Here is a 72,089-nt window from a genome sequence, read left to right on the forward strand (position 1 = left end):
AGAAAAACCTGACAGCGCCAAGTGTTCTCAATAAGATATAATGTCACATGTGGTCCAGCAGCGAGGGGAGCTGGTTGCCTGGAGACAACAAATACATTTGAATTAGTCAATCAGTTTAAGTTTTACCCAAAACATGCCAAACTCCAATCAAGTTTGAATTGAGTATATTGACAATCTTAAAAGCCAATGACACAATCCAATGCTTTGGGGGGTATAAAACCAGGGAAAATTGAACAGTTGGGAGGAGAACTGCCACTAGACCAACAGGCGTTATCTGAGAGGCACCTGTCTGGAGAAGGAGTTCGCACAGAGAGAAACATTGACACTGACCTGGGGAGCAAATCTACAGACAGAAGATCAAGGGAAGATTAGACTGCTTTAATCGGGGGGGGGGGGGGGGGTTTATCAGACGAGTGTTAGAGAAGGGAAAGTAAAAGGTAGGTGAGAGGAAGGGGTTGTAAATAGTCGTTAGTTAATTATCCTCGGTTATACTTTGAGAAATAAAGTTGTGAATGTTGCGTTGAAAGAGTTCTTGGCCTCATGGATCTTCACGGATTATTGCGGAGGAGACAGCTTTTCCGTGTTGCCGGTTTTAAATTAATGGAGGGTTTTCCGAGAATCACAAATAACGACATTACAGTTTGTGTTTCTGTTTGTAAACACGTTGGCACATGGTGACGGTGGGGGGGGGGGGAGAATGAGGGGAAGACTGTGGACCCACCCCCTGTGCCCGTCCCAGTGGGGCAAGGATGGGGAGGGAGTCCGGGCTCTCACTCCTGTAATGCCTTCACGTTGCCAGCAGGGGGTGTTACTCTGAGGGCACCCCCTGGAGGGGACGGTTTGGAATCACGTGGGAAACCATCACTTACCACCCCCCCCATCCCATTCCCCCTCCCCCCGACACTCTCTCACACACACACACATACATATACACACACACACACACGCACATATCCACACACACACACATACATACACACACTGACACATAAACACACACACACACACATTCACACACACACGCACACATCCACACACTCACACACATACATTCTCACACACTCTCTCACACACACTCTCACACATGCGCGCACACACACGTGCACACACACACACGCGCGCGCGCACTCATACATACACACACACTCACATACACACATTCACAAATACACACACACACACACTCTCTCACACATATACACACACACACACACTCTCTCTCACACACCCACACACACACACACTCTCACACACATACTCACTCACATACTCACTCACACACACACACACGTGTACCACTGGTGATGTCTTCCATAGCTGGTCAGCTCATGTCACGCGGTACCTTGAGGTGGCGCTTAGAGTGTGGGTAGGAACAGAAGTGGCAAGGGGCACAGGAGAGAGTCCCTTCGATCCAGAGAGTCCATTTGGGGAGGGGGTGTGGGCCACAGCGAAAACTCGCGAGCCCCTAAAATCCCCAAAAAAACAAATAGAGACCTATTCACAACCAGAAAGTCAATCTTTGCAAAGTTCAGGTCCTCAGCTGGCCAGGGTGGGGTTTCTGAGGGTGACAGCTGCTGTAGTGAAGGGGGGAGGGGTTCATCCCTAATCCTGAGGGAGAGTGGGTGGGTGAGGATGGGTCACGTGGCTCGCTGGGGCCCTCCTTTCTCAGTGCCGATGTCGACAGTGATGTTGGTGTACAGAGGCAGATACTCTTTCGAGAGAAGGATGTAATCGAGGTTATTCAACCCAGTTTGCTTCCAGGTGCTCCTTGTCTTGGTCAGCAGATTCCATCTGGAGGGGCAGAGGGAGGGAATCATTAAACTGTCACAAAATCCGGCCATTCAGTCCATCATGTCTCCTTCAGTTCTATCCCCTAATCCCCTCCCGTCCCCCACATCTCCCTGTTCCCCAATTCTATCCCAATCTCCATCCAATGGCTCTTCTCCAAGTTCTCTCTCTTCCCCCCACCCCCCCCCCCATTTCTATCTCCATCCCCATACCGCTATCCCCTCCCTACTTCCCTATCCCACTAACTAATAGGGGACCCTCTCGTTCGAGGTACAGACAGATGTTTCTGTGGCCAGCAGAGAAAAAGCAGAATGGTGTGTTGTTTCCCTGGTGCCAGGATCAAGGATGTCTCAGAGAGGGTGCAGAATGTTCTCACGGGGGAGAGGGGATAGCAGGAGGTCAGTGTCCACATTGGAACCAACGACATTGGAAGGGAAAAGGTTGAGATTCTGAAGGGAGATTAGGCAGGAATTTAAAAAGGAGGTCCTCAAGGGCAGTAATATCTGGATTACTCCCAGTGCTATGAGCTAGTGAGGGTAGGGATAGGCGGATAGAGCAGATGAATGCATGGCTGAGGAGCTGGCGTATGGGAGAAGGATTCACATTTTTGAATCATCGGAATCTCTTTTGGGGTAGGAGTGCCCTGTACAAGAAGGACGGCTTGCACCTAAATTGGAAAGGGACTAATATACTGGCAGGGAAATTTGTTAGAACTGCTTGGGAGGATTTAAACTAGTAAGGCTGGTGGGGGTGGGGGACCCAGGGAGATAGTGAGGTAAGGGATCGATCTGAGACTGAGACAGCTGAGAACAGAAGTGAGTCAAACAGTCAGGGCAGGCAGGGACAAGTTAGGACTAATAAGTTAAACTGCATTTATTTCAATGTAAGGGACCTAACAGGGAAGGCAGATGAACTCAGGGCATTGTTCAGAACATGGGACTGGGATATCAGCAATTACAGATACGCGGCTCAGGGATGGGCAGGACTGGCAGCTTAATGTTCCAGGATACAAATGCTACAGGAAGGATAGAAAGGGAGGCAAGAGAGGAGGGGGAGTGACATTTTTGATCAGGGACAGCATTACAGCTGTGCTGAGGGAGGATATTCCCGGAAATACATCCAGGGAAGTTATATGGGTGGAACTGAGAAATGAGAAAAGGATGATCACCTTATTGGGATTGTATTATAGACCCCCGAATAGTCAGAGGGAAATTCAGGAATGTGGATGTACCTACTAGAGAAGGTGTAAAACTTGACCTATTCTTGGGAAATAAGGCAGGGCAGGTGACTGAGGTGTCAGTGGGGGAGCACTTTGGGGCCAGTGACCATAATTCTGTTAGTTTTAAAATCGTGATGGAAAAGGATAGACCAGATCTAAAAGTTGAAGTTCTAAATTGGAGAAAGGCCAATTTTGATGGTATTAGGCAGGAACTTTCAAAAGCTGATTGGAGGCAGATGTTCACAGGTAAAGGGACGGCTGGAAAATGGGAAGCCTTCAGAAATGAGACAGTGAGACACCCCCAACCCCAGCTGCCCCTGCTCCTGCCCCACTCCCCGTTAGAATTGTCACCCCTGACGTTAGACTGTTCCCCCCTCCCCCCTCATCCAATTAACTTGGTCACAGAACACAGAGCGTGGGTGTGGAGGGGGTGTGTGTGTAACTGGGGGGGTCTGTGTCCAGTGATGTTCCATAGGGATCCGTGATGGGACCCCTGTGGTCACTGAGACAGAGAGAAATAATCTGGATGATAATGTCAGGGGCCTGATTAATACGTTTACAGAGATCACGGACATTGGGGGAGTTAGGGACAGTGAGGAAGGCTGTCAAGGGATATAGCAGGATATAAATTCCCCACTAACATTCCCGCTCCGATCAGGGAACATTCCTCACTAACATTCCCGCTCTGATCGGGGAACATTGCTCACTAATCTTCCCGCTCCGATCGGGGAACATTCCTCACTAACCTTCCCGCTCCGATCGGGGAACATTCCTCACTAACCATTCCGCTCCGATTGGAGAACATTCCTCACTAACCTTCCCGCTCCGATCAATCAGAGACCATTGTAACCGGAGCAGGGGTCCTGAGTCCACGCGCCCCATGGCTGAGGACTGGGATAGCCCTTATTCCACCTTCCACCCCCTGAGACACTGGGAATACCCGGATACCTTTTGGGATTTTCCTCATTCCCCTTGTCACGTGAGTGTTTCACCATCTTGTAACGGGCCAGGTGCAGAGCAGTCCGGAATACCGACATCCCGTTCAGCCAGACCCTGAAAAGAGACAGAACACAGCGCCAGATCATTCCCTGACCCATCTCGGAATTCCTGCCCCACCCCTCCACCATCTTCTCCCCTCCCCTCTCCCATCAGCATCTCCTTCATGTGTTTATCCAAAATCCCCCCCCAGATCATTATTGGAATACGGAGACTGGAACTGTGGACAGTGCTCCGAATGTGGGTCTGACAGAGGGATACAGAGACAGGAACTGTGCACGGTGCTCCGAGTGTGGGTCTGACTGTGGGATACAGAGACTGGAACTGTGCACAGTGCTCCGAGTGTGGGTCTGACTGTGGGATACAGAGACTGGAACTGTGCACGGTGCTCCGAGTGTGGGTCTGACTGAGGGATACAGAGATTGGAACTGTGCACGGTACTCCGAGTGTTGGTCTGACTGAGGGATACGGAGACTGGAACTGTGCATGGTGCTCCGAGTGTTGGTCTGACTGAGGGATACGGAGACTGGAACTGTGCACGGTGCTCCGAGTGTTGGTCTGACTGAGGGATACGGAGACTGGAACTGTGCACGGTGCTCCGAGTGTGGGTCTGACTGAGGGATACAGAGACTGGAACTGTGCACAGTGCTCCGAGTGTGGGTCTAACTGAGGAATAGGGAGACTGGAACTGTGCACAGTGCTCCGAGTGTGGGACTGACTGCGGGATACGGAGACTGGATCTGTGCACGGTGCTCCGAGCGTGGGTCTGACTGAGGGATAGGGAGACTGGAACTGTGCACGGTGCTCCGAGGGTGGGTCTAACTGAGACAATGCTGCAGCTTCTCCCAGGGTGATGAAGTTCTGAGTGAACGTGAATCCTCTCTGGGACATAGTTTCAGGTTCCGGATGTGTCTATCCAGTTCAGATCAGACCCACAAACGATGGTTCTGTCTGTACAGAGGATGTTCAGTCATTTTAGTGAGATGGGGTTGGGGGAGTTTGTGTGTTCCATTGCTCCCAGGTCTGTCTGTGGAGTTACAATGAAGGCGAGATGACAACGTGGGACAGAGTGAGGCCATTCAGTCCATCGAGCCTGCTCCATCATGCAATGAGATCCCGTCTCATTGGGAGTTCAGATGGAAACCCCATACCTTTTAGCGATGTCATCATCCTCTCCGCCCCATCCCCAGTAATTATTGGGGAAGCCGTTGACCTTCATGAACTGGTCAGGGGTAAACGCCGAAACTCCTCCAAAGTAATGCGGGAACACTACTCTGCAGATTATAAACAAAACAGCAGTGACTGGCTCCATCACAGGGAACTCTAACCGCTGACCCTCCAACAGTGCGGCACTCCCTCAGCACTGACCCTCCGACAGTGCAGCACTCCCTCAGCATTGACCCTCCGACAGTGCCCACTCCCTCAGCACTGACCCTCCGACAGTGCCCACTCCCCCAGCACTGACCCTCCGACTGTGCCCATTCCCTCAGCACTGACCCTCCGACAGTGCCCCCTCCCTCAGCACTGACCCTCCGACAGTGTCCACTGCCTCAGCACTGTCCCTCCAATGGTGCGGCACTCTCTCAGCACTGACCCTCCGACAGTGCGGCACTCCCTCAGCACTGACCCTCCGACAGTGCGGCACTCCCTCAGCACTGACCCTCCGACAGTGCGGCACTCCCTCAGCACTGACCCTCCGACAGTGCGGCACTCCCTCAGCACTGACCCTCCGACAGTGCGGCACTCCCTCAGCACTGACCCTCCGACAGTGCGGCACTCCCTCAGCACTGACCCTCCGACAGTGCGGCACTCCCTCAGCACTGACCCTCCGACAGTGCGGCACTCCCTCAGCACTGACCCTCCGACAGTGCGGCACTCCCTCAGCACTGACCCTCCGACAGTGCGGCACTCCCTCAGCACTGACCCTCCGACAGTGCGGCACTCCCTCAGCACTGACCCTCCGACAGTGCGGCACTCCCTCAGCACTGAACCTCCGACAGTGCGGCACTCCCTCAGCACTGACCCTCCGACAGTGCGGCACTCCCTCAGCACTGACCCTCCGACAGTGCGGCACTCCCTCAGCACTGACCCTCTTACAGTGCTCACTCCCTCAGCACTGACCCTCTTACAGTGCTCACTCCCTCAGCACTGACCCTCTTACAGTGCTCACTCCCTCAGCACTGACCCTCCGACAGTGCGGCACTCCCTCAGCACTGACCCTCCGACAGTGCCCACTCCCTCAGCACTGACCCTCCGACAGTGCGGCACTCCCTCAGCACTGACCCTCCGACAGTGCCCACTCCCTCAGCACTGACCCTCCGACAGAGCGGCACTCCCTCAGCACTGACCCTCTGACAGTGCCCACTGCCTCAGCACTGACCCTCCGACAGTGCGGCACTCCCTCAGCACTGACCCTCCGACAGTGCCCACTCCCTCCTTACTTGTATCCGAATTTGTCCAGAGATTCAGAGGCGTGTTTGGGATTTTTCTCGCACGTGTAGAGGTTGCGATCATCCTCAGGGATAAGATCCACATCGTGAAAGTACAGACATTCCCAGTCTGTGTCCTTCATCGCCTCCTTAAAGCCCACGTTGTATAACTTTGCTCTGTTAAAGGTAGTGTTCCCAGCCTGGGGGAGAGAGGGAATGTGACAGGGGGAGTGAGGGAATGTGACATGGGGGGAGTGAGGGAATGTGACGGGGTAGAGAGGGAATGTGTCAGAGAGAGAGAGGGAATGTGACAGGGGGGGAGAGAGGGAATGTGACAGGGGGGAGGGAGAGGGAATGTGACAGGGGGGAGGGAGAGGGAATGTGACAGGGGGGAGGGAGAGGGAATGTGACAGGGGGGAGGGAGAGGGAATGTGACAGGGGGGAGGGAGAGGGAATGTGACAGGGGGGAGGGAGAGGGAATGTGACAGGGGGGAGGGAGAGGGAATGTGACAGGGGGGAGGGAGAGGGAATGTGACAGGGGGGAGAGAGGGAATGGGACAGGGAGAGAGGGAATGTGACAGGGAGGGGGACAGGGAGAGAGGCGGAATGTGACGGGGGGGAGAGGCGGAATGTGACGGGGGGGAGAGGCGGAATGTGACGGGGAGGAGAGGCGGAATGTGACGGGGAGGAGAGAGGGAATGTGACAGGGAGGGGGACGAGGGGAGAGAGAGAGACAGAGACAGAGACAGAATGGGAGAGTGTGACAGAGTGGGAGAGACAGAGAGTGGGAGAGACAGAGAGTGGGAGAGACAGAGAGTGGGAGAGACAGAGAGACTTAGAGTGAGTGAGACAGAGGGAATCAGTGAGACAGTGAAGTCTGATGAATCCTCCCGACTCAGTGATCACCCTCACCCTACCGTCCCGAGCCCTACCTCACAGACAGGAGGGAGAGACCTCAGAGGGAGAGAAATATCGGGGTGGGGAGAAACAGGGGAGAGCGAGGGAGAGAAAGAAACAGCGAGAGCGTGAGAGAGAGAGAGAGAGAGAGACGGAGACAGGGAGTGGGGTCAGCCCCTGAACGGGGGGCACCTGGGGGGGGTCTTGCAGCAGGTTGGTATCCCACCCACCACACCGTTCCCCTCCCTCCCTCCCGGTACCTTCCCACGGCCCGAGCTCTGTTTACAACCATCCCCTACAGACCCTGAAACACCTCCACGTGACCCTGTCCGTGCGCGCCCACCCCCCCCACTCCCTGCTCCCTGGTCCGTGCCCCACCCCCCCCCGGGTCCCGGTGCGCCCCCACCTGGTGGATGATGTAGATGCGGTACTGGAGTTGCTGTTTCTGTAACATGGGGTGGAGGTAATACAGAAGGTATTTCAGATGCTGCTCCCGGTGTCGGTGAGGGACCAACACTGCTGTACTGTGGTTCGACTCGCAGTCTGGGGGTTTGTACCACCCCCCGGCCAGCACCATGGGGTTCCTCTTCCTCACCTCTTCCAAGGACAGCTCCTTTGGGAACGTGACATTGATTGGACCACCTACCGGGGAATGGGGACAGGGGGTTAGACCCACTCTGGAACCTGTCACCCCTCTCCCCCACTCCGTCTACACCCAACATTTCCTGGAATTAGACACCGTCTGCCATTCCTCAGCTCACCGGCCCAGTCCCTCAGGATCGCTCTGTATTCCCAGAGACCCTCCTTCACTGTCTACTCCACCCCCCACCCTCGGGATCGTACTCAACACAGTCTCTGCTCATTACCCAGGAGGGTCACTGCTGTCCTACACAACACGCTTGGTCTTCCAGACCAACCCCCACCCACCCACACTCACACACACACACCCCCACACACACACGCACACACCCCCGAACATGCGTACACACACACCCACACACACACCCCCGAACATGCACACACACGCACACCCCCCCGAACATGCGTACACAACACCCCCACACTCCCACACACCCCCGAACATGCGTACACACACACCCACACGCACACCCCCCCGAACATGCGTACACAACACCCCCACACTCACACACACCCCCGAACATGCGTGCACACCCCCCCGAACATGCATACACACACCCCCACACTCACACCCCCCGAACATGCATACGCACACCCCCACACTCTCTCACCCTCGAACATGCGTACACGCACACACCCCTGAACATGCGTCCACACACACACCCCCGAACATGCGTACACACACACCCACCCCTGAACATGCGTCCACACACACACCCCCGAACATGCGTACACACACACCCACACACACACCCCCGAACATGCGTACACACACACCCACACCCCTGAACATGCGTACACACACCCCCCCACACACACACACCCCTGAACATGCGTCCACACACACACCCCCGAACATGCGTGTACACACCCCCACCCACACACACCTCCCCGAACATGCGTACACACACACCCACACGCCCCAATGCTGACCCTCAGAACTCTTTTCCCCACAATGTCTGTTGTGTGGAACTTTAGCTGATGCTCTCTGTAAACCCAGGCACGTCACATCCACCACATGCATCCCACCACCATCCACCACATTCATCCCACCACCATCCACAGGGCAACACAATCAAAACAGAGCCCATCCACTCCACATCCCCCAATGGACCCAGACCCCTTCCAGTTCACTCCCAGGCCACACCGTCCCAATGGACTCAAACCCCTTCCCATTCACTCCCACTCTACATCATCCCAAAGGACCCAAACCCCTTCCCGTTCACTCCCACTGTACACCGTCCCATTGGACCCAAACCCCTTCCCGTTCACTCCCACTCTACACCGTCCCAATGGACTCAAACCCCTTCCCTTTCTCCCCCACTCAACACTGTCCCAATGGACACAAACCCCTTCCCACTCACTCCTACTCTGCACCGTCCCAATGGACCCAAACACCTTCCTGTTCACTCCCACTCTACAGCGTCCCAGTGGACTCAATCCCTTACAATTCACTCCCTATCTGCACCATCCCAATGGACCCAAATCCCTTCCCATTCACTCCCACTCTACACCATCACAAATGGACCTAGACCCCTTCCCGTTCACACTCACTCTACACCGTCCCAATGGACCCAGAACCCTTCCTGTTCACTCCCACTCTGCATCGTCCTAATGGACCCAAATCCCTTCCTGTTCATTCCCACTCTACATGGTCCCAATGGAACCAAACCCCTTCCTGTCTTCTCCCATACTACACTATCCCAATGGACCCAAAACCCTTCCTATTCACTCCCACTCTACACCGTTTCAATGGTCTCAAACCCCTTCCTATTCACTCCCATTCTGTACTGTCCCAATGGACCCAGATCCCTTCCTGTTCACTCCCAATCTACAGCATCCCAATGCACCCAAACACCTTCCCAGTCATTCCTACTTTGCATCATCCCTTCCCATTCACTCTCACTCTACTACGCCCCAATGGACTCAAACCCATTTCTGTTCACTCTCACTATACACTGTCCCAATGGACCCAAACCCCTTCCCGTTCATTCCCTCTATCCTCCATCTGTCAGGACATGGAATACCAATCCGACAGGACAAAATCTTTACTGATCGCTTCCGTCAATTTAACACCTCCCAGTTTAAATACCCCCACCCCTCCCTAACTCTCTCACCTCCTCCCGCCCCTGCACCCCCTTCCTGTCTCCGTAACCTCCTCTAGCCCCTACACCCCCTCCCTATCTCTGTAATCCCCTCCAGCTCCTACACCCCCTCCCTATCTCTGTAACCTCCTCCAGCCCCTACACCCCCTCCCTATCTCTGTAACCCCCTCCAGCCCCTGCACCGCCTCCCTATCTCTGTAACCCCCTCCAGCCCCTACACCCCCTCCCTATCTCTAACCCCCTCCAGCCCCTACACCCCCTCCCTATCTCCGTAACCCCCTCCAGCCCCTACACCCCCTCCCTATCTCTGTAACCCCCTCCAGCCCCTACACCCCCTCCCTATCTCTGTAACCCCCTACACCCCCTCCCTATCTCTGTAACCCTCTGCAGCCTCTTCACCCCCTCCCTATCTCTGTAACCCCCTCCACCCCCTCCCTATCTCTCTAACCCCTATACCACCCCATGTGCCCCCTCTGTTCGGAGTCACTCCCTACCCCTTGCCCACTTACTGAGGTACGGTGAGACCGATGGACAGAACGGGAGCTGGTCTTCATCCACCACGATGGGGGTGGTGAGGCTGAGATTGGCGTAGATATCTCCGGGCTGAGAGCTGTTGGCCTGGGAGGTGGTGGGCACTGATCTTGTCTTCCAGAGGGCACTGACGATGGCACTGACCCTCTGGCGCGATCCCTCGCGGTACACCAACAGAATGACCAACAGTTGGGCACTCCCCAGCACAGCCAGGAAACGCACTCTGGTGGGTATTTTCATTGGTATCTCACAGCGGGCCCCAAGGGGGATGGCACAAGGAACTGATGGAGTCACAGCCCAATGTCTGGCTCGTCCCCTTCAGAGGGGCATCACTCAGCAATACCACACCCCACCAACGTCCTCCTCCCACTCTGCGCTCTGATTGGCTCCAGAAAACACTGCTCGCTTGGCACTGTTAGAGGGTATTGATGGCGTTCCAGGGGGTTACTCGCTAGCGGGAGTTGGAAGGCCACTCCAAGATGGCGGCAGGAAAGGCCATGATGCACATCCTGGGAAGGCAGGGAGTGGGAGGGTCACGGGGTCACCTGCAAAGTCAGAAACAGAGAGTGAGATTCCTGAGGAACCTTCCTCAACTCAAAAAGACTCATCGGAGGGGTTCATTCGCACTCTACCCCGCACCAATGGACCCAAACCCCTTCCCGTTCACACCCACTGTACACCATCCCAATGAACTCAAACCCCTTCCCATTCCCTCCCACTCTACACTGTCCCAATGGACCCAAACCCCTTCCTGTTCATTGCTGCACTACACCATCTGTAACCCTCTCCAGCCCCTATGCCCCTCCCTATCCCTGTAACCCCCTGCTGCCCCTACACCCCCTCCCTTTCTCTGTAACCCCCTGCTGCCCCTACACCCCCTCCCTATCCCTGTAACACCCTCCAGCCCCTACACCCCCTCCCTATCTCTGTAACCCTCTCCAGCCCCTATGCCCCTCCCTATCTCTGTAACCCCCTCCCGCCCCTACACCCCCTCCCTATCTCTGTTACCCCTTTGTTGTGGTTCTGTTCGCCGAGCTGGAAGTTTTTGCTGCAAACGTTTCGTCCCCTGGCTAGGAGACATCATCAGTGCTGTGGGAGGCTCCTGCGAAGCGCTTCTTTGATGTTTCTTCCGGTATTTATAGTGGTCTGTCCTTGCCGCTTCCGGGTGTCAGTTTCAGCTGTCCGCTGTAGTGGTTTGTATATGGGGTCCAGGTCGATGTGTCTGTTGATGGAGTTTGTAGATGAATGCCATGCCTCTCGGAATTCCCTGGCTGTTCTCTGTCTGGCTTGCCCTTTCTCGACTGGGAAAACACTACTATCAAAGGGCATGCCAGACAGAGAACAGCCAGGGAATTCCTAGAGGCATGGCATTCATCCACAAACTCCATCAACACATTGACCTGGACCCCATATACAAACCACTACAGCGGACAGCTGAAACTGACACCGGAAGCGGCAAGGACAGACCACTATAAATACCGGAAGAAACATCAAAGAAGCGCTTCACAGGAGGCTCCCACAGCACTGATGATGTCTCCTAGCCAGGGGACGAAATGTTTGCAGCAAAAACTTCCAGCTCAGCGAACAGAACCACAACAACGGACACCCGAGCTACAAATCTTCACTCAGACTTTAAACTCTGCAACCCCCTCCAGCCCCGACACCCCCTCCCTATCTCTGTAACCCCCTCCCTGTCTCCTTCCCTCCCTCTGGAGGTCAGTGATAGTGTCACTGTCTCACCCTTTAGGGTGAACAGTTGGTGTGGGTCTCGGGCAGTGCCCACTGTGGGTAATCCTGGGCAGGCCATGCTCTGACCTTCCCCACCCTGTCTGTGTCCACACCCCTCCCTGATCAATGTGGTCTGGCTCCTGTTCCAGAACGTTCCGTCATGTTCAGACACCCAGAGCCGGTGACATGGTGTGTGAGAGGGAGCCGGGGGTCTGCAGGGAACGACGCTTCGGGGACCACCATCACCTGATGGCCTCGCGCCATTTCCACCAAGAGTGAGGCATGGTGTTACCATCACTACATCTCCCCCCCCCCCCCCCCCCCCACCATCAAACAGAGTAGAGCTCTCTCTACACTGTCCCCCCATCAAACACTCCCAGGGACAGTGACAGCACGGGGTTAGATACAGAGTAAAGCTCCCTCTACACTGTTCCCCCCCCATCAAACACTCCCAGGGACAGGGACAGCACGGGGTTAGATACAGAGTAAAGCTCCCTCTACACTGTCCCACCATCAAACACTCCCAGGGACAGGGACGGCACGGGGTTAGATACAGAGTAAAGCTCCCTCTACACTGCCCCCCCCCCCCCACCATCAAACACTCCCAGGGACAGGGACAGCACGGGGTTAGATACAGAGTAAAGCTCCCTCTACACTGTCCCCCCCCCACCATCAAACACTCCCAGGGACAGGGACAGCACGGGGTTAGATACAGAGTAAAACTCCCTCTACACTGTCCGCCCCCCACCATCAAACACTCCCAGGGACAGGGACAGCACGGGGTTAGATATCGATTTAAGCAAAGATGCAAATGTGACAGAAAGGATAAGGTTTTGTGTATGTTCATACAATTAACCTTCCTCACACCCATCACACACACTCTCACTCCCCCTCTCTCACACTCTCACTCCCCCTCTCTCACACTCTCACTCCCCCTCTCTAACACTCTCACTCCCCCTCTCACTCCCCTCTAACACTCTCTCACTCCCCCTCTCTCACACTCTCACTCCCCCTCTCTCACACTCTCACTCCCCCCTCACACACTCTCACTCCCCCTCACACACTCTCACTCCCCCTCACACACTCTCACTCCCCCTCTCACACACTCTCACTCCCCCTCTCACACACTCTCACCCCCTCTCTCACACTCTCACTCCCCTCTCTCACACTCTCACTCCCCTCTCTCACACTCTCACTCCCCTCTCTCACACTCTCACTCCCCCTCTCACACACTCTCACTCTCCCTCTCACACACTCTCACTCCCCCCTCACACACTCTCACTCCCCCTTTCTCACACTCTCACTCCCCTCTCTCACACTCTCACTCCCCCCCTCACTCTCACTCCCCTCTAACACTCTCTCACTCCCCTCTCTCACACTCTCACTCCTCCTCTCACACAGTCTCACTCCCCCTCTCACACACTCTCACTCTCCCTCTCACACACTCTCACTCCCCCCTCACACACTCTCACTCCCCCTTTCTCACACTCTCACTCCCCTCTCTCACACTCTCACTCCCCCCCTCACTCTCACTCCCCTCTAACACTCTCTCACTCCCCTCTCTCACACTCTCACTCCCCCTCTCTCACACTCTCACTCCTCCTCTCACACAGTCTCACTCCCCCTCTCTCACTCCCCGCCCACTCACACTCTCACTCCCCCTCTCACTCACTCTCTCACTCCCCCTCTCACACACACTCTCACTCTCTCACTCCCCCCTCTCAAACTCTCACTCCCACTCTCTCACTCTCACTCCTCCTCCTACACTTCTCACTCCCCTCTCTCACACTCTCACTCCCCCCCTCTCTCACTCTCACTCCCCACTCACACTCTCTCACTCCCCCCTCTCTCACTCTCACTCCCCCTCTCACTCTCACTCCCCCCTCACACACTCTCACTCCCCCTCACACACTCTCACTCCCCCTCTCACACACTCTCACTCCCCTCTCTCACACTCTCACTCCCCCTCTCACACACTCTCACACTCCCTCTCACACACTCTCACTCCCCCCTCACACACTCTCACTCCCCCTTTCTCACTCACTCCCACTCCCCCTTTCTCACTCACTCCCCCCTCACACACTCTCATTCCCCCTTTCTCACTCACTTCCCCCCTCACACTGTCTCACTCCCCGTCTCTCTCACACTCTCACTCCCCCTCTCTCAGTCTCACTCAGCCTGTTGCCCTTCAAGTCCCTTTCCCCTCTCACCCTAAACCTATGCCCCTCTAGTTCTGGACTCCCCCACCCCAGGGAAAAGACCTTGTCTATTTAAACTTATACTCGCACCACACCAGGTTATAGTCCACCAGGCTTCTTTGGAAGCAGTAGCTTTCGGAGTGACGTTCCTTCATCAGGTGTTTGTGAAGAGTGAGATTGTAAGACCCAGAATTTACCGGAAACATCTCCAGTGTTATGTAACTGAAATGAGATATTGTGAAAGTCCTGGGTTGTTTGTTCAGTCTCTCACCTGTTCGAATGGGTGTGTCAGTTTCAGTTCTTTAATAGATAATCCATAAAGCCTTTATTTTAAAAGTTACATTCCCAAATGAACTTTAACAATTGGTGTTGTTTCGGCCCAGATCATGTATTGAAGGTGTGAGTTGCCCTGTGTGAGGCTGTCTGTGCCACAGTGGGCAGACCGATTCTCATCTAAAGAAGGGATTTACAGAATCGTACACGGATTCATGTAGTTTTTGAGCAAAATACAATGTAACTCTGCAAGTTCAAATACACCCCATAAACGTGTATCTGTGTGTGTGTGTGTGTGTGTGTGTGTAGAAATATGTGTGAGTGTGTGTGCGTGAGAGTGTGTGTGTGTGTAGTGCAATGGTGATTACCTGTAGTGTGACACGATCGCCTGTAGTGTAACATGATTACCTGTAGTGTAACATGACCCCAAGGTCCCGGTTGAGGCCCTCCCTATGGGAACTGTGACCTTCGTGATCAGCCCCTGCTCGGCCACTTCCCTCTGCTGCCTGGATACCAAAGGGCACCCTGTGGGTTGCAGTGCCAGTCTGTCTCTCGAGGGCATCACTGCGGTTTAGTCAGGAGGTCGGCCCTCTCCACCAGGATGGAATCGCAGCAACTGCCTCACCACTCAACACCAACAGCTGCCAATCCTCGAGCACCGTCCTCCAACTCATTCGCTTTCTCCTCGACCACAACATCTTCACCTTTAACAAACAGTTGGTCTCTAGCTCGGTATTATATCTAAATCCTGTTAAGGAGCGCCCGGGTCGAGGATGGGACACTGTTCGGGAGAGGATATGGTGGAACGTTGGAAAGGTAGTAAGGCCCCCTGAGAACAAGGGGGAAGATCTCCATTCAAACATGTATAATTTTTTTTTTGTTCTTATTGTTTGGAAATAGCTTCCTTTTTATCATACACTCATAACAGTATTAGAGAACATTTTCTCTTATTTGAAAAATGTAAGCGACTCAACTATACACTCTGGATGATTGTGGATTAGTTGAATTTTGATGATTATATATTTAAGATTTATTTTTATATTAATGTTTGTGCTTGAAAATTCTGCTTATTTTTGTAAATTTGTCAAAATGTTAAATTTCCAATAAAAATATCTATATAACTAACAGTTGGTCATCCAGACCCCCGGCACTCCATGGGGACCACATTTACAGCCCAATATGGCAACATCTCCGTGTACAGGTTCGAAGAATATTACTTCTCTATGCAGGATCTCCAACCAACATTGTAGACCAGGTACATTGACGACATTCCCATCCCCTGGACCCATGGCGAGGAGTCACTGATAAAACTACACAGTGACATCAACACGTTTCATCCCACCATCAAACTCCCCATGGCCTACTCACAGCTGTCTGTCTCATTCTGGGACCCGTGCATCTCCATCGAGGAGGGACCCCTCAGCCCCACACTCTCCCACAAACCCACCCCAACCTCACAATGCTCCACTCCCCCAGCTTCCACCCAAAACAGATTAAACCAGCCATTCCCTATTGACAAGCCCCACACGGACACCGGGTCTGCTCAGATGAGGAGGAATGTGACGGACGCTGGAAGTACTCAGGGACGCCCTCACACCAACGGGGTACGATGCCCAACTCATCGATCGCCAGTTCCGAATTCCCACAGCAAGGGACGGTACTGACCTCCCCAGGAGACAGACACGTGCTGTAACTGACAGGGTCCCCTTCGTTGTTCAGTATTTCCCAGGAGCTGAAACATTACACCATCTTCATCACAACCTGTAACACAATGAAGGGTCAGGGCTGAGGGAGTGGGCACCGTCGGAGGGTCAGTGCTGAGGGAGTGGGCACTGTCGGAAGGTCAGTGCTGAGGGAGTGGGCACTGTCACAGGGTCAGTGCTGAGGGAGTGGGCACTGTCGGAGGGTCAGTGCTGAGGGGGTGGGCACTGTCAGAGGGTCAGTGCTGAGGGGGTGGGCACCGTCAGAGGGTCAGTGCTGAGGGAGTGGGCACCGTCGGAGGGTCAGTGCTGAGGGAGTGGGCACCGTCGGAGGGTCAGTGCTGAGGGAGCGGGCACCGTCGGAAGGTCAGTGCTGAGGGAGCGGGCACCGTCGGAGGGTCAGTGCTGAGGGAGCGGGCACTGTCGGAGGGTCAGTGCTGAGGGAGCGGGCACTGTCGGAGGGTCAGTGCTGAGGGAGTGTGCACTGTCGGAGGGTCAGTGCTGAGGGAGCGCTGCACTGTCGGAGGGTCAGGGCTGAGGGAGTGGGCACTGTCGGAGGGTCAGGGCTGAGGGAGTGGGCACTGTCGGAGGGTCAGTGCTGAGGGAGTGGGCACTGTCGGAGGGTCAGTGCTGAGGGAGGGGGCACTGTCGGAGGGTCAGGGCTGAGGGAGTGGGCACTGTCAGAGGGGGGTGATGGGTCGCGGGTGACTGTGTTGTCCTGCCCTGTCCCTGTGTGAATGAGCCCCTCCCCACGACCCCTCCTGTCCCTGAGCTGTGTCCTTTGACCTGTCTGTTCCCAGGATGACATTCCCACCCAGATGTGTTCCCAGCCTCACACCGGCCTCTCCTTCCTCCCTCCCGAACACTGTCACCTTCGCCCTGGTCAGGAGGGTGGGTGGGGGGAATGGCCGGAGCGGCCATTTTCTCTGCCCCACCTCCCCCATCCCCACCCCCACTGTCGGTGATCTCGATCCCCCACCGCGCTGTTAGTCACAGCTCTCATTCCTTTCCCCATCAGTGGGATGGGGTTGGTGGGGGGGGGGGGTGGGGGAAGGGCCCCCATTTCCACATCGCAGCCCTCCCGAGATCTGGAGAGAGTCAGCACTTTCCCGGGGCCTGGTCCGTCCTGTAATCCAGTCGGGAACGGGGTCCGCATTCTCCGGCAGACGGATAAACCAGGGCATCGAGAAAACTCTGCCCCCCAACGCGCTGTGCAGCTCAGTCCTCCTTTACCTGAGGCAGGGTAGTTTATGGAGGATGAGGCAGTGAAGGTGGGAGGGAGTGGTTGGGGATGTGCCGAGATTGTCAGGGACACAGCAGCCTCAGGGCAATGAATGTGTTTTCCCTTTACTCAGTTCCGGGAGGAGGGCGTTGCTGGAAAGGCAGCATTTATTATCGCCTCCCTCATCATCCCCGAGGGCAGTCAGCAATCAGTCATGTTGCTGAGAGTCTGGAGTCACGTGTAGGCCCAGCCCAGGGAAGGCTCACCATTCCCTTCCCTCAGGGACATTCCAACCATGGATTCGCAGTCAGCATTAGACACTTAATTTCCAGATCGTAATTAAATTCACTCTCCACCACCGAGCTGCAGTGGGATTTGAACCCGGGTCCCCCAGAGCGTTCCCTGGGGAAACAGGCCTGCGATAATCCCACTAGACCTGTGATAATCCCAGTAGGCCTGCGATAATCCCACTAGGCCTGCGATAATCCCACCAGGCCTGTGATAATCCCACTAGGCCTGCGATAATCCCACTAGGCCTGTGATAATCCCACTAGGCCTGTGATAATACCACTAGGCCTGCGATAATCCCACTAGGCCATCTCCACCACCTTGTTACAGGGGGCTGCGATCGGGGTGGACAAATCGGGGGCCCGGGTGGAGTTGAACCCTGAAAACTGTGAGGATTCCCTGTGAAAGGAACAAGGCAAAGGGAGTCCTGGGGCCATTACTGAGCTCTGAGGGACCTGGGGGGAGGTGAACAGGGCACCGAAGGGGACCCTCACACAGCAGTGGGGGTCACGTTTGAGCGGGACAGGACTTTGGTGAGGCCGCTGTGGGAATACTGTGTGCAGCGCTGGTCCCTGCACTGCAGGAAGGTTGGGGACTGCACTGGACGGGGTGTTGGGGGAAGATCATGTTAACCCTGGGATGGAGCACGACGTTCCCAGGGTTGGAGGGTCTGAGCTACAGGGAGAGGCTGAACAGGCTGGGGCTGTTTTCCCTGGAGCGTCGGAGGCTGAGGGGTGACCTTATAGAGGTTTATAAAACCATGAGGGGCATGGAGAGGGTAAATAGACAAGGTCTTTTCCCCCTGGGGTGGGGGAGTCCAGAACTAGAGGGGCATAGGTTTAGGGTGAGAGGGGAAAGATATAAAAGGGACCTAAGGGGCAACTTTTTCCCCCAGAGGGTGGTACGTGTATGGGATGAGCTGCCAGAGGACGTGGTGGGGGCTGGTACAATGACAACATTTAAGAGGCATCTGGATGGGGACATGAATAGGAAGGGTTTGGAGGGATATGGGCCGGGTGCTGGCAGGTGGGACTACACTGGGTTGGGATATCTGGGTCAGCATGGACGGGTTGGGCCGAAGGGTCTGTTTCTGTGCTGGACAGTTCCCTGAATCGATGGCTCTGAGTGAAACCAATGGGATGTTACTGACATGGGATTCGTTGTCACCTTCAAATTCCATATTTTAATTGAATACACATTCCATCAGTGACCCCCCATTGACCTTCGAACCTGGGTCCCAGAAGGTGTCCCATCTCTCTGTGTTAGCGTTCAAGGCCACCAAGCACGTCTCACTCACTCTACCCTCCCCTCCCCCACCCTCCACCCTCCAGAGAACGTTCTGGGCTCCCAGGTAACTATTATTCTGTATATAAACCACCCCGAACCCCTCGATTAGATTCCAGTCTGTAACTCCCTCCTGGAGTATCTGTTATTCTGTATATAAACCACCCCGAACCCCTTGATTAGATTCCAGTCTGTAACTCCCTCCCGGGTATCTGTTATTCTGTATATAAACCACCCCGAACCCCTCGGTTAGATTCCAGTCTGTAACTCCCTCCCGGGGTATCAGTTATTCTGTATGTAAACCACCCCGAACCCCTCGATTAGATTCCAGTCTGTAACTCCCTCCTGGGTATCTGTTATTCTGTATATAAACCACCCTGAATCCCTCGATGAGATTCCAGTCTGTAACTCCCTCCCGGTATCTGTTATTCTGTACATAAACCATCCCGAACCCCTCAATTAGATTCCAGTCTGTAACTCCCTCCTGGGTATGTATTATTCTGTATATAAACTACCCTGAACCCCTCGATTAGATTCCAGTCTGTAACTCCCTCACGGGGTATCTGTTATCCTGTATATAAACTACCCTGAACCCCTCAATTAGATTCCAGTCTGTAACTATTTCCTGGGTATGTATTATTCTGTATATAAACTACCCTGAACCCCTCGATTAGATTCCAGTCTGTAACTCCCTCACGGGGTATCTGTTATCCTGTATATAAACCACCCCGAACCCCTCGATTAGATTCCAGTCTGTAACTCCCTCCTGGTGTATCTGTTATTCTGTATATAAAACACCCCGCACGCCTCGATTAGATCCCAGTCTGTAACTCCCTCCCGGGGTATCTGTTAATCTGTATATAAACCACTCCGGACCACACGATTAGATTCCAGTCTGTAACTCCCTCACGGGGTATCTGTTATCCTGTATATAAACTACCCTGAACCCCTCAATTAGATTCCAGTCTGTAACTATTTCCTGGGTATGTATTATTCTGTATATAAACTACCCTGAACCCCTCGATTAGATTCCAGTCTGTAACTCCCTCACGGGGTATCTGTTATTCTGTATATAAACCACCCCAAACCCCTCGATTAGATTCCAGTCTGTAATTCCCTCCCGGGTGTCTTCTTCTGGACATAAACCACCCTCAACCCCTCGATTAGATTCCAGTCTGTAACTCCCTCTCGGGTATCAGTTATTCTGTATATAAACGACCCCCGAATTTCTCGATTAAATTCTAGTCTGTAACTCCCTCCTGGGTATCTGTCATTCTGTATATAAAACACCCCGTACGCCTCGATTAGATCCCAGTCTGTAACTCCCTCCCGGGGTATCTGTTATTCTGTATACAAACCACCCTGAACCCCGCGATTCGATTCCAGTATGTAACTCCCTCCCGGGTATCTGTTATTCTGTATATAAACCACCCTGAACCCCTCGATTAGATTCCAGTCTGTAACTCCCTCCCGGGTGTCTATTCTTCTGTATATAAACCACCCTGAACCCCTCGATTAGATTCCAGTCTGTAAATCGCTCCTGGGTATCTGTTTTCTGTATACAAAACACCCTGAACCTCTCGATTAGATCCCAATCTGTAACTCCATCCGGGGTATCTGTTATTCTGTATATAAACCACCCCGATCCCCTCGATTAGATTCCAGTCTGTAACTCCCTCCCGGGTATCTGTCAATCTGTATATAAGCCATCCCGAAACCCTCGATTAGATCCCAGTCTGTAACTCCCACCATGGTATCTGTTATTCTGTATATAAACCACCCCGAAACACTCGATTAGATTCTAGTCTGTAACTCCCATCTGGGTACCAGTTATTCTGTATATAAACCACACCAAACCCCTCGAATAGATCCCAATCTGTAACTCCATCCCGGGTATCTGATATTCTGTATATGAACCACCCCGATCCCCTCAATTAGATTCCAGTCTATAACTCCCTCCTGGGTATCTGTTATTCTGTATATAAACCACCCCGAACCCCTCAATTAGATTCCTGTCTGTAACTCCCTCCCGGGTATCTGTCATTCTGTATATAAACCACCCTGAACGCCTCGATTAGATTCCAGTCAGTAACTCCCTCCTGGGGGTGCTGTTATTCTGTATATAAACCACCATGATCCCCTTGATTAGATTCCATTCTGTAACTCCCTCCCGGGTATCTGTTATTCTATATAAAAACCACCCTGAACCCCTCGATTAGATATAAGTGCGGAACTCCCTACCGAGTATCTGTTATTCTGTATATAAACCACCCTGAACCCCTCGATTAGATTCCTGTCTGTAACTCCCTCCCGGGTATCTGTCATTCTGTATATAAGCCATCCCGAAACCATCGATTAGATTCTAGTCTGTAACTCCCATCTGGGTATCTGTTATTCTGTATATAAACCACACCAAACCCCTCGAATAGATCCCAATCTGTAACTCCATCCCAGGTATCTGTTATTCTGTATATGAACCACCCCGATCCCCTCAATTAGATTCTAGTCTGTAACTCCCACCATGGTACCTGTTATTCTGTTTCTAAACCACCCCGAACCCTCGATTAGATTCCAGTCTGTAACTCCCTCCCGGGTGTCTGTTCTTCTGTTTATAAACCACCCTGTACACCTCGATTAGATTCCAGTCTGGAACTCCTTCCCAGGATATGTGTTATTCTGTATATAAACCACCCAGTACCCCTCAATGAGATTCCAGTATGTAACTCCCTCCCGGGTATCTGTTATTCTGTATATAAACCATCCTGAACCCCTCGATTAGATTCCAGTCTGTAACTCCCTCCCGGGTGTCTATTCTTCTGGATATAAACCACCCTGCACCCCTCGATTAGATTCCAGTCTGTAACTCCTTCCTGGGTATGTGTTATTCTGTATATAAACCACCCCGAACCCCTCGATTAGATTCCAGTCTGTAACTCCCTCCTGAGTATCTGTTATTCTGTATATAAACCATTCCGAACGCCTCGATTAGATTCCAGTCTGTAACTCCCTCCTGGGGTATCTGTTATACTGTATATAAACCACCCCGAGCCACTCGATTAGATTCCAGTCTGTAACTCCCTCCTGGGTATCTGTTATTCTGTATATAAACCACCCCGAACCCCTCAATTAGATTCCAGTCTGTAACTCCCCCCGGGTATCTGTTATTCTGTATATAAACCACCCTGAACGCCTCGATTAGATTCCAGTCAGTAACTCCCTCCTGGGGGTGCTGTTATTCTGTATATAAACCACCATGATCCCCTCGATTAGATTCCATTCTGTAACTCCCTCCCGGGTATCTGTTATTCTATATAAAAACCACCCTGAACCCCTCGATTAGATATAAGTGCAGAACTCCCTACCGGGTATCTGTTATTCTGTATATAAACCACCCTGAACCCCTCGATTAGATTCCTGTCTGTAACTCCCTCCCGGGTATCTGTCATTCTGTATATAAGCCATCCCGAAACCCTCGATTAGATCCTCGTCTGTAACTCCCACCATGGTATCTGTTATTCTGTATATAAACCACCCCGAAACCCTCGATTAGATTCTAGTCTGTAACTCCCATCTGGGTATCTGTTATTCTGTATATAAACCACAACAAACCCCTCGAATAGATCCCAATCTGTAACTCCATCCCGGGTATCTGATATTCTGTATATGAACCACCCCGATCCCCTCAATTAGATTCTAGTCTGTAACTCCCACCATGGTATCTGTTATTCTGTTTCTAAACCACCCCGAAACCCTCGATTAGATTCCAGTCTGTAACTCCCTCCCGGGTGTCTGTTCTTCTGTTTATAAACCACCCTGTACACCTCGATCAGATTCCAGTCTGTAACTCCCTCCCAGGATATGTGTTATTCTGTATATAAACCACCCAGTACCCCTCAATTAGATTCCAGTATGTAACTCCCTCCCGGGTATCTGTTATTCTGTATATAAACCACCCTGAACCCCTCGATTAGATTCCAGTCTGTAAATCCCTCCTGGGTATCTGTTTTCTGTATGCAAAACACCCTGAACCTCTCGATTAGATCCTCGTCTGTAACTCACTCCCGGGTATCTGTTATTCTGTATATAAACGACTCCCGAAACTCTCGATTAGATTCCAGTCTGTAACTCCCTCCCGGGTGTCTGTTCTTCTATATATAAACCACCCAGTACCCCTCAATTAGATTCCAGTCTGTACCTCCTTCCTGGGTATGTGTTATTCTGTATATAAACCACCCCGAACCCCTCGATTAGATTCCAGTCTGTAACTCCCTCCTGAGTATCTGTTATTCTGTATATAAACCACCCCGAGCCACTCGATTAGATTCCAGTCTGTAACTCCCTCCTGGGTATCTGTTATTCTGTATATAAACCACCCTGAACCCCTCAATTAGATTCCAGTCTGTAACTCCCTCCCAGGTATCTGTTATTCTGTATATAAACCACCCTGAACGCCTCGATTAGATTCCAGTCAGTAACTCCCTCCTGGGGGTGCTGTTATTCTGTATATAAACCACCATGATCCCCTCGATTAGATTCCATTCTGTAACTCCCTCCCGGGTATCTGTTATTCTATATAAAAACCACCCTGAACCCCACGATTAGATATAAGTGCGGAACTCCCCACCGGGTATCTGTTATTCTGTATATAAACCACCCTGAACCCCTCGATTAGATTCCTGTCTGTAACTCCCTCCCGGGTATCTGTCATTCTGTATATAAGCCATCCCGAAACCCTCGATTAGATTCCAGTCTGTAACTCCCTCCTGGGTATCTGTTATTCTGTATATAAACCACCCCGAACCCCTCAATTAGATTCTAGTTTGTAACTCCCTCCCGGGTATCTGTTTTTCTGTATATAAACCACCCTGAACGCCTCGATTAGATTCCAGTCAGTAACTCCCTCCTGGGGGTGCTGTTATTCTGTATATAAGCCACCATGATCCCCTCGATTAGATTCCATTCTGTAACTCCCTACCGGGTATCTGTTATTCTGTATATAAACCACCCTGAACCCCTCGATTAGATTCCTGTCTGTAACTCCCTCCGGGTATCTGTCATTCTGTATATAAGCCATCCCGAAACCCTCGATTAGATCCTCGTCTGTAACTCCCACCATGGTATCTGTTATTCTGTATATAAACCACCCCGAAACCCTCGATTAGATTCTAGTCTGTAACTCCCATCTGGGTATCTGTTATTCTGTATATAAACCACAACAACCCCTCGAATAGATCCCAATCTGTAACTCCATCCCGGGTATCTGATATTCTGTATATGAACCACCCCGATCCCCTCAATTAGATTCTAGTCTGTAACTCCCACCATGGTATCTATTATTCTGTTTCTAAACCACCCCGAAACCCTCGATTAGATTCCAGTCTGTAACTCCCTCCCGGGTGTCTGTTCTTCTGTTTATAAACCACCCTGTACCCCTCAATTAGATTCCAGTATGTAACTCCCTCCCGGGTATCTGTTATTCTGTATATAAACCACCCTGAACCCCCGATTAGATTCCGGTCTGTAACTTCTTCCCGGGTATCTGTTATTCTGTATATAAACCACCCTGAACCCCTCGATTAGATTCCAGTCTGTAACTCCCTCCCGGGTGTCTATTCTTCTGTATATAAACCACCCTGAACCCTCGATTAGATTCCAGTCTGTAAATCCCTCCTGGGTATCTGTTTTCTGTATACAAAACACCCTGAACCTCTCGATTAGATCCTCGTCTGTAACTCACTCCCGGGTATCTGTTATTCTGTATATAAACGACTCCCAAAACTCTCGATTAGATTCCAGTCTGTAACTCCCTCCCGGGTGTCTGTTCTTCTATATATAAACCACCCAGTACCCCTCAATTAGATTCCAGTCTGTAACTCCTTCCTGGGTGTGTGTTATTCTGTATATAAACCACCCCGAACCCCTCGATTAGATTCCAGTCTGTAACTCCCTCCTGAGTATCTGTTATTCTGTATATAAACCATTCCGAACGCCTCGATTAGATTCCAGTCTGTAACTCCCTCCTGGGGTATCTGTTATTCTGTATATAAACCACCCCGAGCCACTCGATTAGATTCCAGTCTGTAACTCCCTCCCGGGTATCTGTTATTCTGTATATAAACCACCCTGAACGCCTCGATTAGATTCCAGTCAGTAACTCCCTCCTGGGGGTGCTGTTATTCTGTATATAAACCACCATGATCCCCTCGATTAGATTCCATTCTGTAACTCCCTCCCGGGTATCTGTTATTCTATATAAAAACCACCCTGAACCCCTCGATTAGATATAAGTGCGGAACTCCCTACCGGGTATCTGTTATTCTGTATATAAACCACCCCGAACCCCTCGATTAGATTCCTGTCTGTAACTCCCTCCCGGGTGTCTATTCTGTATATAAACCACCCTGAACCCCTCGATTAGATTCCAGTCTGTAAATCCCTCCTGGGTATCTGTTTTCTGTATACAAAACACCCTGAACCTCTCGATTAGATCCTCGTCTGTAACTCACTCCCGGGTATCTGTTATTCTGTATATAAACGACTCCCGAAACTCTCGATAAGATTCCAGTCTGTAACTCGCTCCCGGGTGTCTGTTCTTCTATATATAAACCACCCAGTACCCCTCAATTAGATTCCAGTCTGTAACTCCTTCCTGGGTATGTGTTATTCTGTATATAAACCACCCCGAACCCCTCGATTAGATTCCAGTCTGTAACTCCCTCCTGAGTATCTGTTATTCTGTATATAAACCATTCCGAACGCCTCGATTAGATTCCAGTCTGTAACTCCCTCCTGGGGTATCTGTTATACTGTATATAAACCACCCCGAGCCACTCGATTAGATTCCAGTCTGTAACTCCCTCCTGGGGGTGCTGTTATTCTGTATATAAACCACCATGATCCCCTCGATTAGATTCCATTCTGTAACTCCCTCCCGGGTATCTGTTATTCTATAAAAAACCACCCTGAACCCCTCGATTAGATATAAGTGCGGAACTCCCTACCGGGTATCTGTTATTCTGTATATAAACCACCCTGAACCCCTCGATTAGATTCCTGTCTGTAACTCCCTCCCGGGTATCTGTCATTCTGTATATAAGCCATCCCGAAACCCTCGATTAGATCCTCGTCTGTAACTCCCACCATGGTATCTGTTATTCTGTATATAAACCACCCCGAAACCCTCGATTAGATTCTAGTCTGTAACTCCCATCTGGGTATCTGTTATTCTGTATATAATCTTCGAGTAAAAAATGAGGTCTGCAGATGCTGGAGATCACAGCTGCAAATGTGTTGCTGGTCAAAGCACAGCAGGTTAGGCAGCATCTCAGGAATAGAGAATTCGACGTTTCGAGCATAAGCCCTTCATCAGGAATAAGAGAGAGAGAGCCAAGCAGGCTAACACTTTAACTCCCCCTCCCACTCCACCGAGGACATGCAGGTCCTTGGACTCCTCCACGGCAGAACACAACTACACGACGGCTGGAGGAGGAGCGCCTCATCTTCCGCCTGGGAACCCTCCAACCACAAGGTATGAATTCAGATTTCTCCAGCTTCCTCATTTCCCTCCCCCCACCTTGTCTCAGTCGGTTCCCTCAACTCAGCACCGCCCTCCTAACCTGCAATCCTCTTCCTGACCTCTCCGCCCCCACCCCACTCCGGCCTATCACCCTCACCTTGACCTCCTTCCACCTATCCCACCTCCATCGCCCCTCCCCCTAGTCCCTCCTCCCTACCTTTATCTTAGCCTGCTTGGCTCTCTCTCTCTTATTCCTGATGAAGGGCTTATGCTCGAAACGTCGAATTCTCTATTCCTGAGATGCTGCCTAACCTGCTGTGCTTTGACCACCAACACATTTGCATTCTGTATATAAACCACAACAAACCCCTCGAATAGATCCCAATCTGTAACTCCATCCCGGGTATCTGATATTCTGTATATGAACCACCCCGATTCCCTCAATTAGATTCTAGTCTGTAACTCCCACCATGGTATCTGTTATTCTGTTTCTAAACCACCCCGAAACCCTCGATTAGATTCCAGTCTGTAACTCCCTCCCGGGTGTCTGTTCTTCTATATATAAACCACCCAGTACCCCTCAATTAGATTCCAGTCTGTAACTCCTTCCTGGGTATGTGTTATTCTGTATATAAACCACCCCGAACCCCTCGATTAGATTCCAGTCTGTAACTCCCTCCCGGGTGTCTGTTCTTCTGTTTATAAACCACCCTGTACACCTCGATTAGATTCCAGTCTGTAACTCCCTCCCAGGATATGTGTTATTCTGTATATAAACCACCCACTACCCCTCAATTAGATTCCAGTATGTAACTCCCTCCCGGGTATCTGTTATTCTGTATATAAACCACCCTGAACCCCTCGATTAGATTCCAGTCTGTAACTCCCTCCCGGGTGTCTATTCTTCTGTATATAAACCACCCTGAACCCCTCGATTAGATTCCAGTCTGTAAATCCCTCCTGGGTATCTGTTTTCTGTATACAAAACACCCTGAACCTCTCGATTAGATCCTCGTCTGTAACTCACTCCCGGGTATCTGTTATTCTGTATATAAACGACTCCCGAAACTCTCGATTAGATTCCAGTCTGTAACTCCCTCCCGGGTGTCTGTTCTTCTATATATAAACCACCCAGTACCCCTCAATTAGATTCCAGTCTGTACCTCCTTCCTGGGTATGTGTTATTCTGTATATAAACCATTCCGAACGCCTCGATTAGATTCCAGTCTGTAACTCCCTCCTGGGGTATCTGTTATTCTGTATATAAACCACCCCGAGCCACTCGATTAGATTCCAGTCTATAACTCCCTCCTGGGTATCTGTTATTCTGTATATAAACCACCCCGAACCCCTCAATTAGATTCCAGTCTGTAACTCCCTCCCAGGTATCTGTTATTCTGTATATAAACCACCCTGAACGCCTCGATTAGATTCCAGTCAGTAACTCCCTCCTGGGGGTGCTGTTATTCTGTATATAAACCACCATGATCCCCTCGATTAGATTCCATTCTGTAACTCCCTCCCGGGTATCTGTTATTCTATATAAAAACCACCCTGAACCCCACGATTAGATATAAGTGCGGAACTCCCTACCGGGTATCTGTTATTCTGTATATAAACCACCCTGAACCCCTCGATTAGATTCCTGTCTGTAACTCCCTCCCGGGTATCTGTCATTCTGTATATAAGCCATCCCGAAACCCTCGATTAGATTCCAGTCTGTAACTCCCTCCTGGGTATCTGTTATTCTGTATATAAACCACCCCGAACCCCTCAATTAGATTCCAGTTTGTAACTCCCTCCCGGGTATCTGTTATTCTGTATATAAACCACCCTGAACGCCTCGATTAGATTCCAGTCAGTAACTCCCTCCTGGGGGTGCTGTTATTCTGTATATAAACCACCATGATCCCCTCGATTAGATTCCATTCTGTAACTCCCTACCGGGTATCTGTTATTCTGTATATAAACCACCCTGAACCCCTCGATTAGATTCCTGTCTGTAACTCCCTCCCGGGTATCTGTCATTCTGTATATAAGCCATCCCGAAACCCTCGATTAGATCCTCGTCTGTAACTCCCACCATGGTATCTGTTATTCTGTATATAAACCACCCCGAAACCCTCGATTAGATTCTAGTCTGTAACTCCCATCTGGGTATCTGTTATTCTGTATATAAACCACAACAAACCCCTCGAATAGATCCCAATCTGTAACTCCATCCCGGGTATCTGATATTCTGTATATGAACCACCCCGATCCCCTCAATTAGATTCTAGTCTGTAACTCCCACCATGGTATCTGTTATTCTGTTTCTAAACCACCCCGAAACCCTCGATTAGATTCCAGTCTGTAACTCCCTCCCGGGTGTCTGTTCTTCTGTTTATAAACCACCCTGTACACCTCGATTAGATTCCAGTCTGTAACTCCCTCCCAGGATATGTGTTATTCTGTATATAAACCACCCAGTACCCCTCAATTAGATTCCAGTCTGTAACTCCTTCCTGGGTATGTGTTATTCTGCATATAAACCACCCCGAACCCCTCGATTAGATTCCATTCTGTAACTCCCTCCCGGGTATCTGTTATTCTTTATAAAAACCACCCCGAACCCCTCGATTAGATTCCATTCTGTAACTCCCTCCCGGGTATCTGTTATTCTTTATAAAAACCACCCTGAACCCCTCGATTAAATTCCTGTCTGTAACTCCCTCCGGGTATCTGTCATTCTGTATATAAGCCATCCCGAAACCCTCGATTAGATCCTCGTCTGTAACTCACTCCTGGATATCTGTTATTCTGTAGATAAACGACTCCCGAAACTCTCGATTAGATTCTAGTCTGTAGCTCGCATCCGGGTATCTGTTATTCTGTATATAAACCACCCCAAACCCCTCGAATAGACCCCAATCTGTAACTCCATCCCGGGTATCTGATATTCTGTATATGAACCACCCCGATCCCCTCGATTAGATTCCAGTCTGTAACTCCCACCATGGTATCTGTTATTCTGTATATAAACCATTCCGAACCCCTCGTTAAGATCCTAGTCTGTACCTCCCTTCTGGGGTATCTGTTATTCTGTATATAAACCAACCCGAACCCCTCGATTAGATTCCAGTCTGTAACTCCCTCCCGGGTGTCTGTTATTCTGTATATAAACCACCCAGTACCCCTCGATTAGATTCCAGACTGTAACTCCTTCCCGGGTATCTGTCATTCTATATATAAGCCATCCCGAAACCCTCGATTAGATCCTCGTCTGTAACTCACTCCCGGATATCTGTTATTCTGTATATAAACGACTCCCGAAACTCTCAATTTGATTCTAGTCTGGAACTCCCATCCGGGTATCTGTTATTCTGTATATAAACAACCCCGATCGCCTCGATTAGATTCTAGTCTGTAACTCCCTCCATGGTATCTGTTATTCTGTATATAAACCACCCCGAAACCCTCGATTATTTCCAGTCTGTAACTCCCTCCTGAGTATCTGTTATTCTGTATATAAACCATTCCGAACCCCTCGATAAGATCCCAATCTGTAAGTCCATCCCGGGTATGTGTTATTCTGTATATAAACCAACCCGAACCCCTCGATTAGATTCCAGTCTGTAACACCCTCCGGGTATCTGTTATTCTGTATATAAAACACGCCGAACCCCATGACTAGATTCCAGTCTGTAACTCCCTCCCGGGTATCTGTCATTCTGTATATAAAACACCCCGCACGCCTCGATTAGATTCCAGTCTGTAACTGCCTCCCGGGGTATCTGTTCTTCTGTATATAAACCACCCTGAACCCCTCGATTAGATTCCAGTCTGCAAGTCCCTCCTGGGTATCTGTTTTCTGTATACAAAACACCCTGAACCTCTCGATTAGATCCCAATCTGTAACTCCATCCGGGGTATCTGTTATTCTGTATATAAACCACCCCGATCCCCTCGATTAGATTCCAGTCTGTGACTCCCTCCCGGGTGTCTGTTCTTCTATATATAAACCACCCAGTACCCCTCAATTAGATTCCAGTCTGTAACTCCTTCCAGGGTATGCGTTATTCTGTGTATAAACCACCCCGAGCCCCTCGATTAGATTCCAGTCTGTAACTCCCTCCTGAGTATCTGTTATTCTGTATATAAACCATTCCGAACCCCTCGATTAGATTCCAGTCTGTATCTCCCTCCTGGGGTATCTGTCATTCTGTATATAAACCATCCCGAGCTCCTCGATTAGATTCCAATCTGTAACTCCCTCCTGGGTATCTGTTATTCTGTATATAAACCACCCCGAACCCCTCAATTAAATTCCAGTCTGTAACTCCCTCCCAGGTATCTGTTATTCTGTATATAAACCACCCTGAACGCCTCGATTAGATTCCAGTCAGTAACTCCCTCCTGGGGGTGCTGTTATTCTGTATATAAACCACCATGATCCCCTCAATTAGATTCCATTCTGTAACTCCCTCCCGGGTATCTGTTATTCTATATAAAAACCACCCTGAACCCCTCGATTAGATATAAGTGCGGAACTCCCTACCGGGTATCTGTTATTCAGTATATAAACCACCCTGAACCCTTCGATTAGATTCCTGTCTGTAACTCCCTCCCGGGTGTCTGTTCTTCTGTTTATAAACCACCCTGTACACCTCGATTAGATTCCAGTCTGTAACTCCCTCCCAGGATATGTGTTATTCTGTATATAAACCACAACAAACCCCTCGAATAGATCCCAATCTGTAACTCCATCCCGGGTATCTGATATTCTGTATATGAACCACCCCGATCCCCTCAATTAGATTCTAGTCTGTAACTCCCACCATGGTATCTGTTATTCTGTTTCTAAACCACCCCGAAACCCTCGATTAGATTCCAGTCTGTAACTCCCTCCCGGGTGTCTGTTCTTCTGTTTATAAACCACCCTGTACACCTCGATCAGATTCCAGTCTGTAACTCCCTCCCAGGATATGTGTTATTCTGTATATAAACCACCCAGTACCCCTCAATTAGATTCCAGTATGTAACTCCCTCCCGGGTATCTGTTATTCTGTATATAAACCACCCTGAACCCCTCGATTAGATTCCAGTCTGTAACTCCCTCCCGGGTGTCTATTCTTCTGTATATAAACCACCCTGAACCCCTCGATTAGATTCCAGTCTGTAAATCCCTCCTGGGTATCTGTTTTCTGTATGCAAAACACCCTGAACCTCTCGATTAGATCCTCGTCTGTAACTCACTCCCGGGTATCTGTTATTCTGTATATAAACGACTCCCGAAACTCTCGATTAGATTCCAGTCTGTAACTCCCTCCCGGGTGTCTGTTCTTCTATATATAAACCACCCAGTACCCCTCAATTAGATTCCAGTCTGTACCTCCTTCCTGGGTATGTGTTATTCTGTATATAAACCACCCCGAACCCCTCGATTAGATTCCAGTCTGTAACTCCCTCCTGAGTATCTGTTATTCTGTATATAAACCACCCCGAGCCACTCGATTAGATTCCAGTCTGTAACTCCCTCCTGGGTATCTGTTATTCTGTATATAAACCACCCTGAACCCCTCAATTAGATTCCAGTCTGTAACTCCCTCCCAGGTATCTGTTATTCTGTATATAAACCACCCTGAACGCCTCGATTAGATTCCAGTCAGTAACTCCCTCCTGGGGGTGCTGTTATTCTGTATATAAACCACCATGATCCCCTCGATTAGATTCCATTCTGTAACTCCCTCCCGGGTATCTGTTATTCTATATAAAAACCACCCTGAACCCCACGATTAGATATAAGTGCGGAACTCCCCACCGGGTATCTGTTATTCTGTATATAAACCACCCTGAACCCCTCGATTAGATTCCTGTCTGTAACTCCCTCCCGGGTATCTGTCATTCTGTATATAAGCCATCCCGAAACCCTCGATTAGATTCCAGTCTGTAACTCCCTCCTGGGTATCTGTTATTCTGTATATAAACCACCCCGAACCCCTCAATTAGATTCTAGTTTGTAACTCCCTCCCGGGTATCTGTTTTTCTGTATATAAACCACCCTGAACGCCTCGATTAGATTCCAGTCAGTAACTCCCTCCTGGGGGTGCTGTTATTCTGTATATAAGCCACCATGATCCCCTCGATTAGATTCCATTCTGTAACTCCCTACCGGGTATCTGTTATTCTGTATATAAACCACCCTGAACCCCTCGATTAGATTCCTGTCTGTAACTCCCTCCCGGGTATCTGTCATTCTGTATATAAGCCATCCCGAAACCCTCGATTAGGTCCTCGTCTGTAACTCCCACCATGGTATCTGTTATTCTGTATATAAACCACCCCGAAACCCTCGATTAGATTCTAGTCTGTAACTCCCATCTGGGTATCTGTTATTCTGTATATAAACCACAACAAACCCCTCGAATAGATCCCAATCTGTAACTCCATCCCGGGTATCTGATATTCTGTATATGAACCACCCCGATCCCCTCAATTAGATTCTAGTCTGTAACTCCCACCATGGTATCTGTTATTCTGTTTCTAAACCACCCCGAAACCCTCGATTAGATTCCAGTCTGTAACTCCCTCCCGGGTGTCTGTTCTTCTGTTTATAAACCACCCTGTACACCTCGATTAGATTCCAGTCTGTAACTCCCTCCCAGGATATGTGTTATTCTGTATATAAACCACCCAGTACCCCTCAATTAGATTCCAGTCTGTAACTCCTTCCTGGGTATGTGTTATTCTGCATATAAACCACCCCGAACCCCTCGATTAGATTCCATTCTGTAACTCCCTCCCGGGTATCTGTTATTCTGTATAAAAACCACCCTGAATCCCTCGATTAGATTCCAGTGTGGAAGTCCCTACCGGGTATCTGTTATTCTGTATATAAACCACCCTGAACCCCTCGATTAAATTCCTGTCTGTAACTCCCTCCCGGGTATCTGTCATTCTGTATATAAGCCATCCCGAAACCCTCGATTAGATCCTCGTCTGTAACTCACTCCTGGATATCTGTTATTCTGTAGATAAACGACTCCCGAAACTCTCGATTAGATTCTAGTCTGTAGCTCGCATCCGGGTATCTGTTATTCTGTATATAAACCACCCCAAACCCCTCGAATAGACCCCAATCTGTAACTCCATCCCGGGTATCTGATATTCTGTATATGAACCACCCCGATCCCCTCGATTAGATTCCAGTCTGTAACTCCCACCATGGTATCTGTTATTCTGTATATAAACCATTCTGAACCCCTCGTTAAGATCCTAGTCTGTACCTCCCTTCTGGGGTATCTGTTATTCTGTATATAAACCAACCCGAACCCCTCGATTAGATTCCAGTCTGTAACTCCCTCCCGGGTGTCTGTTATTCTGTATATAAACCACCCAGTACCCCTCGATTAGATTCCAGACTGTAACTCCTTCCCGGGTATCTGTCATTCTGTATATAAGCCATCCCGAAACCCTCGATTAGATCCTCGTCTGTAACTCACTCCCGGATATCTGTTATTCTGTATATAAACGACTCCCGAAACTCTCAATTTGATTCTAGTCTGGAACTCCCATCCGGGTATCTGTTATTCTGTATATAAACAACCCCGATCGCCTCGATTAGATTCTAGTCTGTAACTCCCTCCATGGTATCTGTTATTCTGTATATAAACCACCCCGAAACCCTCGATTATTTCCAGTCTGTAACTCCCTCCTGAGTATCTGTTATTCTGTATATAAACCATTCCGAACCCCTCGATAAGATCCCAATCTGTAAGTCCATCCCGGGTATGTGTTATTCTGTATATAAACCAACCCGAACCCCTCGATTAGATTCCAGTCTGTAACACCCTCCCGGGTATCTGTTATTCTGTATATAAAACACGCCGAACCCCATGACTAGATTCCAGTCTGTAACTCCCTCCCGGGTATCTGTCATTCTGTATATAAAACACCCCGCACGCCTCGATTAGATTCCAGTCTGTAACTGCCTCCCGGGGTATCTGTTCTTCTGTATATAAACCACCCTGAACCCCTCGATTAGATTCCAGTCTGCAAGTCCCTCCTGGGTATCTGTTTTCTGTATACAAAACACCCTGAACCTCTCGATTAGATCCCAATCTGTAACTCCATCCGGGGTATCTGTTATTCTGTATATAAACCACCCCGATCCCCTCGATTAGATTCCAGTCTGTGACTCCCTCCCGGGTGTCTGTTCTTCTATATATAAACCACCCAGTACCCCTCAATTAGATTCCAGTCTGTAACTCCTTCCAGGGTATGCGTTATTCTGTGTATAAACCACCCCGAGCCCCTCGATTAGATTCCAGTCTGTAACTCCCTCCTGAGTATCTGTTATTCTGTATATAAACCATTCCGAACCCCTCGATTAGATTCCAGTCTGTATCTCCCTCCTGGGGTATCTGTTATTCTGTATATAAACCATCCCGAGCCCCTCGATTAGATTCCAGTCTGTAACTCCCTCCTGGGTATCTGTTATTCTGTATATAAACCACCCCGAACCCCTCAATTAAATTCCAGTCTGTAACTCCCTCCCAGGTATCTGTTATTCTGTATATAAACCACCCTGAACGCCTCGATTAGATTCCAGTCAGTAACTCCCTCCTGGGGGTGCTGTTATTCTGTATATAAACCACCATGATCCCCTCAATTAGATTCCATTCTGTAACTCCCTCCCGGGTATCTGTTATTCTATATAAAAACCACCCTGAACCCCTCGATTAGATGTAAGTGCGGAACTCCCTACCGGGTATCTGTTATTCAGTATATAAACCACCCTGAACCCTTCGATTAGATTCCTGTCTGTAACTCCCTCCCGGGTGTCTGTTCTTCTGTTTATAAACCACCCTGTACACCTCGATTAGATTCCAGTCTGTAACTCCCTCCCAGGATATGTGTTATTCTGTATATAAACCACAACAAACCCCTCGAATAGATCCCAATCTGTAACTCCATCCCGGGTATCTGATATTCTGTATATGAACCACCCCGATCCCCTCAATTAGATTCTAGTCTGTAACTCCCACCATGGTATCTGTTATTCTGTTTCTAAACCACCCCGAAACCCTCGATTAGATTCCAGTCTGTAACTCCCTCCCGGGTGTCTGTTCTTCTGTTTATAAACCACCCTGTACACCTCGATCAGATTCCAGTCTGTAACTCCCTCCCAGGATATGTGTTATTCTGTATATAAACCACCCAGTACCCCTCAATTAGATTCCAGTATGTAACTCCCTCCCGGGTATCTGTTATTCTGTATATAAACCACCCTGAACCCCTCGATTAGATTCCAGTCTGTAACTCCCTCCCGGGTGTCTATTCTTCTGTATATAAACCACCCTGAACCCCTCGATTAGATTCCAGTCTGTAAATCCCTCCTGGGTATCTGTTTTCTGTATGCAAAACACCCTGAACCTCTCGATTAGATCCTCGTCTGTAACTCACTCCCGGGTATCTGTTATTCTGTATATAAACGACTCCCGAAACTCTCGATTAGATTCCAGTCTGTAACTCCCTCCCGGGTGTCTGTTCTTCTATATATAAACCACCCAGTACCCCTCAATTAGATTCCAGTCTGTACCTCCTTCCTGGGTATGTGTTATTCTGTATATAAACCACCCCGAACCCCTCGATTAGATTCCAGTCTGTAACTCCCTCCTGAGTATCTGTTATTCTGTATATAAACCACCCCGAGCCACTCGATTAGATTCCAGTCTGTAACTCCCTCCTGGGTATCTGTTATTCTGTATATAAACCACCCTGAACCCCTCAATTAGATTCCAGTCTGTAACTCCCTCCCAGGTATCTGTTATTCTGTATATAAACCACCCTGAACGCCTCGATTAGATTCCAGTCAGTAACTCCCTCCTGGGGGTGCTGTTATTCTGTATATAAACCACCATGATCCCCTCGATTAGATTCCATTCTGTAACTCCCTCCCGGGTATCTGTTATTCTATATAAAAACCACCCTGAACCCCACGATTAGATATAAGTGCGGAACTCCCCACCGGGTATCTGTTATTCTGTATATAAACCACCCTGAACCCCTCGATTAGATTCCTGTCTGTAACTCCCTCCCGGGTATCTGTCATTCTGTATATAAGCCATCCCGAAACCCTCGATTAGATTCCAGTCTGTAACTCCCTCCTGGGTATCTGTTATTCTGTATATAAACCACCCCGAACCCCTCAATTAGATTCTAGTTTGTAACTCCCTCCCGGGTATCTGTTTTTCTGTATATAAACCACCCTGAACGCCTCGATTAGATTCCAGTCAGTAACTCCCTCCTGGGGGTGCTGTTATTCTGTATATAAGCCACCATGATCCCCTCGATTAGATTCCATTCTGTAACTCCCTACCGGGTATCTGTTATTCTGTATATAAACCACCCTGAACCCCTCGATTAGATTCCTGTCTGTAACTCCCTCCCGGGTATCTGTCATTCTGTATATAAGCCATCCCGAAACCCTCGATTAGGTCCTCGTCTGTAACTCCCACCATGGTATCTGTTATTCTGTATATAAACCACCCCGAAACCCTCGATTAGATTCTAGTCTGTAACTCCCATCTGGGTATCTGTTATTCTGTATATAAACCACAACAAACCCCTCGAATAGATCCCAATCTGTAACTCCATCCCGGGTATCTGATATTCTGTATATGAACCACCCCGATCCCCTCAATTAGATTCTAGTCTGTAACTCCCACCATGGTATCTGTTATTCTGTTTCTAAACCACCCCGAAACCCTCGATTAGATTCCAGTCTGTAACTCCCTCCCGGGTGTCTGTTCTTCTGTTTATAAACCACCCTGTACACCTCGATTAGATTCCAGTCTGTAACTCCCTCCCAGGATATGTGTTATTCTGTATATAAACCACCCAGTACCCCTCAATTAGATTCCAGTCTGTAACTCCTTCCTGGGTATGTGTTATTCTGCATATAAACCACCCCGAACCCCTCGATTAGATTCCATTCTGTAACTCCCTCCCGGGTATCTGTTATTCTGTATAAAAACCACCCTGAATCCCTCGATTAGATTCCAGTGTGGAAGTCCCTACCGGGTATCTGTTATTCTGTATATAAACCACCCTGAACCCCTCGATTAAATTCCTGTCTGTAACTCCCTCCCGGGTATCTGTCATTCTGTATATAAGCCATCCCGAAACCCTCGATTAGATCCTCGTCTGTAACTCACTCCTGGATATCTGTTATTCTGTAGATAAACGACTCCCGAAACTCTCGATTAGATTCTAGTCTGTAGCTCGCATCCGGGTATCTGTTATTCTGTATATAAACCACCCCAAACCCCTCGAATAGACCCCAATCTGTAACTCCATCCCGGGTATCTGATATTCTGTATATGAACCACCCCGATCCCCTCGATTAGATTCCAGTCTGTAACTCCCACCATGGTATCTGTTATTCTGTATATAAACCATTCTGAACCCCTCGTTAAGATCCTAGTCTGTACCTCCCTTCTGGGGTATCTGTTATTCTGTATATAAACCAACCCGAACCCCTCGATTAGATTCCAGTCTGTAACTCCCTCCCGGGTGTCTGTTATTCTGTATATAAACCACCCAGTACCCCTCGATTAGATTCCAGACTGTAACTCCTTCCCGGGTATCTGTCATTCTGTATATAAGCCATCCCGAAACCCTCGATTAGATCCTCGTCTGTAACTCACTCCCGGATATCTGTTATTCTGTATATAAACGACTCCCGAAACTCTCAATTTGATTCTAGTCTGGAACTCCCATCCGGGTATCTGTTATTCTGTATATAAACAACCCCGATCGCCTCGATTAGATTCTAGTCTGTAACTCCCTCCATGGTATCTGTTATTCTGTATATAAACCACCCCGAAACCCTCGATTATTTCCAGTCTGTAACTCCCTCCTGAGTATCTGTTATTCTGTATATAAACCATTCCGAACCCCTCGATAAGATCCCAATCTGTAAGTCCATCCCGGGTATGTGTTATTCTGTATATAAACCAACCCGAACCCCTCGATTAGATTCCAGTCTGTAACACCCTCCCGGGTATCTGTTATTCTGTATATAAAACACGCCGAACCCCATGACTAGATTCCAGTCTGTAACTCCCTCCCGGGTATCTGTCATTCTGTATATAAAACACCCCGCACGCCTCGATTAGATTCCAGTCTGTAACTGCCTCCCGGGGTATCTGTTCTTCTGTATATAAACCACCCTGAACCCCTCGATTAGATTCCAGTCTGCAAGTCCCTCCTGGGTATCTGTTTTCTGTATACAAAACACCCTGAACCTCTCGATTAGATCCCAATCTGTAACTCCATCCGGGGTATCTGTTATTCTGTATATAAACCACCCCGATCCCCTCGATTAGATTCCAGTCTGTGACTCCCTCCCGGGTGTCTGTTCTTCTATATATAAACCACCCAGTACCCCTCAATTAGATTCCAGTCTGTAACTCCTTCCAGGGTATGCGTTATTCTGTGTATAAACCACCCCGAGCCCCTCGATTAGATTCCAGTCTGTAACTCCCTCCTGAGTATCTGTTATTCTGTATATAAACCATTCCGAACCCCTCGATTAGATTCCAGTCTGTATCTCCCTCCTGGGGTATCTGTTATTCTGTATATAAACCATCCCGAGCCCCTCGATTAGATTCCAGTCTGTAACTCCCTCCTGGGTATCTGTTATTCTGTATATAAACCACCCCGAACCCCTCAATTAAATTCCAGTCTGTAACTCCCTCCCAGGTATCTGTTATTCTGTATATAAACCACCCTGAACGCCTCGATTAGATTCCAGTCAGTAACTCCCTCCTGGGGGTGCTGTTATTCTGTATATAAACCACCATGATCCCCTCAATTAGATTCCATTCTGTAACTCCCTCCCGGGTATCTGTTATTCTATATAAAAACCACCCTGAACCCCTCGATTAGATATAAGTGCGGAACTCCCTACCGGGTATCTGTTATTCAGTATATAAACCACCCTGAACCCTTCGATTAGATTCCTGTCTGTAACTCCCTCCCGGGTATCTGTCATTCTGTATATAAGCCATCCCGAAACCCTCGATTAGATCCTCGTCTGTAACTCACTCCCGGATATCTGTTATTCTGTATATAAACGACTCCCGAAACTCTCGATTAGATTCTAGTCTGTAACTCCCATCTGGGTATCTGTTATTCTGTATATAAACCACACCAAACCCCTCGAATAGATCCCAATCTGTAACTCCATCCCGGGTATCTGATATTCTGTATATGAACCACCCCGATCCCCTCGATTAGATTCTAGTCTGTAACTCCCACCATGGTATCTGTTATTCTGTACATAAACCACCCCGAAACCCTCGATTAGATTCCAGTCTGTAACTCCCTCCCGGGTGTCTGTTCTTCTGTTTATAAACCACCCTGTACACCTCGATTAGATTCCAGTCTGTAACTCCCTCCCAGGGTATGTGTTATTCTGTATATAAACCACCCAGTACCCCTCAATTAGATTCCAGTCTGTAACTCCTTCCTGGGTATGTGTTATTCTGTATATAAACCACCCCGAACCCCTCGATTAGATTCCATTCTGTAACTCCCTCCCGGGTATCTGTTATTCTGTATAAAAACCACCCTGAACCCCTCGATTAGATTCCAGTGTGGAAGTCCCTACCGGTTAACTGTTATTCTGTATATAAACCACCCTGAACCCCTCGATTAGATTCCTATCTGTCACTCCCTCCCAGGTAACTGTTATTCTGTATATAAACCACCCTGAACCCCTCGATTAGATTCCTGTCTGTAACTCCCTCCCGGGTATCTGTTATTCTGTATATAAACCACCCTGAACGCCTCGATTAGATTCCAGTCAGTAACTCCCTTCTGGGGGTGCTGTTATTCTGTATATAAACCACCATGATCCCCTCGATTAGATTCCATTCTGTAACTCCCTCCCGGGTATCTGTTATTCTATATAAAAACCACCCTGAACCCCTCGATTAGATATAAGTGCGGAACTCCCTACCGAGTATCTGTTATTCTGTAGATAAACGACTCCCGAAACTCTCGATTAGATCATAGTCTGTAACTCCCATCCGGGTATCTGTTCTTCTGTATATAAACCACCCCAAACCCCTCGAATAGATCCCAATCTGTAACTCCATCCCGGGTATCTGACATTCTGTATATGAACCACCCCGATCCCCTCGATGAGATTCTAGTCTGTAACTCCCACCATGGTATCTGTTATTCTGTATATAAACCATTCCGAACCCCTCGATAAGATCCTAGTCTGTACCTCCCTCCTGGGGTATCTGTTATTCTGTATATAAACCAACCCGAAACCCTCGATTAGATTCCAGTCTGTAACTCCCTCCCAGGGTATGTGTTATTCTTTATATAAACCACCCAGTACCCCTCAATTAGATTCCAGTCTGTAACTCCTTCCTGGGTATGTGTTATTCTGTATATAAACCACCCCGAACCCCTCGATTAGATTCCATTCTGTAACTCCCTCCCGGGTATCTGTTATTCTGTATAAAAACCACCCTGAACCCCTCGATTAGATTCCAGTGTGAAAGTCCCTACCGGGTAACTGTTATTCTGTATATAAACCACCCTGAACCCCTCGAATAGATCCCAATCTGTAACTCCATCCCGGGTATCTGATATTCTGTATATGAACCACCCCGATCCCCTCGATGAGATTCTAGTCTGTAACTCCCACCATGGTATCTGTTATTCTGTATATAAACCATTCCGAACCCCTCGATAAGATCCTAGTCTGTACCTTCCTCCTGGGGTATCTGTTATTCTGTATATAAACCAACCCGAACCCCTCGATTAGATTCCAGTCCGTAACTCCCTCCTGGGTATCTGTCATTCTGTATATAAAACACCCCGCACGCCTCGATTAGATTCCAGTCTGTAACTCCCTCCCGGGGTATCTGTTATTCTGTATATAAACCACGCTGATCCTCTCAATTAGATTCCAGTCTGTAACTCCCTCCCGGGTGTCTGTTCTTCTGTATATAAACCACCCAGAACCCCTCGATTCGATTCCAGTCTGTAACTCCCTCCCGGGTGTCTGTTCTTTTGTATATAAACCACCCTGTACCCCTCGATTAGATTCCAGTCTGTAACTCCCTCCCAGGGTATATGTTATTCTGTATATAAACCACCCAGTACCCCTCGATTAGATTCCAGACTGTAACTTATTCCCGGGTATCTGTCATTCTGCATATAAGCCATCCCGAAAGCCTCGATGAGATCCTCGTTTGTAACTCACTCCCGGATATCTGTTATTCTGTATATAAACGACTCCCGAAACACTCGATTAGATTCTATTCTGTAACTCCCATCCGGGTATCTGTTATTCTGTATATAAACCACCCCAAACCCCTCGAATAGATCCCAATCTGTAACTCCCTCCCGGGTATCTGTTATTCTGTATATAAACCACCCTGAACCCCCCGATTAGATTCCAGTCTCTAACTCCCTCCCGGGTATCTGTTATTCTGTATATAATCCACCCTGAACCCCTCGATTAGATTCCAGTCTGTCACTCCCTCCCGGGTGTCTGTTCTTCTGTATATAAACCACCCTGAACCCCTCGATTCGATTCCAGTCTGTAAATCCCTCCTGGATATCTGTTTTCTGTATACAAAACACCCTGAACCTCTCGATTAGATCCCAATCTGTAACTCCATCCCGGGTATCTGTTATTCTGTATATAAACCACCCCGATCCCCTCGATTAGATTCCAGTCTGTAACTCCCTCCCGGGTATCAGTTATTCTGTATATAAACCACCCTGAACGCCTCGATTATATTCCAGTCTATAACTCCCTCCATGGTATCTGTTATCCTGTATATAAATTACCCGAACCCCTCAATTAGATTCCAGTCTGTAACTCCTTCCTGGGTATGTGTTATTCTGTATATAAACCACCCCGAACCCTTCGATTAGAATCCAGTCTGTAACTCCCTCCTGGCGTATCTGTTATTCTGTATATAAACCACCCCGAACCCCTCGATTAGATTCCAGTCTGTAACTCCCTCCCGGGTATCTGTTATTCTGTAAATAAACCACCCCGAACCCCTCGATTAGATTCCAGTCTGTAACTCCCTCCCGGGTATCTGTTATTCTGTAAATAAACCACCCCGAACCCCTCGATTAGATTCCAGCCTGTAACTCCCTCCCGGGTATCTGTTATTCTGTATGTAAACCACCCTGAACCCCTCGATTAGATTCCAGTCTGTAACTCCCTCCTTGGGGGGAGCTGTTATTCTGTGTATCAGCCATCCCGAAACCCTCGATTAGATCCTCGTCTGTAACTCACCCCCGGATATCTGTTATTCTGTATATAAACGACTCCCGAAACTCTCGATTAGATTCTAGTCTGTAATTCCCATCCGGGTATCTGTTATTCTGTATATAAACCACCTCAAAACCCTCGATTAGATTCTAGTCTGTAGCTCCATCCCGGGTATTTGTTATTCTGTATATAAACCACCCTGAACCCCTCGATTAGATTCCAGTCTGTAACTCCCTCCCAGGGTATGTGTTATTCTGTATATAAACCACCCCAAACCCCTCGAATAGATCCCAATCTGTAACTCCATCCCGGGTATCTGTTATTCTGTATATGAACCACCCCGATCCCCTCGATTAGATTCCAGTCTGTAACTCCCTCCCAAGGGAACTGTTATTCTGTATTTAAACCACCCCGAACCGCTCGATTAGATTCTAGTCTGCAACTCCCTCCATGGTATCTGTTATTCTGTATATAAACCACCCCGAAACCTTCAATTAGATTCCAGTCTGTAACTCCCTCCTGAGTATCTGTTATTCTGTATATAAACCATTCTGAACCCCTCGATTAGATTCCAGTCTGTAACTCCCTCCCGGGTATCTGTCATTCTGTATATAAGCCATCCCGAAACCCTCGATTAGATCCTCGTCTGTAACTCACTCCCGGATATCTGTTATTCTGTATATAAACGACTCCCGAAACTCTCGATTAGATTCTAGTCTGTAACTCCCATCTGGGTATCTGTTATTCTGTATACAAACCACCCCGAACCCCTCGATTAGATTCCAGTCTGTAACTCCCATCTGGGTATCTGTTATTCTGTATATAAACCACCCTGAAACCCTCGATTTGATTCCAGTCTGTAACTCCCTCCTGAGTATCTGTTATTCTGTATATAAACCATTCCGAACCCCTCGATTAGACTCCAGTCTGTAACTCCCTCCTGGGGTATCTGTTATTCTGTATATAAACCACCCCCAGCCCCTCGATTAGATTCCAGTCTGTAACTCCCTCCTGGGGTATCTGTTATTCTGTATATAAACCACCCCGAACCCCTCGATTAGATTCCAGTCTGTAACCCCCTCCCGGGGTATCTGTCATTCTGTATATAAATCACCACGATACCCTCGATTAGATTCCAGTCTGTAACTCCCTCCCGGGTGTCTATTCTTCTGTATATAAACCACCCTGAACCCCTCGATTAGATTCCTGTCTGTAACTCCCTCCCGGGTATCTGTCATTCTGTATATAAGCCATCCCGAAACCCTCGATTAGATCCTCGTCTGGAACTCACTCCCGGATATCTGTTATTCTGTATATAAAAGACTCCCGAAACTCTCGATTAGATTCTAGTCTGTAACTCCCATCTGGGTATCTGTTATTCTGTATATAAACCACCCCAAACCCCTCGAATAGATCCCAATCTGTAACTCCCTCCCGGGGTATCTGTTATTCTGTATATAAACCACCACCCCGAAACCCTCAATTAAATTCCAGTCTGTAACTCCCTCGTGAGTATCTGTTATTGTGTATATAAACCACTCTGAACCCCTCGATTAGATTCTAGTCTGTAACTCCCTCCTGGGGTATCTGTTATTCTGTATATAAACCACGCTGATCCTCTCAATTGGATTCCAGTCTGTATCTCCCTCCCGGGTGTCTGTTCTTCTGTATATAAACCACCCCGAAACCCTCGATTAGATTCCAGTCTGTAATTCCCTCCTGAGTATCTGTTATTCTGTATATAAAACATTCCGAACCCGTCGATAAGATCCCAATCTGTAACTCCCTCCTGGGGTATCTGTTATTCTGTATATAAACCACCCCAAACCCCTCGATTAGATTCCAGTCTGTAACTCCCTTCCGGGCATCTGTTATTCTGTATATAAACCACCCTGAACCTCTCGATAAGATTCCAATCTGTAACTCCATCCCGGGTAACTGTTATTCTGTATATAAACCATCCCGAAACCCTCGATTAGATCCTCGTCTGTAACTCAATCCCGGGTATCTGTTATTCTGTATATAAACGACTCCCGAAACTCTCGATTCGATTCCAGTCTGTAACTCTCTCCCGGGTGTCTGTTCTTCTGTATATAAACCTCCCTGTACCCTTCGATTAGATTCCAGTCTGTAACTCCCTCCCGGGGTAAGTGTTATTCTGTATATAAACCACCCAGTACCCTTCGGTTAGATTCCAGTCTGTTACTCCTCCCCGGGGTATCTGTTATTTTGTATATAAACCACCCTGAACCCCTCGATTAGATTCCTGTCTGTAACTCCCTCCCGGTTATCTGTCATTCTGTATATCAGCCATCCCAAAACCCTCGATTAGATCCTCGTCTGTAACTCACTCCCGGATATCTGTTATTCTGTATATAAACGACTCCCGAAACTCTCGATTAGAGTCTAGTCTGTAACTCCCATCCGGGTATCTGTTATTCTGTATATAAACCACCCCAAACCCCTCGAATAGATCCTAATCTGTAACTCCCTCCCGGGTATCTGTTATTCTGTATATAAACCACCCCGATCCCCTTGATTAGGTTCTAGTCTGTAACTCCCTCTATGGTATCTGTTATTCTGTATATAAACCACCCCAAAACCCTTGATTAGATTCTAGTCTGTAACTGCCTCCATGGTATCTGTTATTCTGTACATAAACCACCCCGAAACCCTCGATTAGATTCCAGTCTGTAACTCCTCCTGAGTATCTGTTATTCTGTATGTAAACCATTCCGAACCCCTCGATAAGATCCTAGTCTGTAACTCCCTCCTGGGGTATCTGTTATTCTGTACATAAACCATCCCGAATCCCTCGATTAGATTCCAGTCTGTAACTCCTCCTGAGTATCTGTTATTCTGTATATAAACCATTCCGAACCCCTCGATAAGATCCTAGTCTGTAACTCCCTACTGGGTTATCTGTTATTCTGTATATGAGCCAACCCGATCCCCTCAATTAGATTCCAGTCTGTAACGCCCTCCAGGGGTATCTGTTATTCTGTATATAAAACACCCCGAACCCCTCGACTAGATCCTAGTCTGTAACTCCTTCCCGGGTATCTGTCATTCTGTATATAAGCCATCCCGAAACCCTCGATTAGATCCTCGTCTGTAACTCACTCCCGGATATCTGTGATTCTGTATATAAACGACTCCCGAAACTCTCGATTAGTGTCTAGTCTGTAACTCCCATCCGGGTATCTGTTATTCTGTATATAAACCACTCTGATCCCCTCGACTAGATTCCAGTCTATAACTCCTTCCCAAGGTATCTGTTATTCTGTATATAAACCACCCCGAACCCCTCGAATAGATCCTAATCTGTCACTCCATCCCGGGGTATCTGTTATTGTATACACAAAACACCCTGAACCCCTCGATTAGATTCCAGTCTGTAACTCCCTCCCGGGTATGTGTTATTCTGTATATAATCCACCCCGATCCCCTCGATAAGGTTCTAGTCTGTAACTCCCTCTATGGTATCTGTTATTCTGTATATAAACCACCCCGATACCCTCGATTAGATTCTAGTCTGTAACTGCCTCCATGGTATCTGTTATTCTGTATATAAGCCAACCCGATCCCCTCAATTAGATTCCAGTCTGTAACGCACTCCCGGGGTATCTGTTATTCTGTATATAAAACACCCCGAACCCCTCGACTAGATTCTAGTCTGTAACTCCCTCCCTGGTATCTGTCATTCTGTATATAAACCACCCTGAACCCCTCGATTAGATTCCAGTCTGTAACTCCCTCCTGGGTATCTGTTTTCTGTATACAAAACACCCTGAACCTCTCGATTAGACCCCAATCTTGTAACTCCATCCCCGGTGTCTGTTATTCTGTATATAAACCACTCTGAACCCCTCGATTAGATTCCAGTCTGTAACTCCCTCCCAGGTATCTGTTATTCTGTATATAAACGCCCCCCGAACCCCTCGATTAGATTCCAGTCTGTAACTCCCTCCCGGGTGCCTGTTATTCTGTATATAAACCACTCTGATCCCCTCGACTAGATTCCAGTCTATAACTCCTTCCCAAGGTATCTGTTATTCTGTATATAAACCACCCCGAACCCCTCGATTAGATCCCAATCTGTAACTCCATCCCGGGTAACTGTTATTCTGTATATAAACCACCACAATCCCCTCGATTAGATTCTAGTCTGTAACTCCCTCCTGGGTATCTGTTATTCTGTATATAAACCACGCTGTACCCCTCGAATAGATTCCAGTCTGTAACTCCCTTCCGGGGTATCTGTTATTCTGTATATAAACCACCCCGAACCCCTCAATTAGATTCCAGTCTGTAACTCCCTCCCGGGGTATCTGTTATTCTGTATATAAACCACCCCGAACTGCTCGATTAGATTCCAGTCTGGAACCCCCTCCCGGGTATCTGTCATTCTGTATATGAGCCATCCCGAAACCCTCGATTAGATCCTCGTCTGTAACTCACTCCCGGCTATCTGTTATCCTGTATCTAAACCTTTGAGTGAAGATTTGAAGCTCGGGTGTCCGTTGTTGTGGTTTTGTTCACCGAGCTGGAAGTTTTTGTTGCAAACGTTTCGTCCCCTGGCTAGGAGACATCATCAGTGCTGCGGAGCCTCCTGTGAAGCGCTTCTTTGATGTTTCTTCCGGTATTTATAGTGGTCTGTCCTTGCCGCTTTCGGGTGTCAGTTTCAGCTGTCCGCTGTAGTGGTTTGTATATGGGGTCCAGGTCAATGTGTCTGTTGATGGAGTTTGTGGATGAATGCCATGCCTCTAGGAATTCCTTGGCTGTTCCCTGTCTGGCTTTCCCTATGATACTAGTGTTTTCCCAGTCGAATTCATGTTGCTGGTTGTAAAAGGTAGGTGAGAGGAAGGGGTTGTAAATAGTGGTTAGTTAATTATCCTCGGTTATACTTTGAGAAATAAAGTTGTGAATGTTTCGTTGAAAGAGTTCTTGGCCCCATGGATCTTCACGGATTATTGCGGAGGAGACAGCTTTTCCGTGTTTCCGGTTTTAAATTAATGGAGGGTTTTCCGAGAATCACAAATAATGACATTACAGTTTGTGTTTCTGTTTGTAAACACGTTGGCACATGGTGACGGGGGTTGGGGGGGTGGGGAGAGAATGAGGGGAAGACTGTGGCCCCCACCCCCTGTGATCGTCCCAATGGGACAAGGATGGGGAGGGAGTCCGGGCTCTCACTCCTGTAATGCCTCCATGTTGCCAGCAGGGAGTGTTACTCTGAGGGCACCCCCTGGAGGGGACGGTTTGGAATCACATGGAAACCATCACTTACCCCCCCCATCCCCACACACACACACACACACACACACACACTCTCACACACTCACACATACACACACGTGTACCACTGGTGATGCCTTCCATAGCTGGTCAGCTCATGTCACGCGGTACCTTGAGGTGGCGCTTAGAGTGTGGGTAGGAACAGAAGTGGCAAGGGGAACAGAAGAGAGTCCCTTCGATCTAGAGAGTCCACCGGGGGTGGGCCACAGCGAAAACTTGCGAGCCCCTAAAGTCCCAAAAAAGTAAATAAAGAGACCTATTCACAACCAGAAAGTCAATCTTTGCAAAGTCCAGGTCCTCAGCTGGCCAGGGTGGGGCTTCTGAGTGTGACAGCTGCTGTAGTGAAGGGGAGAGTGGGGAGGGGTTCATCCCTAATCCTGAGGGGGAGTGGGTGGGTGAGGATGGGTCACGGGGCTCGCTGGGGCCCTCCTTTCTCAGTGCCGACGTCGACAGTGATGTTGGTGTACAGAGGCAGATACTCTTTCGAGAGAAGAACGTAATCGAGGTTATTCAACCCAGTTTGCTTCCAGGTGCTGCTTGTCTTGGTCAGCAGATTCCATCTGGAGGGGCAGAGGGAGGGCATCATTAAACTGTCACAAAATCAGGCCATTCAGTCCATCATGTCTCCTTCAGTCCCCCACATCTCCCTGTTCCCCAATTCTATCCCAATCTCCATCCAATGGCTCTTCTCCAAGTTCTCTCTCTTCCCCCCCATTTCTATCTCAATCCCCATACCGCTATCCCCTCCCTACTTCCCTATCCCACTAACTAATAGGGGACCCTCTCGTTCGAGGTACAGACAGATGTTTCTGTGGCCAGCAGAGAAAAAGCAGAATGGTGTGTTGTTTCCCTGGTGCCAGGATCAAGGATGTCTCAGAGAGGGTGCAGAATGTTCTCACGGGGAGAGGGGCCAGCAGGAGGTCAGTGTCCACATTGGAACCAACGATATAGGAAGGGAAAAGGTTGAGATTCTGAAGGGAGATTAGGCAGGAATTTAAAAAGGAGGTCCTCGAGAGTAGTAATATCTGGATTACTCCCAGTGCTACGAGCTAGTGAGGGCAGGAATAGGCGGATAGAGCAGATGAATGCATGGCTGAGGAGCTGGTGTATGGGAGAAGGATTCACATTTTTGAATCATTGGAATCTCTTTTGGGGTAGAAGTGACCTGTACAAGAAGGATGGCTTGCACCTAAATTGGAAAGGGACTAAGAGACTGGCAGGGAAATTTGCTAGAACTGCTTGGGAGGATTTAAACGAGTAAGGAGGGGGGTGGGACCCAGGGAGATAGTGAGGAAAGAGATCAATCTGAGACGGGTACAGCTGAGAACAGAAGTGAGTCAAACAGTCAGGGCAGGCAGGGACAAGGTAGGGCTAATAAATTAAACTGCATTTATTTCAATGTAAGGGGCCTAACAGCGAAGGCAGATGAACTCAGGGCATTGTTCGGAACATGGGACTGGGATATCATAGCAATTACAGATACGCGGCTCAGGGATGGGCAGGACTGGCAGCTTAATGTTCCAGGATACAAATGCCATGGGAAGGATAGAAAGGGAGGCAAGAGAGGAGCGGGGGGTGGCATTTTTGATCAGGGATAGCATTACAGCTGTGCTGAGGGAGGATATTCCCAGAAATACATCCAGGGAAATTATTTGGGTGGAGCTGAGAAATGAGAAAGAGATGATCACCTTATTGGGATTGTATCATTGACCCCCTAGTAGTCAGAGGGAAATTCAGGAATGTGGATGTACCTACTAGAGAAGGTGTAAAACTTGACCTACTCTTGGGAAATAAGGCAGGGCAGGTGACTGAGGTGTCAGTGGGGGAGCACTTTGGGGCCAGCGACCGTAATTCTGTTAGTTTTAAAATCGTGATGGAAAAGGATAGACCAGATCTAAAAGTTGAAGTTCTAAATTGGAGAAAGGCCAATTTTGATGGTATTAGGCAGGAACTTTCAAAAGCTGATTGGAGGCAGATGTTCGCAGGTAAAGGGACGGCTGGAAAATGGGAAGCCTTCAGAAATGAGACAGTGAGACACCCCCAACCCCAGCTGTCCCTGCTCCTGCCCCACTCCCCGTTAGAATTGTCACCCCTGATGTTAGACTGTTCCCCCCTCCCCCCTCATCCAATTAACTTGGTCACAGAACACAGAGCGTGGGTGTGGAGGGGGGGGTGTGTGTGTAACTGGGGGGGTCTGTGTCCAGTGATGTTCCATAGGGATCCGTGCTGGGATCCCTGTGGTCACTGAGACAGAGAGAAATAATCTGGATGATAATGTCAGGGGCCTGATTAATACGTTTACAGAGATCACGGACATTGGGGGAGTTAGGGACAGTGAGGAAGGCTGTCAAGGGATACAGCAGGATATAAATTCCCCACTGACATTCCCGCTCCGATCAGGGAACATTCCTCACTAACATTCCCGCTCTGATCGGGGAACATTCCTCACTAATCTTCCCGCTCCGATCGGGGAACATTCCTCACTAACCTTCCCGCTCCGATCAGGGAACATTCCTCACTAATCTTCCCGCTCCGATCGGGGAACATTCCTCACTCACCTTCCCGCTCCGATCAGGGAACATTCCTCACTAATCTTCCCGCTCCGATCGGGGAACATTCCTCACTAACCTTCCCGCTTCGATTGGAGAACATTCCTCACTAACCTTCCAGCTCCGATCAATCAGAGACCATTGTAACCAGAGCAGGGGTCCTGAGTCCACGCGCCCCATGGCTGAGGACTGGGATAGCCCTTATTCCACCTTCCACCCCCTGAGACACTGGGAATACCCGGATACCTTTTGGGATTTTCCTCATTCCCCTTGTCACGTGAGTGTTTAACCATCTTGTAACGGGCCAGGTGCAGAGCAGTCCGGAATACCGACATCCCGCTCAGCCAGACCCTGGAAAGAGACGGAACACAGCGCCGGATCATTCCCTGACCCATCTCGGAATTCCTGCCCCACCCCTCCACCATCTTCTCCCCTCCCCTCTCCCATCAGCATCATGTGTTTATCCAAAATCCCCCCCCAGATCATTATTGGAATACGGAGACTGGAACTGTGCATGGTGCTCCGAGTGTTGGTCTGACTGAGGGATACGGAGACTGGAACTGTGGACAGTGCTCCGAATGTGGGTCTGACTGAGGGATACAGAGACTGGAACTGTGCACGGTGCTCCGAGTGTGGGTCTGACTGAGGGATACGGAGACTGGAACTGTGCACGGTGCTCCGAGTGTGGGTCTGACTGAGGGATACGGAGACTGGAACTGTGCACGGTGCTCCGAGTGTGGGTCTGACTGAGGGATACGGAGACTGGAACTGTGCACGGTGCTCCGAGTGTGGGTCTGACTGAGGGATACGGAGACTGGAACTGTGCACGGTGCTCCGAGGGTGGGTCTAACTGAGACAATGCTGCAGCTTCTCCCAGGGTGATGAAGTTCTGAGTGAACGTGAATCCTCTCTGGGACATAGTTTCAGGTTCCGGATGTTTCTATCCAGTTCAGATCGGACCCACGAGCGATGGTTCTGTCTGTACAGAGGATGTTCAGTCATTTTAGTGAGATGGGGTTGGGGGAGTTTGTGTGTTCCATTGCTCCCAGGTCAGTCTGTGGAGTTACAATGAAGGCGAGATGACAACGTGGAACAGAGTGAGGCCATTCAGTCCATCGAGCCTGCCCCATCATGTAATGAGATCTCGTCTCATTGGGAGTTCAGATGGAAACCCCGTACCTGTTAATGAGGTCATCATCCTCTCCGCCCCATCCCCAGTAGTTATTGGGGAAGCCGTTGACCTTCATGAACTGGTCAGGGGTAAACGCCGAAACTCCTCCAAAGCAGTTCGGGAACACTACTCTGCAGATTATAAACAAAACAGCAGTGACTGGCTCCATCACAGGGAACTCTAACCGCTGACCCTCCGACAGTGCGGCACTCCCTCAGCACTGACCCTCCGACAGTGCAGCACTCCCTCAGCATTGACCCTCCAACAGTGCCCACTCCCTCAGCACTGACCCTACGACAGTGCCCATTCCCTCAGCACTGACCCTCCGACAGTGCCCACTCCCCCAGCACTGACCCTCCGACTGTGCCCATTCCCTCAGCACTGACCCTCCGACAGTGCCCACTCCCTCAGCACTGACCCTCCGACAGTGCCCCCTCCCTCAGCACTGACCCTCCGACAGTGTCCACTGCCTCAGCACTGTCCCTCCAATGGTGCGGCACTCTCTCAGCACTGACCCTCTTACAGTGCTAACTCCCTCAGCACTGACCCTCCGACAGTGCGACACTCCCTCAGCACTGACCCTCCGACAGTGCCCACTCCCTCAGCACTGACCCTCCAACAGTGCCCACTCCCTCAGCACTGACCCTCCGACAGTGCAGCACTCCCTCAGCACTGACCCTCTTACAGTGCGGCACTCCCTCAGCACTGACCCTCCGACAGTGCGGCACTCCCTCAGCACTGACCCTCCGACAGTGCCCACTCCCTCAGCACTGACCCTCCAACAGTGCCCACTGCCTCAGCACTGACCCTCTGACAGTGCCCACTCCCTCAGCACTGACCCTCCGACAGTGCCCACTCCCTCAGCACTGACCCTGTGACAGTGCCCACTCCCTCAGCACTGACCCTCCGACAGTGCCCACTCCCTCAGCACTGACCCTCCGACAGTGCGGCACTCCCTCAGCACTGATCCCCTGACAGTGCCCACTCCCTCAGCACTGACCCTCTGACAGTGCCCACTCCCTCAGCACTGACCCTCCGACAGTGCGGCACTCCCTCAGCACTGACCCTCCAACAGTGCCCACTCCCTCAGCACTGACCCTCTGACAGTGCCCACTCAGCACTGACCCTCTGACAGTGCGGCACTCCCTCAGCACTGACCCTCCAACAGTGCCCACTGCCTCAGCACTGACCCTCCGACAGTGCGGCACTGCCTCAGCACTGACCCTCCGACAGTGCGGCACTGCCTCAGCACTGACCCTCCGACAGTGCCCACTCCCTCAGCACTGACCCTCTGACAGTGCCCACTCCCTCCTTACTTATATCCGAATGTGTCCAGAGATTCAGAGGCGTGTTTGGGATTTTTCTCACACGTGTAGAGGTTGCGATCATCCTCAGGGATAAGATCCACATCGTGAAAGTACAGACATTCCCAGTCTGTGTCCTTCATCGCCTCCTTAAAGCCCACGTTGTATAACTTTGCTCTGTTAAAGGTAGTGTTCCCAGCCTGGGGGAGAGAGGGAATGTGACAGGGGCGAGAGAGGGAATGTGACATGGGGGGAGTGAGGGAATGTGACATGGGGGGAGAGAGGGAATGTGACAGGGGGAGAGAGGGAATGTGACGGGGGGAGAGAGGGAATGTGACATGGGGGGAGAGAGGGAATGTGACAGGGGGAGAGCGGGAATGTGACAGGGGGAAGAGAGGGAATGTGACAGGGGTAGAGAGGGAATGTGACGGGGGGGAGAGAGGGAATGTGTCAGAGAGAGAGAGAGAGGGAATGTGTCAGGGACGGGGGGAGAGAGGGAATGTGACGGGGGGAGAGAGGGAATGTGACAGGGGGTAGAGAGGGAATGTGACAGGGAGGAGAGAGGGAATGTGATGGGGAGGGGGACAGAGAGAGAGGGAATGTGACAGGGGGGAGAGAGGGAATGTGACGGGGGGAGAGAGGGAATGTGACAGGGGGAGAGAGGGAATGTGACGGGGGGAGAGAGGGAATGTGACAGGGGGAGAGAGGGAATGTGACGGGGGGAGAGAGGGAATGTGACAGGGGGGAGAGAGGGAATGTGACGGGGGGAGAGAAGGAATGTGACAGGGAGAGAGGGAATGTGACAGGGGGGAGGGAGAGGGAATGGGATGGGGGGAGAGAGGGAATGTGACGGGGGGAGAGAGGGAATGTGACAGGGAATGTGACAGGGAGAGAGGGAATGTGACGGGGGGAGAGAGGGAATGTGACAGGGAGAGAGGGAATGTGACAGGGAGGGGGACAGGGAGAGAGGGAATGTGTCGGGGGGAGAGACAGGGGGAGAGAGAGAGAGAGAGAGAGAGAGAGACAGAGGGAGAGACAGAATGGGAGAGTGTGACAGAGAGGGAGAGAGAGACAGAGGGAGCGAGACAGAGGGAGAGAGAGAGTGGGAGAGAGAGAGTGGGAGAGAGCGACAGAAAGGTAGTGACAGAGAGAGAGACAGAGGGAGAGACAGAGAGTGTGAGAGAGAGAGAGACTTAGAGTGAGCGAGACAGAGAGAGCGAGACAGAGGGAATCAGTGAGACAGTGAAGTCTGATCAAACCTCCCGACTCAGTGATCACCCTCACCCTACCGTCCCGAGCCCCACCTCACAGACAGGAGGGAGAGACCTCAGAGCGAGAGAAATATCGGGGTGGGGAGAAACAGGGGAGAGCGAGGGAGAGAAAGAAACAGCGAGAGCGTGAGTGAGAGAGAGAGAGAGAGACGGAGACAGGGAGTGGGGTCAGCCCCTGAACGGGGGGCACCTGGGGAGGGTCTTGCAGCAGGTTGGTATCCCACCCACCACACCGTTCCCCTCCCTCCCTCCCGGTACCTTCCCACGGCCCGAGCTCTGTTTACAACCATCCCCTACAGACCCTGAAACACCTCCCCGTGACCCTGTCCGTGCGCCCCCCCCCACTCCCTGCCCCCGGGTCCCGGTGCGCCCCCACCTGGTGGATGATGTAGATGCGGTACTGGAGCTGCTGTTTCTGTAACATGGGGTGGAGGTAATACAGAAGGTATTTCAGATGCTGCTCCCGGTGTCGGTGAGGGACCAACACTGCCGTACTGTGCTTCGACTCGCAGTCTGGGGGTTTGTACCACCCCCCGGCCAGCACCATGGGGTTCCTCTTCCTCACCTCTTCCAAGGACAGATCCTTTGGGAACGTGACACGGATCGGACCACCTACCGGGGAATGGGGACAGGGGGTTAGACCCACTCTGGAACCTGTCACCCCTCTCCCCCACTCCGTCTACACCCAACATTTCCTGGAATTAGACACCGTCTGCCATTCCTCAGCTCACCGGCCCGGTCCCTCAGGATCTCTCTGTATTCCCAGAGACCCTCCCTCACTGTCTACTCCACCCCCCACCCTCGGGACCGTACTCAACACAGTCTCTGCTCATTACCCAGGAGGGTCACTGCTGTCCTACACAACACGCTTGGACTTTCAGAACAACCCCCACCCACCCACACACACCCCCACACACACACACCCCACCAGCACACCCCCCACACTCTCACACTCACACACACACACCCACACCCCCCCACACTCTCACACTCACCCCCACCCACCCACACACCCCCCACACTCATACACACACACACACACCCACACACACCCCCCACACTCACACTCACCCCCACCCACACACCCCCCACACTCACACTCACCCCCACCCACCCACACTCACACACACACACACCACCACACTCTCACACACACCCACACACATCAACACTCATACACACACACTCACGCTCACACACACACTCACACACTCTCACACACACCCACACACACACCCACACACACACACCCACACACTCACACACCCATACTCACCCCCACCCACACACTCTCCCACCAACACATCCCCACACTCACACCCACCAACACAACCCCCACACACCCAGCCACACCCACACACATACACCCACACTCACCCACACCCTCCAACACACCTACACACTCTCACACACTCTCCCACCCACACACCCCACACTCTCACACACTCACCCACACACACACACACACCCACACTCACACACACACCCACACTCACACACACTCTCCCACCCACCCCCACCCACCAACACACACACACTCTCTCACTCACACACACACACACACACACACTCTCTCACACACTCTCCCACCCACCTCCACCCACCAACACACACACACACTCTCTCTCACACACACACACACACACACTCTCTCTCTCCCACCCACACACCCCACACTCTCACACACAACCACACACTCACCCCCACTCACACATACACCCACACACACTCACCCCCATCCACGCACTCCCCCACGCACTCCCCCATGCACTCCCCCACACGCACTCCCCCCCACGCACTCCACCCACGCTCTCACCCCCACACTCCCCCTCACTCCCCCTCACTCCCCCTCACTCCCCCTCACTCTCCCTCACTCTCCCACACACACACACCCACACACCCCCACACTCACCCACCCACACCCCCCATTCACCCACACACCCTCACACTCTCCCACACACACACACACACACACACCCACCCACACACCCCCACTCACCCCCACACTCACCCACCCACACCCGCCCCACTCACCCACACACCCTCACACTCTCCCACCCCCACACTCTCCCGCCCACACCCCCCCACACATTCTCCCACCCCCACACACACACGCACGCGTGCACACACACACTCCCACCCACACACACACGCACGCGCGCGCACACACACACACTCCCACCAACACATCCACATGGACACGCACACACACACAGACACCCCCCCCCCACACACAGACACCCCCTCCACACACAGACACCCCCCGCCACACAGACACCCACCCCCACACAGACACACTCAGACACACACACGTACGTACTCACACTCACACGGACACACCCCCACACGGGCAAACACAGACATGGACACACACACACTGACACACACCCACACACACTCTCACTGACACACACTCACACTGACACACACTCACACTGACACACACCCACACACCCTGACGCACTCACACACACACACGCACTCACATACCCCCCCACATGGACACGCACCCACACACACTTACACTGACACACACTTACACTGACACATCCCCACACTGACACACACCCACATGCATGCCGGCACAAACAACAACACGCGCGCGCACACACCCACACGCACACACCCCTGAACGTGCGTACACACACACCCACACACACCCCTGAACATGCGTACACACACACCCACACGCCCCAATGCTGACCCTCAGAACCCCTCCCCCACCAAACCAATTCCACTTTGTCCCGGTCCCTGTCCCACTGTCAGTCTGGGAGCTATCATTTCCCCACAATGTCTGTCGTGTGGAACTTTAGCTGATGCTCTCTGTAAACCCAGGCACGTCACATCCACCACATTCATCCCACCACCATCCACAGGGCAACACAATCAAAACAGAGCCCATCCACTCCACATCCCCCAATGGACCCAGACCCCTTCCTGTTCACTCCCTCTCTACACCATCCCAATGGACCCAGACCCCTTCCTGTTCACTCCCACTCTACACTGTCCCAATGGACCCAGACCCCTTCCTGTTCACTCCCACTCTACACCGTCCCAATGGACCCAGACCCCTTCCTGTTCACTCCCACTCTACACCATCCCAATGGACCCAGACCCCTTCCTGTTCACACTCACTCTACACCACCCCTATGGACCCAGACCCCTTCTCGTTCACTCCCACTCTACACCATCCCAATGGACTCAATCCCCTTCCCATTCACACCCACTCTGCACCGTCCCAGTGGACCCAGATCCCTTCCTGTTCACTCCCAATCTACAGCATTCCAAAGGATCCCAACCCCTTCCCATTCATTCCCACTCTGCACTGTCCCAACGGACCCAAACCCCTTCCCGTTCATTCCCTCTATCTTCCATCTGTCAGGACATGGAATACCAATCCTACAGGACAAAATCTTTACTGATCGCTTCCGTCAATTTAACACCTCCCAGTTTAAATCCCTCCACCCCTCCCTAACTCTCTCACCTCCTCCAGCCCCTGCACACCCTTCCTGTCTCTGTAACCCCCTCCAGCCCCTACACCCCCTCCCTATCTCTGTAACCCCCTCCATCCCCTCCATCCCCTCCCTATCTCTCTAACCCCTATACCACCCCATGTGCCCCCTCTGTTCCGAGTCACTCCCTACCCCTTGCCCACTTACTGAGGTACGGTGAGACCGATGGACAGGACGGGAGCTGGTCTTCATCCACCACGATGGGGGTGGTGAGGCTGAGATTGGCGTAGATATCTCCGGGCTGCGAGCTGTTGGCCTGGGAGGTGGTGGGCACTGACCCTGTCTTCCAGAGGGCACTGACGATGGCACTGACCCTCTGACGTGATCCCTCGCGGTACACCAACAGAATGACCAACAGTTGGGCACTTCCCAGCACAGCCAGGAAACGCACTCTGGTGGGTATTTTCATTGGTATCTCACAGCGGGCCCCAAGGGTGATGGCACAAGGAACTGATGGAGTCACAGCCCAATGTCTGGCTCGTCCCCTTCAGAGGGGCATCACTCAGCAATACCACACCCCACCAACGTCCTCCTCCCACACTGCACTCTGATTGGCTCCAGAAACCACTGCTCGCTTGGCACTGTTGGAGGGTATTGATGGCGTTCCAGGGGGTTACTAGCTAGCGGGAGTTGGAAGACCACTCCAAGATGGCGGCAGGAAAGGCCATGATGCACATCCTGGGAAGGCAGGGAGTGGGAGGGTCACGGGGTCACCTGCAAAGTCAGAAACAGAGAGTGAGATTCCTGAGGAACCTTCCTCAACTCAAAAAGACTCATCGGAGGGCTTCACTCGCACTCTACCCCGCACCAATGGACCCAAACCCCATCCCATTCACTCCCACTCTACACTGTCCCAATGGACCCAAACCCCATCCCGTTCACACCCACTGTACACCATCCCAATGGACCCAAACACCTTCCCATTCACTCTCACTCTACACAGCCCCAGTGGACCCAAACCCCTTCCCGTTCATTGCTACTCTACACCATCTGTAACCCCCTCCAGCCCCTACAACCCTTCCCTATTCCTGTAACCCCCTCCAGTCCCTACACCCCCTCCCTATCTCTGTAACCCCCTCCAGTCCCTACACCCCCTCCCTATCTCTGTAACCCCCTCCAGCCCCTACACCCCCTCCCTATCTCTGTAACCCCCTCCAGCCCCTACACCCTCTCCCTATCTCTGTAACACCCTCCAGCCCCTACACTCCCTCCCTATCTCTGTAACCCCCTCCAGCCCCTACACCCCCTCCCAATCTCTGTAACCCCCTCCAGCCCCTATACCCCCTCCCTATCTCTGTAACCCCCACTATCCCCTACAACCACTCCCTATCTCTGTAACTCCCTCTATCCCCTATACCCCCTCCCTATCTCTGTAACCCCCTCCAGCCCCTACACCCCCTCCCTATCTCTGTAACCCCCTCCACCCCCTCCCTAACTCTGTAACCCCCTCCAGCCCCTACACCCCCCTCCCTATCTCTGTAACCCCCTCCAGCCCCTACACCCCCTCCCTATCTCTGTAACCCCCTCCAGTCCCTACACCCCCTCCCTATCTCTGTAACCCCCTCCAGCCCCTACACCCCCTCCCTATCTCTGTAACCCCCTCCAGCCCCTACACCCTCTCCCTATCTCTGTAACACCCTCCAGCCCCTACACTCCCTCCCTATCTCTGTAACCCCCTCCAGCCCCTATACCCCCTCCCAATCTCTGTAACCCCCTCCAGCCCCTATACCCCCTCCCTATCTCTGTAACCCCCACTATCCCCTACAACCACTCCCTATCTCTGTAACTCCCTCTATCCCCTATACCCCCTCCCTATCTCTGTAACCCCCTCCAGCCCCTACACCCCCTCCCTATCTCTGTAACCCCCTCCACCCCCTCCCTAACTCTGTAACCCCCTCCAGCCCCTACACCCCCCTCCCTATCTCTGTAACCCCCTCCAGCCCCTACACCCCCTCCCTATCTCTGTAACCCCCTCCAGCCCCTACACCCCCCTCCCTATCTCTGTAACCCCCTCCCTATCTCTGTAACCCCCTCCCTGTCTCCTTCCCTCCCTCTGACGGTCAGTGATAGTGTCACTGTCTCACCCTTTAGGGTGAACGGTTGGTGTGGGTCTTGGGCAGTGCCCACTGTGGGTAATCCTGGGCAGGCCGTGCTCTGACCTTCCCCACCCTGTCTGTGTCCACACCCCTCCCTGATCAATGTGGTCTGGCTCCTGTTCCAGAACGTTCCGTCATGTTCAGACACCCAGAGCCGGTGGCATGGTGTGTGAGAGGGAGCCGGGGGTCTGCAGGGAACGACGCTTCGGGGACCACCATCACCTGATGGCCTCGCGCCATTTCCACCAAGAGTGAGTCACGGTATTACCGTCACTACATCCCCACCCCACCATCAGACAGAGTAAAGCTTCCTCTACACTGTCCCACCGTCAAACACTCCCAGGGACAGGGACAGCACGGGGTTAGATACAGAGTAAAGCTGCCTCTACACTGTCCCCCATCAAACACTCCCAGGGACAGCACGGGGTTAGATACAGAGTAAAGCTCCCTCTACACTGTCCCCATCAAACACTCCCAGGGACAGGGACAGCACGGGGTTAGATATCGAATTAAGCAAAGATGCAAATAAGACAGAAAGGATAAGGTTTCGTTTATATCCATATAAATAACCTTCCTCACACCCATCACACACACTCTTACTCCCCCTCTCACACTCTCACTCCCCTCTCACACACTCTCAATCCTCCTCTCACAAAGTCTCACTCCCCTCCCTCACACACACTCACTCACTCTTACACAGTCTCACTCCCCCTCTCTCACACTCTCACTCACCCTCTCGCATACTCACTCGCCCTCTCGCACACTCTCGCTCCCCCTCTCTCACACTCTCACTCCCCCTCTCACACATTGTCACTCCCCCTCTCTCACACTCTCACTCCCCCCTCACACTGTCTCACTCCCCGTCTCTCACACACTCTCACTCCCCCTCTCTCAGTCTCACTCAGCCTGTTGCCCCTCAGGTCCCTTTCCCCCCTCCCCCTAAACCTATGCCCCTCTAGTTCTGGACTCCCCCACCCCAGGGAAAAGACCTTGTCTATTTAAACTTATACTCGCACCACACCAGGTTATAGTCCACCAGGCTTCTTTGGAAGCAGTAGCTTTCGGAGTGACGTTCCTTCATCAGGTGTTTGTGAAGAGTGAGATTGTAAGACCCAGAATTTACCGGAAACATCTCCAGTGTTATGTAACCGAAATGAGATATTGTGAAAGACCTGGGCTGTTTGTTCAGTCCCTCACCTGTTCGAATGGGTGTGTCAGTTTCAGTTCTTTAATAGATAATCCATAAAGCCTTTATTTTAAAAGTTACATTCCCAAGTGAACTTTAACAATTGGTGTTGTTTCAGCCCAGATCATGTATTGAAGGTGTGAGTTGCCCTGTGTGAGGCTGTCTGTGCCACAGTGGGCAGACCGATTCTCATCAAAAGAAGGGATTTACAGAATCGTACATGGATTCATGCAGTTTTTGAGCAAAATACAATGTAACTCTGCAAGTTCAAATTCACCCCATAAACGTGTATCTGTGTGTGTGTGTGTATGTGAGTGTGAGTGTAGTGCAATGGTGATCACCTGTAGTGTAACATGATTACCTGTTGTGTAACAGGATTACCTGTAGTGTGACATGATTACCTGTGTGTGTGTATGTGAGTGTGTGAGAGTGTGTGTGTGAGTGTAGTGCAATGGTGATCACCTGTAGTGTAACATGATTACCTGTTGTGTAACAGGATTACCTGTAGTGTGACATGATTACCTGTAGTGTACCATGATCACCTGTAGTGTGACATGATTACCTGTAGTGTAACACGATTACCTGCAGTGTACCACGATTACCTGTAGTGTAACACGATCACCTGTAGTGTACCATGATTACCTGTAGTGTACCATGATCACCTGTAGTGTAACATGATCACCTGTAGTGTGACACGATCACCTGTAGTGTACCGTGATTACCTGTAGTGTGACACGATCACCTGTAGTGTGACATGATCACCTGTAGTGTACCATGATTACCTGTAGTGTGACACGATCACCTGTAGTGTACCACGATCACCTGTAGTGTGACATGATTACCTGTAGTGTAACATGATTACCTGTAGTGTACCATGATCACCTGTAGTGTGACACGATCACCTGTAGTGTACCACGATCACCTGTAGTGTAACATGATCACCTGTAGTATGACATGAACCCAAGGTCCTGGTTGAGGCCCTCCCTGTGGGATCTGAACTTTGCGATCAGCCCCTGCTCGGCCACTTCCCCCGGCTGCCTGGACACCAAAGGGGACCCTGTGGGTTGCAGTGCCAGTCTGTCTCTCGAGGGCATCACTGCGGTTTAGTCAGGAGGTCAGCCCCCTACACCAGGATGGAATCGCAGCAACTGCCTCACCACTCAACACCAACAGCTGCCAATCCTCGAGCACCGTCCTCCAACTCATTCGCTTTCTCCTCGACCACAACATCTTCACCTTTAACAAACACTTCGTCATCCAGACACACGGAACAGCCAGGGGGGACCACATTTACAGCCCAATATGGCAACCTCTCCGTGCACAGGTTCGAAGAATATTACTTCTCTATGCAGGATCTCCAACCAACATTGTAGACCAGGTACATTGACGACATTCCCATCCCCTGGACCCATGGCGAGGAGTCACTGATAAAACTACACAGTGACATCAACACGTTTCATCCCACCATCAAACTCCCCATGGCCTACTCACAGCTGTCTGTCTCATTCTGGGACCCGTGCGTCTCCATCGAGGAGGGACCCCTCAGCCCCACACTCTCCCACAAACCCACCCCAACCTCACAATGCTCCACTCCCCCAGCTTCCACCCAAAACAGATTAAACCAGCCATTCCCTATGGACAAGCCCCACACGGACACCGGGTCTGCTCAGATGAGGAGGAATGTGACGGACACTGGAAGTACTCAGGGACGCCCTCACACCAACGGGGTACGATGCCCAACTCATCGATCGCCAGTTCCGAATTCCCACAGCAAGGGACGGTACTGACCTCCCCAGGAGACAGACACGTGCTGTAACTGACAGGGGGGTTGGTCAGTACTGTCCAGGAACTTTGTTTTTCTCTTTACTCAGTTCCGGGAGGAGGGCGTTGCTGGAAAGGCAGCATTTATTATCGCCTCCCTCATCATCCCCGAGGGCAGTTAGCAATCAGTCACGTTGCTGAGAGTCTGGAGTCACGTGTAGGCCCAGCCCAGGGAAGGCTCACCATTCCCTTCCCTCAGGGACACTCCAACCATGGATTCGCAGTCAGCATTAGACACTTAATTTCCAGATCGTAATTAAATTCACTCTCCACCACCGAGCTGCAGTGGGATTTGAATCCGGGTCCCCCAGAGCGTTCCCTGGGGAAACAGGTCTGTGATAATCCCACTAGGCCTGCGATAATACCACTAGGCCTGTGATAATCCCGCTAGGTCAGCGATAATCCCACTAGGCCTGTGATAATCCCACTAGACCTGTAATAATCCCACTAGGCCTGTGATAATCCCACTAGACCTGTAATAATCCCACTAGGCCTGTGATAATCCCACTAGGCCTGCGATAATACCACTAGGCCTGTGATAATCCCGCTAGGTCAGCGATAATCCCACTAGGCCTGTGATAATCCCACTAGACCTGTAATAATCCCACTAGGCCTGTGATAATCCCACTAGACCCGCGATAATCCCACTAGGCCCACGATAATCCCACCAGGCCCGCGATAATCCCACCAGGCCTGTGATAATCCCACTAGGCCATCACCACCACCTTGTTACAGGGGGCTGCGATCGGGGTGGACAGATCGGGGGCCCGGGTGGAGTTGAACCCTGAAAACTGTGAGGATTCCCTGTGAAAGGAACAAGACAAAGGGAGTCCTGGGGCCATTACTGAGCTCTGAGGGACCTGGGGGGAGGTGAACAGGGCACCGAAGGGGCCCCTCACACAGCAGTGGGGGTCACGTTTGAGCGGGACAGGACTTTGGTGAGGCCGCTGTGGGAATACTGTGTGCAGCGCTGGTCCCTGCACTGCAGGAAGGTTGGGGACTGCACTGGACGGGGTATTGGGGGAAGATCATGTTAACCCTGGGATGGAGCACGACGTTCCCAGGGTTGGAGGGTCTGAGCTACAGGGAGAGGCTGAACAGGCTGGGGCTGTTTTCCCTGGAGCGTCGGAGGCTGAGGGGTGACCTTATAGAGGTTTATAAAATCATGAGGGGCATGGATAGGGTAAATAGACAAGGTCTTTTCCCTGGGGTGGGGGAGTCCAGAACTAGAGGGGCATAGGTTTAGGGTGAGAGGGGAAAGATATAAAAGGGACCTAAGGGGCAACGTTTTCCCCCAGAGGGTGGTACGTGTATGGGATGAGCTGCCAGAGGAAGTGGTGGGGGCTGGGACAATGACAGCATTTAAGAGGCACCTGGATGGGGACATGGATAGGAAGGGTTTGGAGGGATATGGGCCGGGTGCTGGCAGGTGGAACTACATTGGGTTGGGATATCTGGGTCAGCATGGACGGGTTGGGCCGAAGGGCCTGTTTCTGTGCTGGACAGTTCCCTGAATCTATGGCTCGGAGTGAAACCAATGGGATTTTTCTGACATGGGATGCGTGGTCACCTTCAAATTCCATATTTTAATTGAATACACATTCCATCAGTGACCCCTCCATTGACCTTCGAACCTGGGTCCCAGAAGGTGTCCCATCTCTCTGTGTTAGCGTTCAAGGCCATCAAGCACGTCTCACTCACTCTACCCTCTCCGCCACCCTCCACCCTCCAGAGAACGTTCTGGGCTCCCGGGGTATCTGTTATTCTGTATATAAACCACCCTGAACCCCTCGATTAGATTCCAGTCTGTAACTCCCTCCCGGGTATCTGTTATTCTGTATATAAACCACCCCGAACCCCTCAATTAGAATCCAGTCTGTAACTCCCTCCCGGGGTATCTGTTATTCTGTATATAAACCACCCCGAACCCCTCAATTAGAATCCAGTCTGTAACTCCCTCCCGGGGTATCTGTTATTCTGTATATAAACCACCCCGAACCCCTCAATTAGAATCCAGTCTGTAACTCCCTCCCGGGTGTCTGTTATTCTGTATATAAACCACCCTGAACCCCTCGATTAGATTCCAGTCTGTAACTCCCTCCCGGGGTATCTGTCATTCTGTATATAAACCACCCCGAACCCCTTGATTGGATTCCAGTCTGTAACTCCCTCCCAAGGTATCTGTTATTCTGTATATAAACCACCCCGAACCACTCGATTAGATCCCAGTCTGTAACTCCCTCCCCGGGGTATCTGTTATTCTGTACATAAACCACCCTGTACCCCTCGATTAGATTCCAGTCTGTAACTCCCTCCCGGGGTATCTGTTATTCTGCACATAAACCAAACCCGAACCCCTCGATGAGATTCCAGTCTGTAACTCCCTCCTGAGGTATCTGTTATTGTGTATATAAACCACACCGAACCCCTCGATTAGATTCCAGTCTGTAACTCCCTCCCGGGTATCTGTTATTCTGTATATAAACCACCCCGAACCCCTCGATTAGATTCCAGTCTGTAACTCCCTCCCGGGGTATTTGTTATTCTGTATATAAACCACCCTCTACCCCTCGATTAGATTCCAGTCTGTAACTCCCTCCCGGGGTATCTGTTATTCTGTACATAAACCACCCCGAACCCCTCGATTAGATTCCAGTCTGTAACTTCCTGCTGTGGTGTATGGTCTTGTGTGTGTACAGTCTCGATATGAAGCAATGACAACTCACAAACAAGGAACCTGGAATATTGTGCATTAATCGAAGCCTGGATTACCCAGGTATGCGGGTATCTGCTACCTCCTACCGGTGGGCTCTGAAATGACAGCACACATCACACAGGACTCTCATGCTGAAGATTTTAAGGCTCCTTCTCTCTCTCTCTCTCTCTCTCTCTCTGTCTCACTCTTCCCTCTACACTCAGGCATTCCCAGTTTAATTCCTATCCCCGCGGTGACCGGAAGGGGAAGGTCAGGGGTTCTGATGTTTGTGACTGTGTACAGCAGGGTTTTCAGTACGAGATATTGAGAGAGGGATACAGGTTCCAACTCCACAGAGGGCTCTAGCAAATACAACAGTCAACACCTCACGAGAGAATTTATCTCACATACAAAAGCAGTCCAAGGGGACAGTGGATTACTGTTTTCACACAGTACGTGGTCAGGCAATGGGCCACCAGGACAATCTAACAAGGGGATTAGTTTCTGTACAGAATGACAGATACCCTGGGAGGGAGTTACAGACTGGAATCTAATCGAGGGGTTCACGGTGGTTTATATACAGAATAACAGATACCCAGGAGGGAGTTACAGACTGGAATCTAATCGAGGAGTACGGGGTGGTTTATATACAGAATAACAGATACCCCAGGAGGGGAATTACAGACTGGAATCTAATCCAGGGGTTCAGGGTGGTTTATATACAGAATAACAGATACCCCGGGAGGGAGTTACAGACTAGAATCTAATCGAGGGATTCAGGGTGGTTTATGTACAGAATAACAGATACCCCGGGAGGGAGTTACAGTCTGGGAAATAATCGAGGGGTTCGGGGTGGTTTATATACAGAATAACAGATACCCCGGGAGGGAGTTACAGACTAGAATCTAATCGAGGGGTTCGGGGTGGTTTATATACACAATAACAGATACCCCGGGAGGGAGTTACAGACTGGGATCTAATCGAGGGGTTTGGGGTGGTTTATATACAGAATAACAGATACCCTGGGAGGGAGTTACAGACTGGAATCTAATTGTGTGGTTCAGGGTGGTTTATATACAGAATGACAGATACCCCGGGAGGGAGTTACAGACTGGGATCTAATCGAGGGTTCAGGGTGGGGTTTATATACAGAATAACAGATACCCTGGAGGGAGTTACAGACTGGAATCTAATCGAGGGGTTCAGGGTTGGGTTTATATACAGAATAACAGATACCCAGGAGGACGTTTCAGACTGGAATCTAAACGAGGGGGTTCAGGGAGATTTATATATAGAATAACAGATACCCCGGGAGGGAGTTACAGTCTGGGAAATAATCGAGGGGTTCGGGGTGGTTAATATACAGAATAACAGATACCTCGGGTGGGAGGTACAGACTGGAATCTAATCGAGGGGCTCAGGGTGGTTTATATACAGAATAACAGATACCCGGGAGGGAGTTACAGACTGGAATCTAATCGAGGGGTTCAGGGTTGGGTTTATATACAGAATAACAGATACCCAGGAGGACGTTTCAGACTGGAATCTAAACGAGGGGGTTCAGGGTGATTTATATACAGAATAACAGATACCCCGGGAGGGAGTTACAGACTGGAATCTAATTGTGTGGTTCAGGGTGGTTTATGTACAGAATAACATACCCGGGAGGAAGTTACAGACTGGAATCTAATCGAGGGGTTCGGGGTGGGGTTTATATACAGAATAACAGATACCCCGGGAGGAAGTGACAGACTGGGATCTAATCGAGTGTTTCGGGGTGGTTTATATACAGAATGACAGATACCCGAGAGGGAGTTACAGACTGGGATCTAATCGAGGGGTTCAGGGTGGTTTATATACAGAATAACAGATACCCGGGAGGGAGTTACAGACTGGAATCTAATCGAGGGGTTCAGGGTGGGGTTTATATACAGAATAACAGATACCCCGGGAGGGAGTTACAGTCTGGGAAATAATTGAGGGATTCGGGGTGGTTTATATACAGAATAACAGATACCTGGGAGGGAGTTACAGACTGGAATCTAATCGAGGGGTTCGGGGTGGGGTTTATATACAGAATAACAGATACCCTGGGAGGGAGTTACAGACTGGGATCTAATCGAGGGGTTCGGGGTGGTTTATATACAGAATAACAGATACCCGGGAGGGAGTTACAGACTGGAATCTAATCGAGGGGTTCAGGGTGGGGTTCATATACAGAATGACAGATACCCCGGGAGGGAGTTACAGACTAGAATCGAATTGAGAGGTTCAGTGTGGGATTTATATACAGAATAACTGATACCCTGGGAGGCAGTTACAGACTGGAATCTAATTGTGTGGTTCAGGGTGGTTTATATACAGAATAACAGATACCCGGGATGGAGTTACAGACTGGAATCTAATCGAGGGGTTCGGGGTGGTTTATATACAGAATAACAGATACCCTGGGAGGGAGTTACAGACTGGAATCTAATCGAGGGGTTCAGGATTGGGTTTATATACAGAATAACAGATACCCAGGAGGACGTTACAGACTGGAATCTAATCGAGGGGGTTCAGGGTGATTTATATACAGAATAACAGATACCCCGGGAGGGAGTTTCAGACTGGAATCGAATCGAGAGGTTCAGGGTGGGGTTTATATACAGAATAACAGATACCCCGGGAGGGAGTTACAGACTGGGATCTAATCGAGGGGTTCGGGGTGGGTTTATATACAGAATGACAGATTCCCGGGAGGGAGTTACAGACTGGAATCTAATCGAGGGGTTCAGGGTGGTTTATATACAGAATAACAGATACCCGGGAGGGAGTTACAGACTGGAGTCTAATCGAGGGGTTCAGGGTGGTTTATATACAGAATAACAGATACCCCGGGAGGGAGTTACAGACTGGAATCAAATCGAGGGGTTCGGGGTGGTTTATATACAGAATAACAGATACCCCGGGAGGGAGTTACAGACTGGAATCTAATCGAGGTGTTCGGGGTGGGGTTTATATACAGAATAACAGAGACCCCGGGAGGGGAGTTACAGACTGGAATCTAATCGAGGGGTTCGGGGTGGTTTATATACAGAATAACAGATACCCCGGGAGGGAGTTACAGACTGGAATCTAATCGAGGGATTCAGGGTGGTTTATATACACAATAACAGATACCCCGGGAGGGAGTTTCAGTCTGGGAAATAATCGAGGGGTTCGGGGTGGTTTATATACAGAATAACAGATACCCGGGAGGAAGTTACAGACTGGAATCTAATCGAGGGGTTCGGGGTGGGGTTTATATACAGAATAACAGATACCCCGGGAGGAAGTGACAGACTGGGATCTAATCGAGGGGTTCAGGGTGGTTTATATACAGAATAACAGATACCCGGGAGGGAGTTACAGACTGGAATCTAATCGAGGGGTTCAGGGTGGTTTATATACAGAATAACAGATACCCGGGAGGGAGTTACAGACTGGAATCTAATCGAGGGGTTCAGGGTGGTTTATGTACAGAATAACAGATACCGGGAGGGAGTTACAGACTGGAATCTAATCGAGGGGTTCGGGGTGGGTTATATACAGAATAACAGATAATCGGGAGGGAGTTACAGACTGACACCGGTAGGATTGGCTGAGCTGAATTATTTCCGTGTTGGTGGGTGAAGTTTAGGGTATGATCCTACTGAGGGGAGAGACTGGGAAGTGAAGAGGGATCCTCCCTCACAAGAGGCACCGTTATAGACCTTCGATTCCCCTCTGAGATTGTGGTGTGTCTCTCTGCATTTCATTCCCCCACTGGGCCGTTCTCTCTCAATGATTCGGTACTAGTCCGGGTTGTGGGAAACCGATGGTTTTAATCAGGGATGGCGTTCGGAGGAAAACGCAGAAAAGTTAGAGTTGAGGATGATCCGACTCGCCACAATCTCAGTGAACTGCGGGACAGACTGGATGGACTGAATGGCCTCCTCCTTCTATATTTTCTCTCAGCTCATGTGGTATAGTATGCCTCACCCAGACACGGTGTGATGAACACCTCAGGAGATTTTGCTATCTCTTTATTTCTCGGTGTTCCTGTCCTGTCTTCCTTCCTAATCTCTCTCTCTTTACCCGGGGTTGACCCAACACCTACACCCGGCTGAATAACTTTCCCCCAGTACAACGTTGTTAATCTTCCTTTTGTTTTTAGTGTGGAGTTTATTGTGCTGACCCGACGCTCCCAAACCTGAACTCGTTCTCAAACAGTGGAAGATGCAAACCTGGCCATCTCGATGGCCGGGGGATTACGGGAGTGATTTTATTTTAAAATGGGTCTTCTTTATCACAAGAGCTACGTGGGAGACATTTCACAGCCATCTGCTGTACTTCGACAGACGGGGCAGATTACTCAAGCTGACAAAAAAACCCACATTGAAACGCAGGAGATCACAGGAAGTGATTGTTCGGGGTGGATCCAAAGGTGTTAGCCTACAGGAGGATGTAGGTATACTTGCCAGATGGGGAGACTGCGGCAGCTGGAGTTTAACCCTGACAAATGTGAGGCGATGCACTTCGGAGGAAAATACCTGACATGGGACCACTCCAAACACAAATGAGCTCAGAGGGATCTAGGCCTACAGCACGGAAACAGACCCTTTGGCCCATCCAGCCCGTGCTGACCCTAATCCCCAAACTAACCCAGTTCCCACACCCCCTTCCCCCCCTGCCTGCTCCTGGCCCATCTCCCTCCAACCCTTCCCTGTCCATGTCCTTATCCAAATCCCTTTTAAACGTTGTAACTGTCCCCCTCCCCCCCACTTCCTCAGGAAGGTCATCCCACACACGGACCACCCTCTGGGGAAAACTGTTGCCCCTCGTGTCTTTTTTAAATCTCCCTCCTCTCCCCTTAAACATGTGCCCCCCTGGTCTTCAAATCCCCCCCACCCTGGGGGAATAGACACCCCCCATTCACCCTCTCTGTCCCCCTCATGGTTTTATAAACGTTGCCCCTTAGGTCCCTTTTATATCTTTTCCCTCTCACCCTAAACCTATGCCCCTCTAGTTCTGGACTCCCCCACCCCAGGGAAAAGACCTTGTCTATTTACCCTCTCCATGCCCCTCATGATTTTATAAACCTCTATAAGGTCACCCCTCAGCCTCCGACGCTCCAGGGAAAACAGCCCCAGCCTGTTCAGCCTCTCCCTGTAGCTCAGACCCTCCAACCCTGGCAACATCCTTGTCAATCTTTTCTGAACCCTTTCAAGTTTCACAACATCTTTCCTATAACAGGACAGGACACTGGGTACACTGAAGGAGACAGGGGAGGTTGGAATCATAAAATCCCTATGGTGTGGACACAGGCCATTCGGCCCAACAAGTCCACACTGACCGTCCAAACAGTAACCCACCCACAGCCATTCCCCAACCCCATAATCCTAAATATACCTGAAAGTAATCCACCCTAACCTGCACATCCCTGAGCACTATGGGACAATTCCCCATGGCCAACCCACCCTAACCTGCACATCCCTGAGCACTATGGGACAATTCCCCATGGCCAACCCACCCTAACCTGCACATCCCTGGGCACTATGGGACAATTCCCCATGGCCAATCCACCCTAACCTGCACATCCCTGGACACTATGGGACAATTTCCCATGGCCAATCCACCATAACCTGCACATCCCTGGGCACTATGGGACAATTTCTCATGGCCAATCCACCCTAACCTGCACATCCCTGGGCACTATGGGACAATTTCCCATGGCCAATCCCACCCTAACCTGCACATCCCTGGGCACTATGGGACAATTTCCCATGGCCAACCCACCCTAACCTGCACATCCCTGGGCACTATGGGACAATTTCCCATGGCCAACCCACCCTAACCTGCACATCCCTGGACACTATGGGACAATTTCCCATGGCCAACCCACCCTAACCTGCACATCCCTGGGCACTATGGGACAATTCCCCATGGCCAATCTACCCAAACCTGCACATCCCTGGGCACGATGGGACAATTTCCCATGGCCAATCCACCCTAACCTGCACATCCCTGGGCATGATGGGACAATTTCCCATGGCCAATCCACCCTAACCTG

At 50.3% G+C, this 72,089-nt stretch overlaps 2 protein-coding genes across 2 annotated transcripts; both read right to left on the reverse strand.

Annotated features, from left to right (window-relative positions):
• Positions 1–1,496: 1,496 nt before the first annotated feature.
• Positions 1,497–14,700, reverse strand: LOC132833873 (beta-1,4-galactosyltransferase 3-like). The gene is made up of 7 exons (XM_060852517.1): positions 14,626–14,700; positions 10,583–11,149; positions 7,736–7,971; positions 6,445–6,632; positions 5,155–5,277; positions 3,956–4,060; positions 1,497–1,791 (listed from the first exon to the last, which is right to left on the reverse strand). Exons 2-7 carry the CDS (start codon positions 10,842–10,844, stop codon positions 1,638–1,640), a joined length of 1,068 nt encoding a protein of 355 aa, XP_060708500.1. The 5' UTR covers positions 10,845–11,149; positions 14,626–14,700; the 3' UTR covers positions 1,497–1,637.
• A 34,117-nt stretch (positions 14,701–48,817) lies between these two features.
• Positions 48,818–58,627, reverse strand: LOC132834006 (beta-1,4-galactosyltransferase 3-like). The gene is made up of 6 exons (XM_060852718.1): positions 58,366–58,627; positions 55,083–55,318; positions 53,448–53,635; positions 52,140–52,262; positions 51,207–51,311; positions 48,818–48,971 (listed from the first exon to the last, which is right to left on the reverse strand). The coding sequence occupies exons 1-6, from the start codon at positions 58,625–58,627 to the stop codon at positions 48,818–48,820; spliced, it is 1,068 nt and encodes a 355-aa protein (XP_060708701.1).
• Positions 58,628–72,089: the final 13,462 nt, after the last annotated feature.

Source organism: Hemiscyllium ocellatum, chromosome 38, assembly GCF_020745735.1.
Source record: "Hemiscyllium ocellatum isolate sHemOce1 chromosome 38, sHemOce1.pat.X.cur, whole genome shotgun sequence".
NCBI lineage: Eukaryota > Metazoa > Chordata > Chondrichthyes > Orectolobiformes > Hemiscylliidae > Hemiscyllium > Hemiscyllium ocellatum.

Coding starts and splice junctions, on each gene's coding strand:
- LOC132833873 (XM_060852517.1), bottom strand. CDS start 10,844: ATGAAAATACCCACCAGAGTGCGTTTCCTGGCTGTGCTGGGGAGTGCC. Junction 5,278..6,444: donor CTGGACAAATTCGGATACAA/GTAAGGAGGGAG, acceptor TATAATCTGCAG/AGTAGTGTTCCCGCATTACT. Junction 1,792..3,955: donor AATGAGGAAAATCCCAAAAG/GTATCCGGGTAT, acceptor CTGCCCCTCCAG/ATGGAATCTGCTGACCAAGA.
- LOC132834006 (XM_060852718.1), bottom strand. CDS start 58,627: ATGAAAATACCCACCAGAGTGCGTTTCCTGGCTGTGCTGGGAAGTGCC. Junction 52,263..53,447: donor CTGGACACATTCGGATATAA/GTAAGGAGGGAG, acceptor TATAATCTGCAG/AGTAGTGTTCCCGAACTGCT. Junction 51,312..52,139: donor GATGATGACCTCATTAACAG/GTACGGGGTTTC, acceptor GTCTCTTTCCAG/GGTCTGGCTGAGCGGGATGT.